We start from the raw sequence: 72,089 nt of genomic DNA on the forward strand, positions 1-72,089 counted from the left end.
CGAGGCAAGGGTGAACCCGCGATCCGCGACATGGAACGCGGGAGCACCCGTGACAAGCTCCTCCTCCCTCTTCTGCTCTGCTGCTCTGCCAGTGATGATCTAACAGACTATCTTGCTCTGTTACCATAGTAAGAATGTGTAACTGACTTCACTGCACATCACCTCACTAAGATGGGTCCTACGACAACACTGGCCATACTGGATGCACTGCAACCAACAAACTGCAGCTTAACATAGTGGTGATCACATGACCGACCTAGGCAGGTGCAGGACAGGTAATGTGGACATGTGACCAGCGGCCATCTTCTGTCCTGTGTCTTCTCCATGGAGAGAAAATCAATGGACTGATTAAAGGGCCAGTAGCATTTTAATTCTTCATTACAGTCTATGTCAGCAGCATTTGTCTGCTGAGGGGAACAAAATTTTAAATAACTACTTACATATTAGCTTATATTTTAAGGACCTTTTTGTATAAGAATTATGTTATGTCCTGCAGATAGCAATAAAGATGGTCCGGCTGTCTACACTCTATCTGCGCTGTGCAGAAGAAGGTGCTGACCGCACAAGTGTGAGTTTGGCTTGCTGCGGTCAGCGAGCACAGGAAGAAGAGGAGGGAGGGGACAGGAATGAATGGGTGGCTTCACAGAAGGAGAGTGAATCTGCTGCTTGCTGAAACCACGCCCAGGGGACAAGCAAACAAGCAAATGACAATTTGATGATTAATGCCTGAGGGGCAATTAGAAAAAAGGTGTCTGATGACAGGTTCCCTTTAACTGTGATAGAAGGATATTCACAGTCATGGTTCTGATAACAATGACTATAATCATGATAAAACATTTGCTCAGCATGCTTGAAGAGCTGCTGAAACTAATCTATGCTTTATCATTGTAGATTGCCTATAAAAGTGGCACTTCAATGACTGATATTATTTCATACTCAGCCTTGGCTTTTTAGATCTGTAAAGATTCCTATTAATCAAAGTCCACCAAGAGTGAAAACTGCAAGGAAAAATCTCAGAACGACAAATCTGCTACCCACCGGAACATCAATTTTTCTGGAGTTTTGCTTAGGTCATTTATCATTTTTTCAGTTTTCAGGCAACTGGATCTCTGTAGTTTATATTGCAGGAGACAACCATGATATTTTGTATTTTATCTATATGATGCTTCTACAATTGTATAAAATGTAGGTATGTAAAGCTAGGGCACAAAATGTATGACTGGCCATACATTTACTCTTAAAAATAGATAATAAAAAATGATGTACTCTGTATGTTCAAGCTAATTTTATTAATTAATAAACAATCATTTTAGTTCAAAAGACATGATGGGTATGTTGTTACTGGATTCATCACTATTTTCAAGATCTCTGATTGTTAGTAAATGGACATGTCTAAATGCTGTAAACCTCTCCTTTCATTCCCTACAGATAAAGGCACTGTTCTTCTTAAATTGGAGAGTTCTTTAATATATGTTAGATGGACCTGTTGTGCATTGTGTCCTGCATGCAGCATGTTATAGAGCATGAGAGTAGAAAGAACAAAAAACACAACAGGAGAGGACGGTGCCTCCTGTAATTTTGTAGGGATCACTGGTTGGTGAGAGACAAGAATACTGCTCACCTGAAAGCACCTTGTAACAGTGCGGTTTGTAGCCCATCCTGGGGAGGGGCTCTGGGTCGTATGGCAAACAGGATAGCCAGGATATATGTTAGATGGACCTGTTGTGCATTGTGTCCTGCATGCAGCATGTTATAGAGCATGAGAGTAGAAAGAACAAAAAACACAACAGGAGAGGACGGTGCCTCCTGTAATATTGTAAGGATCACTGGTTGGTGAGAGACAAGAATACTGCTCACCTGAAAGCACCTTGTAACAGTGCGGTTTGTAGCCCATCCTGGGGAGGGGCTCTGGGTCGTATGGCAAACAGGATAGCCAGTTAGTTGAAATACTGTAGATATGTGGTTTGGTCAAAGCAGTTCCCACAGCTCCACAAAAACTCGGACCACAGAAAGAGGCGGGTGTAGACGATAGAGTGAAAAAACCAAAAAAGTGGAAGAGGAGCTAACGTCGGGCGCTAAAAGTCCAATAGGTGTCTACAATAAGTGGCTGAAGGTGCTCGGAAGTATTTTGTACAATGGAAATATTTTTATTAAATAATAAATAATAATATTATTTATTATTTATTTAAATAATAAACGGGAATGACAACACATTAAAAAATGGAGTAATAATAATATAGACCTAGACCTAGGCAAATTATTATTACTAGATTTTTTAATGTGTTGTCATTCCCGTTTATTACGGTATTTTAAAATATAAATATTTTCATTATACAAAATACTTCCGAGCACCTTCAGCCACTTATTGTAGACACCTATTGGACTTTTAGCGCCCCACGTTAGCTCCTCTTTCACTTTTTTGTTTATTCACTATATAGAACATGAGAAAGCTGTACAGATTGTAGAAAGTGTCTGAATACAGAATGTTATAAGGCATAGGGGGCAGGAATGAGCAGGTGTCGTGGTGTCTTATCTGCAGGCAGAATGAGCAGGGGAGCAGAGCTGATTGCACATAGTGTTCTATCTGTAGCAGTATATTATAGAGTAGGGGGAGCTAATCAGATTGTACATATTGTTCTATTTGCAGGTATGTTATCAGACTAGATAAAGCTGAGCACATTATAAATAGTGAGCAGGCAGCAGGTTATACTGTAGAGCATGGGGGGCAGGCTTGAGCAGATTTCAGATATTATCCTAGCTAGATTAATAGAAAGTTATATTGGGAAGTCATCAGTATATCCTCTAGTTTATTCATTTAAATGTTTTTTATTGAAAAAGGAAGCAAAATAACACCAATGACTGGATGTCTAGAGCTACTTATTATATATTGATTTTTATCAAATACTATATCCAGTGGCGAAAAAAGGGTACCATGGGCCCTGAGCTGTGTAAGAAGTTCACATGGTGTGCTTGAATTACATATTGACATGCATTTCGAAGGCAGCCGGGAGGGGTTTGGCCTGGTTGCATATTTATTTATACGGAAATGTTTGTGATATGGAACATGCAAAACTTGTGGTGCGCCTTCCCAATCACAAGCAATTTGGTGCAACAAATATGTGTTCAGGGAGGAGTTACTCCTCATGCGCTGGATCATTATCGATGCTATCTGTGGGGAAACAGGGACTCCTTGCATCATATATCACTATGATGCTCGGAGTCCCTTCCTCTGCACTGTAGTCAATCCATGAAATCCATCCAGAAAAAGTACAAACTGTAATATTTTTAAAAAATGTGATATTTAACCCCTTAACGACTTGGCCTTTTTTAGTTTTTTCACTTCCATTTTCACTCACCACCTTCAAAAATCTATAACTTTTTTATTTTTCCACATAAAGAGCTCTGTGGCGGCTTATTTTCTGCTGATTGCACAGTGTAATGAATGGGTTAAAACGAGACAGCTTCGGGCCTTTGTGAGACCTGAAGCTGTCATGGCAATGGATCCCCACTCCCCGTGATGTCATCGGGGTAAGATGGTGGCGATCGACATGAAAGCACCCGCTAGCACCGATCGTGGGTGTTACCGGTAACCCTTTGCTGTAATATGCAGCAAAGACTTACCGGCTATGGAGAAGGCTCGGCCGCGAGCCCTCTCCATGCACCGGGACCCAGTATTGCAGCTGCTGCAAAATTTCAGTGTTGTGAACTCCCCACCTTCTCTGACGGCTGCTTACAGGCCCAGAGGTAAGTCCCCCCTGCTCCACAGTTTCAGCTTCTAATCAGAGCGCAGGCAGTCTGTATGGGGGGGGGGAGCGGCCATACAATGACTACAGCACTATGGTGGTGAATTAAATCACAAAGTATATTAGAGAGTTTACAGACCGTTTTATTCATTCTATTTCATTATCTTTACTTATCTAGTTTATAGGGCAATGTTAACATTGCAGTATTTGTAAACCAAAGCCAGGAATGTAGCCTGCACAAAGAGAAAAAACTTAGAGGAAGATTATCTTCATTTTATTATGTCATTATCATATTTAATGTATATCTTTGATTATATATCTATGATTAGAAATCATGGAGGGAGTTCTATTAGAGATTGACAGCTGATGCATGAAGAGCAGTAACTTACTTGTAGGACTGCAGCTATGACTTAAATGGGTATTCCCACAAAGACAAGTTTCTTATATGTACACAGATAACAAAATAATACATTCTGTAATTCACTGTTATTAACAAAAATGTAACATTTCACAGATATAATTCCAACCTGTCTCTATCAGTCATGGTGAAAGCAATTTCAGTTGCCCCTAGACACGACCCAGTAACTTCTGAGAGAGAGGCTGCAAACTACAAGTTACAAGCCTGGGTCTGTTAGCCTCTGTGTAATCTTATGCATGTGTTAGCTGTTGTACAATGCCAGTAGCCAGATGAAAGTGTATATACACCTGTACCCTAAGAATGTAACCACATTGTCACCCCACAGAAATAGATGGATTATAATGTGTCTGCTTAGATAGGCCCCACCCACACCCTGGTATTTTACATTAAGCAGCCTAGAGAGTGATAGGTGCTAAAACAGCAATAACACTGAGTAAAAATGTAAAGTAAAGGGATAAAATTATCTTTATTGTGTTAATATCACTAGGGGATTGAAATGTGCGAATTTTCGTTCTTGGGAAAACCCCTTTAAAGCAGAGATTTAAATGGAAATTGTGACAAACTTTTACCACACTAAATCATCATCCCCCTAAAGTATGGTATAAAATATCTTTTCTAGTATTTACTCTTTTATGTGAAATCTCCTCCATTCACCTATACAAAAATCTCCTTCAAAGGCAAATGCAAAAAAAAAAGCTTTAACGAGCCTAAGGTAAGTCAGGTTGGAGAGGCCTCAGTTGCTTTTATTTTGGGTTTTATAGCACCTAGAATTCATTTTTTAAATGCCTTTTGGAGGTACAGACAGTTATAACTGCTTATATTTTAGGTTCTGGTGCACACAGAACTTAGAACACACTTGATGAGATTCCATGGTCTAGGTCAGTGATGGCTAACCTTTTAGAGACCGAGTGCCCAAACTACAACAATGACCCGCTTATTTATCGCAAAGTGCCAACACAGAAATGTAATTTGTGATTTATACTCCCTGCTCTGTCACAGTTTTCATTGATATCAGCACTCTGAGGACACCAATATAGCAGAAAATAGTCCCAGGTAGCACTGTCACTTTAAAATACCTCTGCACAGCAAGTCCTGGGCTGTCTGGGACTGCAGGAAGATACCTGGAGTCATCTCTGATGATGGCCTGAGTGCCCACAGAAAGGGCTCTGAGTGCCACCTCTGGCACCAGTGCCATAGGTTAGCCATCACTGGTCTAGGTTCTCTAGCGCCCAAGAGCCCATTTTACATGGTTGACTTATTCAGTGTATGGGACTCCAGGAGGCATATTCTAGAGCAGGAGGAGCTGAGAAGACTCCACAAAGTGACCTAGTGTCCTATCTACAGGCAGCAAACTCGATGTTAATTAAAAGAGGAGATTCTTATCTTTAATATGATACCAAAAACGGGCTAGATATATTACTATAAAGTCCAAGATAAGGGCGTTTGAAATGACTCTCCCCTTAGTCTCATGCAAAACACTAACTTTTGGGATTTGTGTTATAGGTAAATGGGTGGGATCTCACAAAATGGAGGCACTGCTAGAGAGGACATTTCATACACTACCAAGTCATATAGTGCTATAAAAGCTGGTGACAGGTTCCCTTTAACAGTGCGGTTTCTAAACAAAATCAAAGCGCACGTTAGTATCTCATATGTTTTTATATGGAAACACATGCGATTGGTAACCAGCACCCAGTGGGGCTTATTTACTAAGGATCGCAGATCGCTCTTTCGATGGACTGTTCACGGTGTTTGGGATTTGCTCAGCTTTGACAGGTATTTAACAGAGGTTTGCGATCGGATTGTGGCGCAGCTGCGCTGGGTTCCATGCAATAGAAATCGGGGGTGGGCCGTTGGACGATCCGACTGATTTGGACAGAGCTCGGGATTTAACTTTCAAATTGTGTCGCAAGAAGGTGAACTCCGTTGGACCTGAGCGGGAAAGCAACACATGCAGGATATCGGGCGCATGATCTTAGTGAATCACTGCACAGTGCATTATTGTCGGACAATGCACTTTCGTGAACTCTGCATGACCGGATAAGTAAATGTGCCCCAGTGTCTTGCATTTGAACAATACAAGATGCCGGGTGTTGGGAACCAAACGCATTAGTTTCCATAGAAAATCCTTTGTCATCGGGCCGTGGCATTAAATAACACCCCCCACCTGTGTGCTTGACATCAGTTTGTAAACGGAATCAAAGCGCTACCTGTGACCGCATGCTAAGAGTAGAAAATGCTAATTATTCTTAATATTTGCCCGCAAAACCACATCATTCTGCTCACCAACTCCTGCTCCCCGAAGATTGCACAGCATTTTTCATTTCTGTGACAAGTTTGCCTTAATTCTTCCCTGCAGTGTGATTCTACCCTAGGCTTCAGTCTTCATTCATCTTTGACTTTTATGGGACTAATACAGTCCCATACACTGCATAAGTCAATGATTATGCCCCAGACTCTATCTAGGGATCCCTGTTTTCTGGGAGACTTACCTTTATCCTATGCATAGGAGATAAGCATTAGTAAAAACAATATCCCCTTTAATGTATGCCATTCGATATTGTGCGCACAATTATTACTTTTATGACATGCAAATGTTGCTTACTTTCATTGCTTCTGCAGTATCTCTTAGATTTCAATTAACCCATTCTAAGTAAGGAGTATCGGTAGCTACACAAATAATCACCTACTATAAGTACAATATTATGCAATGAGCCCTGATAACTTGAGAACTGAGAACATTTTGTTCCCAGATCCCTAGCATCCTGATCTTCTGTCAGGTGTCTTTCTGTTTTAGACCACTAGAGGGCGCTATACATACATGTTCTCTATACAGGACGTCAGATAATCTAACAATGGAATGAAGAGCATAACCAAGCTGGGAGATACTACAGCACTCTCAAAGTGAAGAAGACAAGACAGCATTGTTTTAACAGGAAGGCTACTTTCATCTGCAACGTGATGAGGTCGGAATCATCTTGAGGATCAGCTGAAGTCTTCAAGATCCATGTAAGTGATGCTGGATGAGTAGTGTGCTGTGGCTCAGGTCTTCATGTCATCTTCTAGTGCACCTTTATTTATTTCTACTTAATGTAGTGGAAATGATAACCTGTAGCACATTCTCAGCCTATGTATATGTATTATTCTTTCTCTATTTTAATAGAATTCTACATTTATTTTATATGTTTTTTGTGTATGGAGTGTTTAAAGGAAGCTTTGCTTTTGCAGTCTAATGTTTTGTACCGGTATAATGCTGATATTTATTGTTATTTTACACTAAATTGTATGTCTTGTTCTTGTGTCATGCATGTCACCTTAGGAGAAATTGATTCACCAAAGATTCTGGACAGTGAATGTGTACAACTCAGGTAGACTTCAGGAACATGGGGCCATGATGACGTCTCCTAGAAGAGGACCGTAAAAAAAAAAAAAGTCAACTCAACTATTATAAACGTTTTGTTCAATCTGGGTGAGACTGATACACAGGTTAATGTAAAGATGCTGAATGATGAAAATCAGACGGAAAACGAAACCTCTGGAGGACCAAAAACAGATATCTCCTGCCTTGACCCCTCTTTTATTTACACAAGGAAAACCTTCAGAGATCCAAACATTTAGAGCCAAACCATGATCCCGAGATAAAACATCTGTCTACTACTTGTGATAGTATTTTATTATAGCTGACTTATAGTGATGAAGATGAGACTTTGTTATAAGGCTTCTTCATATGAACACTCTTGAGACCTAAGGTCCATTCATTCACTTTGGCACTTTACTTAGAAACACATTTGTAATGTGGAACTGTGTATATACTGTTACCATTTCTTAGTACCAGAGGCATTATGAGAGATTTGGGGAAAAAGGAAACCGGCACTGATGAAATCTAAGAACTAAGGACTGCTATATATTCGGAACTGAACATGAAGTTTACAATGAAATAAGGAACTCAAGCCTATAAATGACAAGCGAGAAGAATGTAAAAGTAAACAGCAAGAAGAATCCTGGATACAAGGAAACTGATGCCGAGACAAGGCAAGATCCTGTGGTTCTGCTCCGATGAGGGATTCAGCTTCAGGTACTCCAGGTACAGTATGGTCCTCACATCACAATTCATACATGATATCTGCTGTATAGGAAAGCATCTAGGCAATGGCAAAAGTGCTCTAAAAGCATCTGCAGCGTCTAAGGCAAAATAAAATAAATAAATAATGCAGTGACATTTATTCTGTGTGATACATTTAGGGCTGCCGTGTCCTGCCTACAGTGTCCTAGATATACAGACCGTAATAATGAAGCCTACAGTGTGGGCTTTTAATGGCTGAAGATAAAACTCAGCTCTCTGGGAGCTTCTAATAAGGATATTCAGGAGTAATTGCGAATCATTTCATCTTCCAAATATACAGGACTGCTTAGCTGTCAGTGGACGATGGCTGATGTGGTGAAACTGGTCGTGTGTGAAAGCAATAATTGTCATTGTAGTGACAAGATTCCTTACAAAGCTCCTCTGCTTTTAATGACCTCCGAATGACAAATTGGATAATGGAAAAGGAGATAAAACACATAATTTATTCATTAGTTATATGGCACCAACAGATTCTGTAGCCCGGTTCACAGGTTGAAATCTCTCATTTTGGTTCTGAACCGAGTGGACTTACAATCTTAATTCTCGCACATACTCCTAACATGTACACTAGGAATAACTTTATAGAAAGTCAATGTATATGTGTATGAAGTCCAAAATTCACAGCTGGTATCATGTGTTTATAACAGTATGATAACTTTCCTCGAGGTCTATGAGCATACAGGGGCATTTGTGGAGGTGAAAAGTTTAACCAACCATCACTCTACATCATGTTCAGGAAACTTTTATTACCATCCAATATGTTCATGTGAAATAAACAATTATCTGCCATAATATATGTAGAAAAGCTAAATATGTTGTTGCTTTCTTCTGATTTGTTGTCCAAGTGATCTGGTAGGATTACCTGTACTTGTTTTTACAGGTTCAGCCAAATGACAAACTCAACTCTGCTACATCCATAGAAAAACATGTTTGGCTAAATCTTTTTTTATAGTATTTTTTAAATTCATCACTCTCACTTTTGCGGCTTTAAAATTCTCTCATAGTTCCATGTTATATAAATGTAGCATATAAAGATTAAGTAGAGGATTAGAAGAGAGCCAGCGCGCCATTCTTTTGGCAGACGGTTTATAATTAGCAGGCGTCATCGGTTCACTGCTGGACTTTTTGCTGTGCCCTAGAACTATTTGTGTTATATAATGAATGTCATTACGGAGAAGCGGCTCCTGTATTGTTCTCTCGTATTGGATCGCTCTGCGGTATAATGAACACTTCAGATGGCAGCTGATTTATATGTATAAAGTGGACAGCATAAACAGATAAACGTAACAGCCTGAAAATGGCCATGTGTATTCATGGGCTCTCTAGACAAATGATTCCATCTTGCTGTATTGAATGAGTCAAGTATTATGTAACTAAGAGCTTTAGACTGCGACCTAGCATTATAAAATGGTAACCAAGCATTAACTCTGTGGATACAGCTGCACAGAGCATACCAGTTATATACCATTGTAGTACCCGCAGTAGAACAAGACAAATATCAGGATTATAGCTTGTATTTCATTGTAGCTAACATGTTTTACTAACACAACATAAACTGGTCTTCCCTCTTACCATTGCTCATTTATATAGACTAAATACACTCTGTAGTGATCAGACTTCATTGCACTTCTCTCTGTGGGTCACATTCAGAGGTGCTGGAAAGATCAGATGCTTTGGACATTAGCCATGGTAGTTGGATAATTATAGGTGCCCCAAGGCCTACAGTTGCTGTCAACTTGGCACAGAAAAGTTGCCCACACAGTTTTAATGGGGTGTGCATGGTACACAGTGACCCAATTCAATTATTGCCTGTGTCTTGTTGGATACATATTACTAGGTCTTTTACAATTTTAATTAAAATAAATATAGTGATATAGAACAGTATCAGGGCTTTTATCCCATACCCAGTATATCCCTTCTATATCCCACGACAAATTGTGACCCAGTTCTAGATCCCAAAATTATTCTAGACTACAGAAGATACTGCTTAATTCATTGAGACTCCTACATCAGATCCCAGATGATAAAGAAAATTTAGACCCAAGCAGTGGCGTAACTAGGAGAGACAGGGCCCCTAGCAGGCTTCTGCATGGGGCCCCCCTTCCCATTTAAAAAATATACAAATTAGTATACTCACACATGCGAATTACAATCACATATAAATACACTCATGTGCATATACACATACATACAGTGCCATGTGCAACATACTCACATACAGTATGCATACACCATATACACATCACAGATACTGCATATATACATCACAGTATATGTTATATACATATTATACTGCACAATGTGCAGTACAATATAGATATAATGGTGCACATCCTCCATTCTTTATTGTGTCAGGTCGGATGACAGGGCCCCCTGACATTGCGGGCCCCATAGCGGCTGCTATGGCTGCTACCACTGTAGTTACGCCCCTGGACCCAAGTTCTCAACAATGGATCCCAGACCAGGCTCCTACATATATTTCACACCCTATATAAATAAATTCTGAGCCCCTTAATAAAGTACAGTTTTTGGTCCTAGCCCAAAGGCACGTAGGTAGGAAGACGAGAGGTAGGAAGGGGAAGGAAAAGCAGTATCCATGTGAGAGTATATTTTGAATGCATACTAAAAAGAGTTGGTCGACTACTTTGCTGAATGTTTCTGAGAAATTGGAGGAGAAGGATTTTATACAATCATCCTGCCACCCTGTATAGAAAAATATAGTGAACATAATGATCCGGTATCTGAATATATCTGTGTGGCATCACTGTGAAAGTTTTGTGGCGTACAGTGTTAAATAAACAGGTTAGATTCTAAGAAATAATGTAAAACAATGTAAAACAGAGAGGAGTCAGATTAGGGACTAGGGCTCACATCAAATTGTGGATATTAGGATGTTGGGAGTTGATTTTCCAGGGTAATGCATGCCATAGAAGTAACAATCTTCCACTGATGAGACATAGGCGGAAGATTCAGATTATAGAGGTGAAAGTCTTAGATTGTTGGGTGGGGTAGAAGGTGTAGATGAGATTGTGACTTTAGAGCATGTTTCCCAAACATCAAATTGTAGAGAAGAAGTAGAAGTAGAACTACACTAAAGAGTGAGGCACACTTAGTAAGAGTAGCTAATCTATAACATTTAATATTCAGGGTCTACAATGTGGAATGCTGCAGAAGAGGAGCTGCCATTTCATTTGGTCATCAGGAGGTCATTTGAGGTTATTTTCAGTAAGGACAGTTTTTGCACAGTTTGTTCAGAAACCTGTTAAATGTACAAAGGTCATACATTTCAGTATATTAACCGTGAGGGGTACATTAAAGATGGGTCCAAACTCCTTAAAATATTCAGACTTTTGCATCCCTGACCTAATTTTAGTCTTAGATCAGACTACAATCATATTTAGGCCCCAGAACAGACTACTTACTTTCCTCACGCCCCGCTCTTGTTCTGCTCAAGTTGCTGCTGCACTGGGTCCTTCTTGACATTGAGGGTTAGAGCGTTACCTTTAAACGTGTCCCAAAGTAGAAAAGTGCAGAGTAACACTAGACATTCTTATGTTGCCCCATATTTGTCACAGTGTCTGATGCTGGATAATTCTGGTGTTGTTTAAGACTGACTGTACTTTGCACCTCCTATAAGTATTTTTTTTTTTAATTCCATAAAATATTTGTTGCTTTTGCATAATTTTGATGCACTCACTGTTTTCTGCACACACCAACTGCTACACCCCCTTTTCAAAGTCACGACTTTGACATACTAGTAAGTGTAACTTCTAAAAACTGTCTAAAACCGTTGACGAAAGCTGATTTCTAATTTGTCGTTCTACCAAAATGTGTGTGTATATATTTATATACATACATAGATCTATATATATATATATATATATATATATATATATATATATATATAGTGAGAACAGCATTCTAGAGCATGATGAATAAAACTACAAAAATGTAATCACCCTTGTTACCATCCAAAAGTTTGAGTGACATAGATAGAGTGATGGATTTACAGTTATCCCCTATTCTCAGGTTCAACAACCCAATATATGTTCTATGAAACTGCTATACGCGGCTATCTCCAGAAATCTCATAGTGTACATACTGGGGATGCTTTTAAAATAGGTCAACTCTTTTAAAGGGGTTTGCTCATGAAATAAAATTCTCAAATTTCAATCCACTAGTGATGTTTACACAAAAATGATAGTTTTTAACTCCGTACTTTTCTCTTTTACTCAGTTTTACTGCTGTTTTGGCTCCTATTATTCTATGATGGGCAACGTAATACTCCAGAGTGTGGCTGGGAACTCTCCAAGCAGACACTTCATATTTCCTGTACTGCTGTGTGCTGTCAATGTGGTTAGATTATCAGGGTACAAGGTTTATATATTTTTTTTTAGCTTCTGAACAGTGTACTAGTATTTGATACGTAGAAATCCCTGCTACACACACACACTGTCAGATCTGATGTGCCTCCCTCCCCCTCCCCTGGATAAAGACCATATCTGTCTATAGTTTGTAGCTTTACTCTGCTCACTGTGTTTCTTGTTGGCAGGAAGTCGTTGTGTGTCTGTGAGCTTGTCCTGAAATGCAAGGGTGGGGGCTGGAGGCACAGAGCAGCTCGGCTCAGTGCAGCATCAGATAGAAGAACAATATGTCCTCCCAACCCTAAAGTCAGAAGATCCAGGGTCGGGTCCAGGGTCAACTGAAATTGTGTTCACCAGGACTTATAGAGACTAGTTGGAATTATATCAGTGAATTGGAGAATGTCTTATTTTGTTTTCCTGAGTACATATAAGAATCTTGTCTTCGTGGGAATACCCTTTTAACAGCAAATACCAAATCTTTGATTCCTCTGAATTTAATGCAACCATTGACCCCTACTCTTAATATGTGGTTCCATAAAGTCATTTGCAGGATAGGAAAGTTATCTATCTGCTCTATTTCCAGCCATAATGTTATCCTAGAATTATAGTCTCTGAGGTGCTGTACAAATTGGACCTTCACAGGAGGAAGGTAATGATGGCATGATATTTATCACATAGTCAAGCCCCAGGCCCTTATCCCAGATACAGTGTGTAAAATGCTTATTTTCTTCACTGAACAACTACCTTATTTCATAATATTCTTACTATACAGTATTAACTATGCAAGCAGCAAGCATTATCATCCTGCATCCGGAGTGATGAGATAGATGTTGGCAGTGAAATGCGTCAGTGGTACATCATTATTGATAATGGTGATGTTAAGTTTCCACCATATTTCCCTCCCCCATGGCACAGACCTTTGAGCCCCTCTCCATGGATACATTTCTTATCCCCACATATAGTAAGTTGTCAAATTCATCATCAAATTAATTACTGTATCATGTGCATGTGTAACATTAACCATAAGCTACAATGCCAAACTGTTACCAGTTTGTTGCAGTAAACAGTAGGGATATCACAACCACAAAGGGACTTTTAAGGGGTCTTCTAGGACAATGATATTAATCATTCATCCACAGGATAGGTCATAAATATCAGAATGATAAGGATCCAAGATTCCAGAACCCTGCCAATTAGAGTATCCTGACAGCTTCCTGGTGATGAAATACCTGGAATAATAACATGGGACAGAGCTGATCTAGCTCCATTTCATCTATAGTGACTGGGGCCAGGAACTGCAGCAAAGCTACCATTCACTTAAATAGCCAAAGGCTGTCGATACCAGTTAATCAGCAGGGGTTGGAATTGAACCTAACTGATCAGATATAGATGACTTATTCTGTGGATAATAGAATTATCATTTCACGTTTTATGTAGAAACGCCATACTTAAAGAACTACACGAATAAGGCTACATGTACATCTCCTTTTAAGCATACAGCAGGCACATACTGTTACACATCCATCATAGAATTGCAAAAAAAAGGATGGATTTTGAGCTCTGTGTCTTCGTTTTTATGGCGTATAAGCCATTGCATAAGTTTGCATACGTTTTTTGTCCATTTTTTTGTCATCTTTTTGTCATTTTTTTTGTAAAATAAATTTTATTCAGGGAAATTCAGGCAACAAACAGAGACAGTCGGATGCATACGTATATGCTCTGCATACATTCTCACAAAGTACAGGGAAAACAAAGTGGGCTATGTTTTTTAGAACCAAAGAAAAAGGTTAAAGAAAGGAAGACATCCATCTTCTCCATAGACATGAATGAATATGCCAGAGCTTTCATTTGCATTCTTTTTTGGGGGGGTATAAAAAGTGTAGCCTTAAATTGATAACAAATTATTCTTTTTTTGTTCAGTGTTATAAGCCATTTCAGGTAAGGAAGGATCTGACCTTAAAGGGGCTGGCCACTTTACATCATGTTTTTTGTACTGTGTGTGGAGGTGTGGCGGGCATTTGGTCATTTACCAATCTACATCTATTAATAGTTCTGCTGCTTTTTTGATATGTAAAGTGAAGCCTCCTGTCTTTTACCTCATCAGCCAGACATTCCTGATCATAAAATGGCTGCAGATGGAGGGTCATATGATCTCTATCTCTCCATGAAATATTTCCAGTTAGAGATCACATGACCCTCCATATGCGGCCATTTAAAGGACAGGAATTTCTGGCTGATGAGGTAAAAGACACTTTACATATCATGAAAGTGGTGCAGAACTTTTAATAGATATATATTGGTAAATTACCTAATATTCTGCCCCCGAAACTTACAAACACACTACAAAAAAAATGAAGAATAGTGGCAAACCCCTTTAATGTGGCCAACCCCTTTAAATCCACAAAACGTGTCTGCCCCCTTGATCAGTAATGTGTCTTACATATCTACCGTTTTTAGAACCTGCAAAGACATTCAGCATTGAAATAATGGTCGTATTACAAACTGATGTTTTATATGCTTTAACCCTTTAACGCTCTGCGCCGTAGCTCTATGGCCCAGAGGTTTAAGGGATGTATGAAGAGGGCGCATACAGAGGTAGGGGTTGTTGCATATTGCAGCAAACCCCCACCGCTAATAACCGCGGTCGGTGCTTGCTAATAACCGCCGGCAGCGTTTAAAAGACGGCGGCGCGCGGGCGTGTTATTTGGAGCGAAGAGTGAAAGTCATAAAAACTGAGCCCACAAGAACGTGACACGTGCGTTTTTTTTTCCCAATTTTTCCACATTTGGAATTTTTTTCAGCTTCGCAGTGCACGGCATGTTAAAATAAATAACATCACGGGAAAGTAAAATTTGTTACGCACAAAATAAGCCCTTACACAGGTCTGTGCACGTAAAAATGAAAAAGTTATGGAATTTTGAAGTGGAGAGCAAGAAATGAGCCGAAAAACCCTGCGTCCTTAAGGGGTTAATATTTAGTGCTCCTTAAATAACTCAAAAATATATTAAACACGTTGGCCCTCACAGAGATTAACATTCTGCTGTTTTCTTTTATGAGAATGTGAAATTACAATCTAGCCTATTTATGCATTTATGGTTTCATTTAAAAAAACAACATGTGACTTGTCTGAGCTGCAGGCTGTCTCCATGTTTGTGCTCCTGTACAGCTTGTCCCCCCCCCCCACTGATGTCAGGCTGACTGGGCTGTGACCTCTGAGAAGGAGCAGGAAGTGGAGCTGTACAGGAGCACAAAGGTGGGGGCTAAGCTCTGAGGAGTGAATAACACAGACAAGCCACATGTTGTTTTTTGAAATGCATCCAAACCAAATTCCAGCCCCTGGGACTACCCCAGGATTTTGTCAGGGTGCAAGGTAAGTTATAACACACAATTATATTGTAATGCAAATGCTTAGAAAAGGCAGAACAGCTTTTTTGCACTACAGGTGAGTCATGAGCTCTTACAATCTGTCTTTAGTGAAAATTTATTTCCCTGGTGACAGGTTCCCCTTAAATAGATGACACCATTCCTGCTGATGCTATCAACTGGCAATCAAAGGGATGCATATTAGCTGACTGCCACCTTCATTCCGTGTTTACACCGTTAATCCTTAAACACGCAGCTACCTTTAACAGGCAACTACAAATCACCAGCTCTGGAATAAAGTATTGAGCACCAGCTTAATGGGTTTTTGAAGAGCTACACTGGAACTCAGTGAAAATGCTCGATAAATTGATATTTCACAGTAAAATGAAAGCTTTTAGCTGAAGTATATTTGGAGAGTTATAGGTTTATTCAACAGGGTTTTATGAACACTTTCTCAGCAATCAGTTTTCAAATACATGTAAACTCTGTATTGACACAGGGGGAATTAATCAAGAGCTGACACGTTGTGCGTCAGAGCTTGATGCGCCCCCGAACAGTCATGATGGAAAAAGTAAGAGGTTTCGGTTCAATTCTATGGCAGACTTTGTGGCAGGAATTGTGACTTTTACAAGGATTCTAAACCAGCACAAACCTTGATTAATCCCCCGATAGTTTAATAAAATGCTAGATCTTTGAATAGCCTTAAAGGAAATCTACCATTTGATTTCAAGCATTATGAGCCAAACATACCTTGAGAAAGCTGTAGCTACACTGATGCAGAAACATATCTTGTTTAATCCCTGTGTTGAGTGGTTTTGCTGAGAAAACAATTCTAAAATTATGATATTGGAGCTCTGTCGCTCCTGTGCCTGGCTCCAGCGCTTCTCCTCTCACATTAAGTATGCACTACTTCAGAGAATGATTTCAACACCCGGTCCCTGCACGATCCCCGATCCGGAATGTCCAACGAGGATGAATTCTGCCGTGATTCACTAAGATTGTGCGCCCGATATCCTGCATGTGTCGCTTCCTCGCTCAGGTCCGCCAGAGTTCACCCTCCTCTTCCTGGTGCATGTAAGTGCTTGGCTTGCAATATATAAGTTAAATCCCACGATCATCCGACAACCCGCCCCCCGATTTGTGCTGCATGAATGACGGCTCGATTGCTCCAATATCTTATCGCGTGCGACACAATCCTCTTATAAATGCTCTGCAAAACGGAAAGAGGAAATTGTCGGAATATCCAACTAAAGTGCAGCCGTAGGACCCTTAGTATGAGCCTCACAGTGTTGTGCCTGCTGGCAGTAGTAATCAATCACTGCACCATCCACCAGCACAGGGATTAAACAAGATATGCTTCTGCATCAGTGCAGCTACATTATTTTTAAGGTATCTTTGGTTCATAATGCATGAAAACAAATGGTAGATTTCCTTTAAGGCCCCTTGCAAACGAACGTGGGCCTAACTGTGTGAACCCCAGGGTATAGTCCATACTATATTACAGAGTGTCATACAATTCAACATATAGAGTAGAGAGTATAGAGAACAATTTCATTACAGTAATTTCATTAATATTAATAATTCTTTATTTATATAGCGCAGACAGATTATGCAGCGCTTATTAAAAATGTAAACTGTCTCAAATATTTTACTGAACGAGCACTTTAACAATTTGTGCTAGTCATCTGCTTTGTCAGCTGTGTCATGTGATCAGCAATGTCCAATGAACTACCTTCATCTGTTGTTTTGGGGTATGATATGAGATTTCTGCATTGAACAGCTGTAGCACCCTGAGTAAAAGTTGCTGTATTGAGCCAGAAGGTTTTCTGCAACATCTTGGACAGGGAAATGGCATGTCCAGAGGTCAAAGGTAGGAATGCCCCTTTAATTTAAAAGTGGCCAGACAACAACCCCTTTTTAAACATTCCTTTCCTTTAACCCCTTATCACTGACACTAGTTTTCAGCTCAATGACCAGGCTCGATTTTTCAAATCTGACATGTATCATGATAATTGGTTATAACTTCGGAACGCTTTAATATCCGGGTGATTTTGAGAATGTTTTCTCATGACACACTGTACTTCATGTTAGTTCTAAATTTAAGTGATAAGTTTTGCATTTCGTACTGAAAAAAAGTGAAAATTTGGCAAATGTTTCTAAAAATTCTTCATTTTCCAAGTTTGAAATGTTCTGCTTTCCAGACAGGAAATAAAACTACCCAAAAAGCTTGAAAATTAACATTTTCGGAATGTCTTCTTTATGTTGGGATGATATTTTATGCGTCCTGTCATTTTCCTACGATTATATGAGGCGCAGAACTTTAGGTGCGATTTTTCTCATTTTCATGAAAATTGCTAAAACTCACATTTTGAGGGACAACTCAGCTTTGTAAGGCCTATATGATAATAAAACCCCATAAATTACCCCACTATAGAAACTTCACTAGAAACTTCACCCCTCAATGTATGTAAAGCAACTTCTATTGAGTCTATTAACCCTTTAAGTGCTTCACATGGGTTAAAACAATATGGACCTGCGGTTTAGAAACTTTTGAATTTTTTTGGAAAATACATTAAATTTAGGCCAAAACTGACAGTTTCATAATAAATAAAATGATGAAACGCTCTGCAATGTCTAATGCCCAATTTCTCCCGAGTGTACTGATACCTCATACTTGGTGGTAAACTGCTGTATGGGCGCACGGCTGAGCATAGGATCAAAGCAGCGCTATTCACAGCAGATTTGTATTGTCACATTGTACAAGCCATAAATTTAAATTTTTTTTGGTAATGCGAACATATGAGGGCTTATTATTTGCGTGGTGAGATACAATGTATAGATAATTCATTTTGGGGGTCTATAGCTTATTCATGAGATTTTATTAACTTCCCTTATTTCAAGGGTGACACAAACATTTTTAGCACTCTTTTTCCTCCCCTCACCGTAACGTAAAAATAATATTTTATCTTTAGTCTCTGGTTCACTACGATTACGGTGATACCTCATTTATATCGTTTTTCTTATCTTTGCTCAATTTTCCTGAGCAAAACCAATATTGGAGAAAATCGCATTGTTTTTACTATTGACAACTTTTCAGGGCCATAACTTTTGTATTTTTCTGTTTTCAGTTCTGGTTGAGGGCTTATTTTTTGTGAAAAGAGTTGTTCTATTCAGTCGTATCATATTAGGGAACGTAACTTTTTTTAAATCACTTTTTAGAACATTTTTTGTGATGGTGTTTGATGAAAAATTGTATATTACGGGAAGTTTTTCGTAGTTTTTTTTTCGTCGTTCACCGAGCGGGTTCAATATTGATTTAGATTCATTGTACAGATTAATACGGACTCGGTGATACCAAATATGTAAATTTTTCGGGTGTATTTGTGTTTTATATACTGTATTTGCATTATATGTGTAACTGGGGAGATTATGGGACTTTATTTTATTTATTTACCTTATATACTCGAGTATAAGCCAAGTTTTTCTACACAAAATTTGTGCTCAAAAACCCTAATTTGGCTAAGTCAACTAAAAAATAAAGTCAAAACTCAACTTTCTGACATCACCTGTAGGTCCTCTTCTGTCTGAGACAGTCTGAAAAAACGTCGGAAAAATGAGTACAGTGTTATTTTTTTTCCTACTACAGGGGTTGGGCAGGCTGTATGCTACAGGGGCTGAGCAGGCTGTATGCTACAGGGGCTAGCAGACTATACACTGGGAGGCTGTAACCAATGCATTTCCCACCCTCGGCTTATACTCGAGTCAATAGGTTTTCCCAGTTTTTTTGTGTGTTGAAATTAGGGGTTTCGGCTTATACTCGGGTCAGCTTATACTCGAGTATATACGGTATTTAATTATTATTATAAAATGATTTAATCTTTTATTTTTTACTTTCATTCATTTTCCACCTTTTGGCTTGAACAATCACTTATTCAAGCCTCTACACTGCAATACACTTGTCCGATCCACGTGGGACACACTTGCACGCCGCGGTCAAGTATGGGGTTAAACACCCGGGATCAGAGTTTTTCCGATCCCGGGTGTTAGTGCCAGGTCTGGGCTGTGATATCACAGCCCGACACCGGCATTATACTGACCCGATGTCCCGAAATCTTCTTCTGACGTGCCGCCGTAGAAAGGCGTCGCGTCAGAAGAAGTACCCTTAATGACCGACGTAGATTGCCGATAGGGCGGTCATTAAGAGGTTAAAGGACACCTGTCATCAGGTCTTTGTCAGCATTTCTGTCACCTCTACCTGTTGGAGCAGCTCACAAGGATCCATCCCAGCCTTTATCTAGTCAATTCATACATTAATCATTGTAAAATCATCTATTCTTTATTATGTAAATGAGGCTGGTCACATGGTCAGAGGCAGTGTTGTCACTCCTGTTCCCCCTCCCCTCTCCTCCCCCTGCTCATGTCTGTGTATAATGTATAGTAAAGCATTGGGCATTGCTAGTGTGTGTGCTGCATTTGCTGACATGCTGCATCCTCCTAATACACAGAGACACAGACATCAGATACACATGTACCTGACATGTTCTGCTATAACATGGCTGCATCCTGGAGCTGCTGTATCTTTCACATACACACACACAGGCTGCAGGGGGCACCAGCACCAGGAAGCACATCATTATACAGCCTCACACCATTATACAGGCTGTCAGTCAAGCACTGGGGGTGTGGCTGTACCTCCCACTCATGAATAAGCTGGACAGCTTGAATATGATAATGACTCATTGGACATCTCACAGGTCATTTGCATACAGCTTTAGGGCCTCATTGCTTAAGTTTTCAGGCATGTAGAGGGACAATGAAGGGATAGAGGCAATGCTCTCTAATGATAGTTTATGAAAATCTATTAACATTAGGGGGGTTATTTTGCATGACGGATTCTCTTTAAGAGGATAGTCATCTGCTCCTTGATTTTCCGATATGGTAAACTTCTTACGATAGGCATCCTGTCTCAGCTTTAGATTGATAGTTATATATTTTTAAACTAACAAAGAAAGAAATATTGTGTCAAAACCAATATAAAATATTCCTTTTGAGCAGGATTTATTGTAGTTTTGTGGATCAAAGTTGTTTTCTGTATCTGCATTTTCTGTTGTTGTCCCGCTCAGCGATGATCTATCAAAGTGTCTAAACTTTAAATAGAAAATTACAAACTCTAGAAGCGCCAATAAAAATATTTCACTCATATTGACATTCTTTTCCATCTATTTATAGATTGCTTGTAATTTAGGAAAAGTTCTTCATGGGAAACTGGTAAATCCACCGACAAATGTCAGCTTAATAAACTGTTCTGTCTGTTATTTCCTACAATAGAACATATTCATTTTTATAAGTTTGCTGAATTATTGGATGTAACTTTAGTAAAGTTTTAAGAACTTTTAGAGTCCTGTAGATATCCATTGATGGAGAGGTGAAAACTCTAGGGCTAGATGCATATCACAGAGATATTTGTTTGTGTGCTATCCATTTATTAAATGAAACAGTGGCACTGAATGTAATTCTTTTTAATGGATCAGTGCCCACTGTTATTATATTAATTGACAGTGCGACTGATCCGGCACAAGGTAGAGCGTGTCCTATTCAGATCTGTTTTTCACAGATCCCTCATAGACTATAGTTTATAAAGATCTGGGGAAAATGTAATAATTGGAAGATAACATCAGTTTTTCACAGTTGAGAATTGGCACATTCATTTTCAAGAAGTCTAAAAACATCTGGTAAAAATAGTTTACAAAGAAAGTCACAGTACTGGGACAATCCTCCTGTTTCCAAGTATCTGGTAATGGTGTTCTGATGGCTACAATGGGGAGAATATCTCATACTCCATGCCTTTTTTTCTGGCATAAAAAGTTTCCAATTATTGTACAAATCCATTTATAAATGTGCTACTTATTTGGTGCACCCTGTCCTCACCACATGGGGGAACATTTTACCTTAATTTAGTAACCAGGTAATTTTGACCTAATAGGATATTTAGTATATATTAGCGCACTGGGAAAAGGTTATAGGTAGAGATCATTCTGGCCAAGGGTGATTGATATATTAGGTCCAGGTTGTGAGAGATTTCCATAGGCTGTTTATACCAAATCCCAATATTCTTTTATAATAAACTTTCTTAGTTACATTCAGTATATAAAACTATATCTGGCTCCCTGCCAGCAAAGAGGATGGAGTCATAGGGGCAGATTTACTTACCCGGTCCATTTGCGATCCAGCGGCGCGTTCTCTGCGCTAGATTCGGGTCCGGCCGGGATTTATTAAAGTAGTTCCTCCGACGTCCACCAGGTGGCGCTGCTCTGCTGAAAAGCATCAGAACGCGCTGGAGTTCACTGGCTCGGGCTGAGTGAAGGTAAGCGCAAGCTCCGCGACAGATTTTTTGTTTTAAATGCGGCGGTTTTTCCGAATCCGTCGGGTTTTCGTTTGGCCACGCCCCCCGATTTCCGTCGCGTGCATGCCAGCGCCGATGCGCCACAATCCGATCGCATGCGCCAAAATCCCGGGGCAATTCAGGGGAAATCGGCGCAAATCGGAAATATTCGGGTAACACGTCGGGAAAACGCGAATCGGGCCCTTAGTAAATGACCCCCATAGTGGTGTCCAAGTCCCTGTGTCATCACTGCTCTCCTGACTCTCTCCTTCCTCCTCCACTGCCTCCTGCAGATGTGAGCTGACATGAATTTGCTTACATTACTGGGTCAGCTAATGTATGCATGAGGGAGGGGGGAGGAGGGAGAGCTAGGAGAACTCTTTTCACAACCGTATACTGGACTCTTCCCATACATCTCCCGTATTCTGGAATTCTCCACCAAAATGTGTCAGACTGTCCCCCACTTTCTAAAGCTTCTAATGTAACCTGAAAACCCACCTGTTCAGGATGGTCTACCATACATAGTAACTGCTCTGCTCCACCACCTTGTGTCTCCCTCTTCCCTCCCATATAGATTGTGAGCCCTCACGGGCAGGGTCCTCCTCCCACTTGTCTCCTGATCAGTTTGTTTTTGTCTTCATGCAATGTGTGTGAATCCTTTACTGATTGTGAAGCTTCATGGAATTAATAGTGCTCTATAAATAAATAATAGTAAAATATTAATTCATTATGGGTCAGATGTAAGCCACAAGCTCCTTCAATTACATGTTACAACAATACTTAATGCTGCAGGCATTACTACTAGTTGCCAGGCTGGACCTGTACTTGATATCTTATAAATAGCCGTCAAGATTTGGCAACTAGTGGTAATTCTTATCTGTTTACCACTGCCAGTCAAAAAATTGACTGCATGAGAAAGTGTGTCTCAAGATACTATAGCACAGAAGATAGAGGCGTCCAAAGTGGAGCTCCCCCTGCAGCCTCTAAACTTAACTGCTCTCTGGAAAATGTGGCTTTTAGATAGGACTTTGGCAAACCAGGCAGATAGGGAAATGTAGTTTGCAGTAGCAACACCATGACACAGATCAAGAAGAAGTCTAGATGGCAGATAACCCAAAAATAACACATCAAATAATAATGGAACTGTATACAAGGTCTACACAAGAGCAGGGGCGTAACTACAGCGGTAGCAGCCATAGCTGTCGCTATGGGGCCTGCAGTGTCAGGGGGCCCCGTCATCCGACACAATAAAGAAAGGAGGATGTGCACCATTATATCTATATTATACTGCACATGTCCAACATAATATGTATATAACATACACTGTGATGTATATATGCAGTATCTGTGATGTGTATATGGTGTCTGTATGTGAGTATGTTGCATATGGCACTGTATGTATGTGTATATGCACATGATATTTATATGTGTGAGTATACTAATATGTATATTTTTTAAGTGGGAAGGGGAGCCCCATGGATTAGCCTGCTAGGGGCCCTGTCTCTCCTAGCCACGCCACTGCACAAGAGCCACTTTGTTATCCAATAATGATAGCCTAAGCTTTGCTGTATAGCAAAAAACTAAAGAAAGATTCCATATTTATAAATATTAATAGTCCCTGATGGAAATACAGTATTTTTCGGACTATAAGGCGCACCGGAGTATAAGGCGCACCATCAATAAATGCCTGCTAAAACGTCTAGATTCATCTATAAGGCGCACTGTACTATAAGGTGCACCTGATTATAAGGATGAATGACCAGCAGGTGGCAGACCTGTGCACAGTTCATGGCAGCTGTTGTCTGTAAGTAAGTTTCATATATAAGGCGCACTGGACTATAAGGCGCACCTTTGATTTCTGAGAAAATCAAAGGATTTTTTGTGCACCTTATAGTCCGAAAAATACGGTAGTTTCTCATTGTAATAAGAACTACTTTTCCTGCACTTTATCTTTAATCGTATTAATAATACTAAAACTTTTCCATCTGCTAGACTCAGTAAGTATGCCACTATCCATATGTCAGACAGCTGGTGTTGGAAGTTTTAGATAGCTGTTCATTATTTAAGATACAGCTACATTAAGGCTGTGCAAAGCTGTGCACAAAGTGTAAGACATTGATTATGTATTAGCCCATATATGACAAAATATGACTCCTATACTGATATCACTTGTAGAAGCTAAGAATTCTTCTCATTCATTAAATCTTCCTCTGTCCGATTTTACATGTTTCCATGTACAGAGCTATAAGAGGTCTTGTGATCTGCAGGACGAATTGTAGTTTGTAGTGGGACCAATGAATAATCTGTATAATCTTCTGGGAAGTTGTAAGAAAAATGTAAAAAAAAATGCAGATGGACCATTTTCTAGCATACTTAGCTTTTACATCTTTCACTGTGTGGTCTAAACAACACGTCTCCTTTATTGTATAGGCCAGTACAATCGCAGAGGTACCAAATATATATAGATTTGTTACGTCTGATTACCTTTAACCCCTCAGTGACCAATCTCATTTGCTCCTTGGTGACCAAGGCCTATTTTTCAAAACCAGCATGTGCCACTTTATCCGGTTATAACTTTAGAAGGCTTTAACTTACCCAAGTGTCTTGGAGTTTGTTTTTCCATTACATTTTGTATTATAAGTTAGTGGGAAATCGTGGTTGATATATTTAACATTTATTTATGAAAAAGGGGAATATGCTAAATATTTTGAAAAAATTAGCTATTTTCAAACTTCAAAATGTTCTATTTTTCAAACTGACTAACTTACATTTTCCATACATCAGCTTTGTGTTGGCGTCATTTTATAAGTGTCCCTTAGTTTTATTACGATGCTTGAAAGATCATAATCGAACAGCATTCTCTCAAATTTTCAAGAAAATTTTAGAATCAATTATTTTAGGGAACATTTCATTTCTATAGAGGTTTTGGAGGTTCTGTTAACCCTAAACCCACTACATATCACCCCTTTCTATTAACTTCACCCCTCAAACCAGTCAAAACAGCAGGTAGGAAGCTTGTTAACCCTTTATGTATTTTACAGAAATTTAAACAAAATAAAGGTTTGATTTGGAATTCACTAATATTTATCATTAATGCATTCATTTAGCTGCAGAATTTTATCATTTTTATCATGTGGTATAGGGGGCATATTAACCCCTTGCCGGTGGGCTTTTTCCATTTTACTTTCTGTTTGTTGCTCCCTACTAACTTTTTTATTTTTCCATACACAGAGCTGTGTGAGGGCTTGTTTTCTACATAATAAATTGTACTTCCTAGTAACAGTATTTTATATTCCATCCCTTGTACTGGGAAGTGGAAATACAATTCAAAATAAGGTAAAATAGACAAGAAACCGTATTTGCGCCATTTTCTTGTGGGCTCTGTTTTTACATTTTTCAATGTACATTCCAAATGGCATCTCTAATATATTGTTTGGTTTGATACAATCAAAGGGATACCAAATATAAAAAGGTTTTATTAGGTGTTTTTACCAAAAATGTAAACCTTATGTAACCCCCCCCCCCCCCCAAATTATTTCCTGTACCATATTCTGACTTCAATAACTTTTTCATACTTAGGAGTACAGAGTTGGCTAAGATGTAATTTTTTCCGGGACAAGCTGACGTTTTTATTGTTACCATTTTGGGGACCTTGTAATCTCTATATCACTTTTTTTTTAATGTTTTTGATGTGTTGTGAAACGGCTAAAAAATGTAGATTTGGACATTTGAGCACCGTTTTTCCGTTACAGGGTTCACAACTGGGAATAACCGTTTTTATGTTTTTATAAATTGGGGAATTTTGGAACATTTTTATGAATTAATTTTTTTTATTTTTATACATTTGTTATTTTTTGTTTTACTTTTTTAATTTTCACATTAGTATCATATGAACTAGTGATCATATAATCATTAGTTCATACTAATGCACTGCAATAACCATGTATTGCAGTGCATTAAAAGTGTCAGCCTGGGGCTGGACCAAGCAGAAATTGGCCGTTGGCAGATCCGGGAACCTTCATTAGGTCCCCAGGTGCCCGGCTAAGAAGAGGGCACCCCGCGATCGCATGATGTGGTGCCGGGAGGTGAGGGAAGGTGCCCCCTCCTTCTGAAGGTACATCAATCTTGCGGTCAGAACATTGTCCGAAGAATCGAATGGGTTAACAGCCAATCCATGACACGTGCGCACCATTGATTAGGCCGATGGAGAAACCCGTTGACCTAGCGTAAGGCCCGTTAGTGACCAACGTAGAAAGCCCTATGGGTGGTTACTAAGGGGTTAAACATTGGAATTTCTTTGAATTGACATATTCTGTCAGTCAGAACTTTTTCATACTTAAAGCAATTGGCAGTATATTAGGTAATTTAAAAGTATACATCTTACCGATCCTACCAACGTGTATTAGTATGTCACATGACGGCTGCGGGTGTATGAGAGGGCTAACACTGACCGCGTTAATTCTTCCCCTTTGTCAGCGGCGGTAAAAGTTTGTCAGCGGATGGATGCCGACATATTGGCTTGGATCATCGTGACATAATCCGGGAGCGGTGATCTATTACTATGACAGCCTCAGGTCATATAAAGACCCGAGGCTGTCTTGTTTTAGTGATTTGCACATTGTTATAGATGATGTGGAAAATCCCCATGTACTGCCACATTGTAGTAATCAGACAACCCCTTTCCCTAGAACTAATATAAAAATAAATAAACAGTAAAAACCATAAACATGTTAAGGTGTCACCGTGTCCCAAAATGTTCCATCTATCAAAATATAATGATGATTAACCCAGTAACAAAAAATAGCGTAACAAAAACAAGTCAAAATGCCACTTTTTTGCTATTTCGCAACATGTAACAAACGTAATAATTAGTGATCAAAAGGCAGTACAGTCCTCAAAATGGTAGCATTGAAAATACCATCTCATCTCGCAAAAAATGACACCACACACCGCTCCGTACACTGAAGTATGAAAACGTTATTAACGCAAGAAAATGGCAAAATGAAGATGTTTTGTTTAGGAGGTTTTAATTTTTGTAAATATATGAAAACATTATAAAACTTATATAAATTTAGTATCCACGTGGTCGTACCGACCCAAAGAGTAAAGGAAACATGTCTTTTGGGGTGCACATTGAAAGCTGTGAAATCCAAGCCCACAAGAGTTTTTAAAAATTGGTCAAATGTGTTTTTTTCACCAATTTCAATGCATTTGGAATTTTTTTCCACTTCCCAGTACATGGAATATTAAATACTGTTACTATGAAGTGCAAGTAAAGAGCCCTCACACAGCTATTTACATGGAAAAATAAAAAAAAGTTGAAGGTGGGGATTGAAAAATGGAAATTCAAAAACAGAGAAAGGCCTACTTTTTACATTTTTTTAAAAAAATGTTTACTCCCACCGCACTGATGATGTAACAGGAGGCCCCCAATGCTGGCAATATGGCGGCCCCATGCAGTGCCATTTTTTATGTCACTGTTGGCTGATAATGCAGTACCTAACAGGTTGCCTGCCATGATTGGTGCCAGTATAATACAGCAGCAATTCACCTGTACTTTCTTGGCAGCATACATACAGTATGTATACAGTACCATAAGGTTAATGTCACTAAAGGTAAACGTACTCTTATTACATTGCAGAAAAAATAATAGCCTAGCTAAGAGAGTGCTTGTTGTAACATATTGCATACTATATCAATACCAGTAGCACTGCATATTGTTGCTTTGACGAGGAAGATACTATTTTTGAAAGTTCACTAGACTTTATTTCCTTACCAAATCCTATGGGAGCAGGTTCTATAATTTAACTGTTAGGGCAATTAAGGAATGTTGCGAAATTTTGCGTAAAACCTATATTTCTTCTAAGCATAAGAAGTGATGTGTGTTCTCTGTTCTTTCAAAGTAACAAATAATTAAGTTCCATAATTATGTATTAATATCATATTCCCCCCAGTCTTCTCTTCTCCAGACTAAACACATTTCGTTTGGATGACCAGTCTTTATAACTAAGATCTCCTCTGTGACATTCTTATTTGTTCACCCTTCTTTGAACTTTCTCTGTGTCCCTGATGAATTTTTTAGTTACTGATTCACAAAACTGGATTGTAAACTTAAACAGTAAATGTAAACTTTTTTCTTCCACAAATCAATAGCTGTTTGGATGAAAAACAACTTTAACTATTATCTTTGTTACCTAAATCCAGTAGGTTCTTTGCTATACCCCTCAGATTACCTCAGTGCTGTAATGGCTGCTTCCTCTGTCTGCGCTAATAAGCCCTTTGAGACCCTAGTTTATTTGTAGTTTGTTTATCTGTCAGTTTAATGGAAGGGTGGCTGCTCCCTACTCACATAGAAGGAGGTCATGTGACAGATCTCTGTGTGTGTATGTAGCAGGGCTGTATGTGTTCAGAACAGTGTATACAGATGTCTCCTTCACAGAATAGTGAGGTACAAGATCTCCCCTGTTCCTATCAGTCCCATCATCACAGTCTGTGATACTACAGTACTTTCTCTGTCTCTCTCTCTGCACCTCATGCTGCCTTCTTCCCCAACCTTGTTATCGGCTCTTTGTGCACTGTGGAGATAAGCTACTTACCCTTTGTGCTCACACAGCACAGGCTATAGACTTCATGTAACTGGTTTACTTATGGTTTCTACCACTTATTACATGTTCCCTGCTCCCCCATGCAGGGCCGGATTAAGGGTGGTGGGGGCCCCTGGGCGCAAACCGGTGGGGGCTCTTCCAACATTGTTTTTGGAAGTATATAGAAAGTCAACCCCTGTAGTATATAGCCTGCCAGCCCTCTGTAGAATACAGCCTGCCAGCCCCCTGTAGTATATAGCCGCCAGCCCCCTGTAGTATATAGCTGCCAGCCCCCTGTAGAATACAGCCTACCAGCCCCCCTGTATTATATAGCCTGACAGCCCCCTGTAGTATATAGCTGCCAGCCCCCTGTAGTATATAGCTGCCAGCCCACTGTAGAATACAGCTTGCCAGCCCCCTGTAGAATACAGCCTGCCAGCCCCCTGTAGTGTATAGCTGCCAGCCCCCTGTAGAATACAGCCTGCCAGCCCCCTGTAGAATACAGCCGGCCAGCCCCCTGTTGTATATAGCTGCCAGCCCCCAGTAGTATATAGCTGTCAGCCCCCAATAGAATACAGCCTGCCAGCCCCCTGTAGTGTATACCCTGCCAGCCCCCTGCAGTGTATAGCCTGCCAGCCCCCTATAGAATAAAGCCTGCCAGCACCCTGTAGAATAAAGCCTGCCACCCCGAGTAGTATACAGCCGCCAACCTCTTGTAGTATATAGCCGCCAGCCCCTTGTAGTATATAGCCGCCAGCCCCCTGTAGAATATAGCCTGCCAGCCCCCTGTAGTAAACAGCCACCAGCCCCCTGTAGTATGTAGACTGCCAGCCCCCTGTAGTATACAGCCACCAGCCCCCAGTAGAATACAGCCACCAGCCCCCTGTAGTATACAGCCACCAGCCCCAGTAGAATACAGCCACCAGCCCCCTGTAGTATACAGCCACCAGCCACCAGTAGAATACAGCCACCAGCCCCCTGTAGTATACAGCCACCAGCCCTCTGAAGTATATAGCCAGCCAGCCCCCAGTAGTATACAGCCACCAGACCCCTGTAGTATACAGCCACCAGCCCCCTGTAGAATACAGCCCCCAGCCCCCAGTAGTATACAGCCACCAGTCCTCTGTAGAAAATAGCCACAAAATAAACTTTATACTTACCTCACCTTCCCTTCCAGTGATCCCACGATGCTGCAGGCTCTTCCTCGTTCTTCAGGCCACTGAAGACACAGCTGCCATCACTGGGGGAGATAGCTGATGCACTGTTTTGGCGGCAGCATGTAGTGATCGGACGCCGACAGCGTGACGTCATAACTCGCCGCTGGCATCCCATCACAACCTGCTGCTGCCGAAACAGTGCATCGGCGATCTCCCCCACCAATGGCGCCTGTGTCTCACTGACACAGCTGACATCCTAGACCCCTATGTGTGATGCGGGTGGCCACGGGCTGCTGCGCATTGCACACAGAGACAGTTGCTGAGTTGCTGAGTCGCCCCTTTAAAAGTGAAAGTGGTGGGGGCCCCCAGGCTTGAGCCCCGTGAGCCCCTCCTTTAATCCGGCCCTGCCTCCATGTAATGTAAGCTGCCAGTCTGTCACCATATACTTCCTATATGTGCTCTGTGCAGTGTTCAGTGGATTTACTTGTGGGAAACTAAATGGATTTGATGCTAAATTACTTTGCAAGAGAACATAAAGCATCATGGGATCTGTGGGCAACCTAACTGGCCTCAGCTTGAGGGCATAGACCGACAGACACTTGTCTCTGCCCACTTCACCTCTGGAGAGAAAGATTTTTGTCAAACAATTTCAGAACAGAAAATGCCATAACTTGGCAAAGAAAGGGGTGACCAGCACAATATGGACATCGTTCTGTTTGTTTTTAAAAGGGGGCATCACATATAATAATTTGGTAAAATCATTATAACTTTACAGTTACGCTTTAAGTTGTGTTCACACAGATATAAAGATTTATAGATGGGTAGAATAACAATTTCTTCTTTAGATGCCATCCCTTTCCATATAGGACACTGTTGTGTTGACTTTTGATGAAGAAGTCTGACATTGCCTGTTAACCTTCAGTTAAGGATCAATGATTAATGGTTTACAAAATGAAGAAAAAAATTAGACAAGGGGGCAATTGTTGTGTTGTGGGAAAATGTGTGTGCCAAAAATTCACCATAAATTTGGTACAGTTTAAGCTAAGTCTACTAAAAGGAGTTACAAAGTACAACTAAAGAGTCTTAACCTACACTAAATTTATCATCCAGCATCAGACACTTTGATAAACCTGGGGCATCAGACTGTCTTACTTTAAATCACTTTTGATAAATCTGTCCCAGTATGTATTTTTTTCTGTCCGGTTCTTTGGTTTTCCATATGGGAAGAGGCTCCTGGAATGTCTAGCAGGTGTTTAATATTCATGTTAAATGTACAAAGGGGATCAAGGCTAATGACTATAGGATGCATCATTGTTCGGTAACTAGAGAATGTTTTACTTATCAGGTTAATGACATTGACATAAACTTCTATTTTTGTCCTCACATCTATTCCTTTCTTTTTCTGGTTGAAAGACCATTTTATTGCAGTTGCCATCAGCTTTACATTCTGGAACTTTAAGCCTCCAATAAATGGATGAAAAAGCTGTTTAATTTTTCCTTTTAACCGATGAAACTGATGATTTTAGTGTATAAGTTGGATTGCCCCAGATTTCGGCTAGATGCTTTAATTATACAACCTCTGACTCTATTTAATGAGGGAAAAAAGCAAACTTAACATTTGGCTTTCCGGATAATTGCAGGAAAATCATTAATATGCTACCTTCTATAATGACATTTTGTCCAGTCAAATATACCACTTGAAGAGGTGTTTAGAACAAAATGTACTAGAAAGTTCCTACTTGAGAATTGAGATTTATGGAAATAATGGTGGAGGCTTATTATTAGTGGCACAACATAAGGACAATGCTATTCAGGCAATTCCTTAGGGCATTATGCTCCAGGTTCATTAACCCCTTCATGTAGATGGGCGTAACACTACTATGCTGTGGGAAGGAGCTTCCGGCAGAATGCAGTGCTACTACGTCCTGGTTATGGCTGGTGTACCTACAGATGTCAGCTGCATATTATAGCAGGCACTCTCTTTTAACACCAGGGATAACAGAGATAACTCTGATCGCAAATGTTAACCCCTTATACACCATAATCAAGTATGACTGCATTGGCTTCTGGCCTCCTCCCCGCCTCATTTGGGGGAATGAGATTTTTGTCATTTTAGCCCAGGTATCCAGTGAGGGTGGGCAATGGGAGTATACATCATATCAAGCTATTGGCCAAATGATAGGAGGACTTTTTCTAGTATAAAACAGTATACAAACTGTCAGTATTCAGGGGTAGTGGACCCACTGTACCACCGGGAGCGCTGATGTAAGCTGACACCTGGGAGGCCAGGTTAGACTAGCTGTTATACCCGCTGTGGCGGGGTACCACTAGGTCGCTCCACCGTGACTTAACTCGCGGCAGCGTCTAAGGCGAAGGACAGAATCGTGGTCGGGGACAGGAAGGATGTCAGGCAGGTGGCATAGGACTGGAGTCAGGAGCAAGGCACAAGGTCAAGGCAGGCAGCAGAGTAGTGAAGTCAGGAAGGGAATTGGGGTCACAACGGGAATTCACAATATCAGCGTATAGCAACAGGAACAAGCTAGGCAAAAATATCCGGATGGGTTTGCAGGAAGAGGCCGGCTATTTTTAAAAACCTGGAATGACCAAAACCAATTAACATTGCGATGGCCCTTTAAATCACGAGAAGCTGGTGCTTGTGAGCCTTAGGAGGTGGAGACACGTGTGCTCAATCGCTGGAGACAGCGCTGGAACGCAGAGAGGTAAATGAGCCCGCGACACACATGAGGGGGAACACGGAGGCACATGAGAGAGGGGTCGCAGGAGCACTTGTGACACAAACAAAGAGAAATTCACACAGTAGAAGATAAAATGGGTTGAAGACTGAGGTCATGCCCATTTTGCAGGCCTTATTTCTGTAAAGTCTATTGCACCAATATCCATGATTATTTATTATTATTATTGGGACAATTGTCTAAATTTTGTGAATTTTAATATTTTATTCATTAAGAATATTTTGTCATTTTAGTGATACAGTTATTCTTTATATCTGAAGGTAAGACTGAAGACAATCGTTGTGCCTATTAGTAGGCCAAGTCATACTGCTGCCTAAGGAGAGAACTACAGTGACAGTCCTGATCAGATTGATTCTAATAGCATCGGACATCACTAATGCCAATTTGATTAAAGCTATATTAAGGTTGGACATAACTTCTAAAAGTCCTCGGGTATTCTTCCTGCACAAATCCTAAATGCAAAACTACCGTATATACCGGCGTATAAGACGACTTTTGAAGACAGAAAAATCTTCTGTCTTCTCTAGGGTCGTCTTATACGCCGGTAATCGTCTTATACACCGGTAATGACGGCGTATAAGACGATCGCGGTCGGATCGCGCTGCATGGAGAGGGCTCACGGGCTGAGCCCTCTCCATAGTCGGTAAGTCTTTGCTGCATATTGCAGCAAAGGCTTACCGGTAACACCCGCGATCGGTGCTAGCACCGATCGCGGGTGTTTTCACGGCGATGGCTGCCGGCAGCCTCAAAAAGATGTGCATGGGACATACTCACCGCGCCGTCTTCTTTCTTCTGCTAGGCGCCGCCATGTTTTTCCCCGGGGCAGCAGCGGCGCGTCATACTAGGCGCCTGCCGGGGAAGATCAATGGCGGCGCGGAACACTGAAGACGAGCCGCGCGAACATCGGGGCCACCGGAGGGTGAGTATATAAGTTTATTTATTTTTTAATGCTGTGCTGTATACTACTGGGGGCAGTGCTGTATACTACTGGGGGCAGTGCTGTATACTACTGGGGGCTGTGCTGTATACTACTGGGGGCTGTGCTGTATACTACTGGGGGCAGTGCTGTATACTACTGGGGGCAGTGCTGTATACTACTGGGGGCTGTGCTGTATACTACTGGGGGCTGTGTTGTATACTACTGGGGGCTATGTTGTATACTACTGGGGGCTGTGTTGTATACTACTGGGGGCTATGTTGTATACTACTGGGGGCAGTGCTGTATACTACTGGGGGCTGTGCTGTATACTACTGGGGGCTGTGCTGTATACTACTGGGGGCTGTGCTGTATACTACTGGGGGCCGTGCTGTATACTACTGGGGGCTGTGTTGTATACTACTGGGGGCTATGTTGTATACTACTGGGGGCAGTGCTGTATACTACTGGGGGCCGTGCTGTATACTACTGGGGGCCGTGCTGTATACTACTGGGGGCCGTGCTGTATACTACTGGGGGCTGTGCTGTATACTACTGGGGGCTGTGCTGTATACTACTGGGGGCCGTGCTGTATACTACTGGGGGCTGTGTTGTATACTACTGGGGGCTATGTTGTATACTACTGGGGGCAGTGCTGTATACTACTGGGGGCCGTGCTGTATACTACTGGGGGCTGTGCTGTATACTACTGGGGGCAGTGCTGTATACTACTGGGGGCAGTGCTGTATACTACTGGGGGCTGTGCTGTATACTACTGGGGGCTGTGCTGTATACTACTGGGGGCTGTGCTGTATACTACTGGGGGCTGTGCTGTATACTACTGGGGGCAGTGCTGTATACTACTGGGGGCTGTGCTGTATACTACTGGGGGCAGTGCTGTATACTACTGGGGGCTGTGCTGTATACTACTGGGGGCTGTGCTGTATACTACTGGGGGCAGTGCTGTATACTACTGGGGGCAGTGCTGTATACTACTGGGGGCAGTGCTGTATACTACTGGGGGCTGTGCTGTATACTACTGGGGGCCGTGCTGTATACTACTGGGGGCCGTGCTGTATACTACTGGGGGCTGTGTTGTATACTACTGGGGGCTATGTTGTATACTACTGGGGGCAGTGCTGTATACTACTGGGGGCCGTGCTGTATACTACTGGGGGCCGTGCTGTATACTACTGGGGGTTGTGCTGTATACTACTGGGGGCTGTGCTGTATACTACTGGGGGCAGTGCTGTATACTACTGGGGGCTGTGCTGTATACTACTGGGGGCAGTGCTGTATACTACTGGGGGCTGTGCTGTATACTACTGGGGGCTGTGCTGTAATGGTAATGTTGTTGTTGTATGCCTTATGTTTATGAGCGACAGTTTTCCTGCTATATACCTGCATGTCATAAGAATTGAAATTTAAAAAAAGGACCATGTTAAATTCAAATCAGTTTTTTTAAAAATTTTTACCGGTGTTTTGTATGCATTGGAAAAGGGGTAGTCTTATACGGCGAATATATCTTAAACTCTATATTTTAAACAGGAAAGTAGGGGGGTCGTCTTATACACCAGGTCGTCTTATACGCCGGAATATACGGTACTTTCTTCCTGTTCTGTAAATGATGGAAAAAAGATCTAATCTTCCTGTATCCATAACCTTAAGATTTTGTAATCTCTACTTATATCTTAAAAACTGAAAGCTGGGATCCACATTCTTAAACCTTCAGCTACTGGACATGTTTCTATGTGCATAGACTGTGTCAGTATAGGTAGGAAGTAAAAGCGTTTAGAAGAAAATATGAGTGTGCCCTGACACAAAAAATGCTGAATACAAGCTATTGTCTTATAGTATAAATACCTGAATTGAATCTGATTATTTTTTTATAGAGAACCATTTTCTCTCCTTCTATCACAATCAGATTGTATATCAGTAATATCTGACATAATGATTTTAGATATAAATGAGAGGACCTGAAGTTTCCATTCAGGGTCCGGGTGCGTCCAAAGTGGCCCAGACATGTTGTTGGATTGGCAGCAAATTGACGCCCCTGGTTACTACCCTTGGCTATGACTGACCATGGGGACACTGCTGGACAATTTGTCTGGGTCGCATGGTACACACCCGAAACCTGATTGGAAACTTCAGGTGCACTGATCTCTAATTTTAATAAAAATTTTGGGTAAATGACAAAGTGACTGGCCAAACAAAAACTACATGCTGGCCCAAAATAAACTACATAAATGTTTCAGCCAATGTTACCTGTCGTAGCCTGGAGACAGATGAGGTGCAATTAGTTTGGTAGATCTGGGGCAGATTTACTTACTCGGTCCATTCGCGATCCAGCGGCGCGTTCTCTCCGGTGAATTCGGGTCTTCCGGCGATTCACTAAGGCAGTTCCTCCGACGTCCATCAGGTGTCGCTGCTGCGCTGAAGTCCGCCGAGGCCCGCCGGAGTTCACGATCCTATACTTGGTGAAGGTAAGTGCGTGTAAATGCAGCGGTTTTTCTCCGAATCCGTCGGGTTTTTTGTATGGCCACGCCCCCCGATTTCCGTCTCGTACAGGCCGGCGCTGATGCGCCACAATCCAATCGCGTGCTACAAAAACCCGGGGCAATACAGGGAAAATCGGCGCAAATCGGAAATATTCGGGTAACAAGTCCGGAAACCGCGAATCGGGCCCTTTGTAAATGGCCCCCAATATGTCTGCAGTGGTTCAACCCCTTTAATATTCCCTAATTAGTTTACCCGGTGTCTCACTTTAATGCTCCTTTCTCTTAAAGGGATTTTGCAAACTAGTGAGTTACAATCTAATTGGTGGGGTCTAACTGCTGGTACCCCCCCCCCCCCATAATCATGAATACAGATCTGAACTGTTTACGAGAACGAGAGGCCCATTCTGACTAATTAAATGAAGCAACACTGCATGCATTAATGGTAGTGCCAGAGATGTGTTGTGCTTTGCAATGTCCGACCACCTGACTGGAGCGGTAGACTTGACCTACATTCAATTCTTTAGAATGAGACCTCCATTTTTGAGAATGGTGGTGGTTGTTAATCATGATCAGATTCTTCCCTGTAGGGATACTTCATACAACTTGTACTTGGATTTTCTTGAATGAGAGCTCCAGGCGATGCAGTCATAGTTCATCTCAAGAATTATAGCTGTATGTACAACGATTTAATTCTTCATTTTCAAGGTCTCCTCTCACTGTTGATGAATTGAAAAGTATAATCAGAACAACTAATGGTGCATGCGCTTGTATGTGCAGAATATTAACAGGAATAGAAAAGCGTATATATGTTTTTAATGCATATACTGTATATGAATGCAAATCCATAGAACTATTACTAGCTATGTTTACACATGGAAACATTTTATAGTTAGAGTATAATGTGCTTTATATTGCAGGTAAGAAAAGGGTAATGTGGGGATAATACGTTTTATACTGTTATACTGAGAATTCTGTTTTATTACGGCTCTTGCTTTCTTTTCAGAGGGACACTGTTGTTTTCCTTAATCCCTTAGGGACGCAGCCCTTTTTTCGTTTTTGCATTTTCATTTTTCACTCCCCACCTTCAAAAATCTGTAACTTTTTTATTTTTCCATGTACAGAGCTCTGTTTGGGCTTGTTTTCTGCGTAACAAATTGCACTTTATAGTTACAGTATTTATTATTCTGTGCCGTGTACTGGGAAGCAGGAAAAAAAATTCAGAATGCAGTGAAAATTATGAAAAAACGCATTTGCGCCTTTTTCTTATGGGCTTGGATTTTACAGCTTTAACTGAGCATCCCAAATGACATGTATATTTTATTCTTTTGCTCGGTACGATCACGAGGGTACCAAATCTGTATAGGTTTTATAATGTTTTCATACATTCAAAAAAATTAAGACCTTCTGTACAAAAAAAATTCTTCATTTGCCATGTTCTGGCAATAATAACTTTTTCATACTTCAGTGCACGGAGCTGTGGGTGGTGTAATTTTTTGCGACTTTTGAAGACATTTTTATTGCTATAATTTTGAGGACTAAATGGGCTTTTGATCACTTTTTATAGAATTTTTTACATTTTTCAAAATGGCAAAAAAGTGGCATTTTCGACGCCAATTTCCGTTACGGGGTTAAATACCGGTAAAAATCGGTAATATATTTTGATGGAATGGACATTTTGGGGACGCGATAATAGCTAATGTGTTTATGATTTTTACTGTTTATTTATATTTATACCAGTTCTAGGGAGCCGGGGGTGATTTAAACTTTTACTTTTTTTACTATTTTTTTCATATTTTTTTAACCATTTTTAAAATTTTTACCATTATTTTGGATCCTCCAGTGTAATTTAACCATGCAGGGTCCGATTGCTAATAATCATTGCACATGGCAAGCCTACGAGTCTCTAGGCTGCCATAGCAACCGATCACCACCCTCCCATGACATTACAGGGGGCGGCGATCGGACATCCAAGATGGCGGCGGGCATTTAATGGTAAGTTAGGTGCCGCTGTGTATGGAGAAAGCTCAGCTTGTGAGCTCTCTCCATACACCCATCGGGGCACGAGGATGATATAGTTCGTGTTAATTAAAGCGTTCTTTCTAATATTCTACAGGTTTATACAATCACACTCATTTATGAACTTATAAACACATTTATATACGGTACTTACATACCCATATAAAACATACACAGATAGTATATATACTATGCAGTTGGCAAATTTTCATGGGCCCACTCCCTGCCGGCTTCGCCCACCCCCTGGCCAGCCACGACCCCCTCCATGGCCCCCCTGTATTGAAGGCGGTGGATAGGGGGAAATAATGTGTGTACCTTACACCATATACACACACACAGAATATATACTTAACATATATACATGCATACAGCATATACACAGCATATAAACATCACATATACACACATACAGAACATACACATATACATACAGTGCATACAGACATAGAGAATATATACACATACTATATACTGTACATACCATACAACATATAAATACATACAGCATAGACACATCACATATAGGCTCATATATAGAGTATATACAAACATATGCAGTATATAAATACAAATAGATCATATACACGTCACATACTCACACATACAGAATATACATGTCGCATCCATACATTTACACATTCATTAACACATATGTATATACTCACTGTCCAGGAATCTTCTTATACCAGGAGGTCAGAGACCACAGATCTGACTTCATGCAGCTCAATGTACATAATATTCCAGCATAACATCCTCCACTGTGGCAGGTTGGGTGGCCAGGCCACCTGACGCTGTGGGTCCCATAGCAGCTGCTATGGCTGCTACCCCTATAGATACTCCCCTGACAAGCATGGCTGTGTTATTAAAGAGACAACCAACATGAAGGTACTTGGTTTGGGATCATTTGACTTTTTTTGCATTTTTGTTTTTCACTTCACTCCTTTCACAAGCTATGACTTTTTGCTTTTTTTGTTAACAAAGCTATATGACGGCTTGACAAATGCTAGAAACATTTTATTTTCTGGTGGAACCATTTAATATGCTGTGCCATGTACTGGGAAGCTGTGGTGGTAATGGCAAAGAAACACAGTTGTGCCACATTCAGATGGACTGTAATGTTGTTGCTTACAATGTGTGGTTGAGAAGACAACTCTTCTTTATTGTTTGGATCAGTACAATCACAGAGATACCAAATGTATATAGTTTATTTATGTGTTAAAATTAACCTGTCACCAGTAATGTAATTTTTAGATGGTGACAGATTCCAACAACCAACTTAATCAGATTTTAAAAACACCTTTGTCAGCATTCTGAATCATTTCAGTAGTTTTTTAAAATTTATTTTACATTACCTGGTTCCCAGCCAGCAGCATGTGCTTAGTCCCAGGTAGGGGGCAGCTGCAGCCTGTGTGTGTCTGAGTCAGTTTCCTCTCCTCCACACTCATGCAGCTCCCTGAACCCTGCCCACTTCCTGTCATGTGCGTTGAGCTGGCAGAAGCGAGGGGGATCGTGTGGGGAGAAAGCATGAGGAGACAGGGGTGCACACAATTGTACCAAATAGTGAAGCAGATAAAGATGGTGGCACCCAAGCAGCAGATCTGTTCCCGGCAGTCCATGAGCCCTCTCCATATGCCCTTTCACGACCGGCCGACATATATATACATTGGGTGGTTGTGAAGGATTTAAACTACTAGGAACTTCATGTGGGGTATGAAATTTCCTTTCTAGCATTGTTTTTTATGTTAAATCTCATTAACACATTTACCTATTAAAAAAATCACCACCAAAGTGATGTGAAAATGAGGTTTTTTGCAGATGTGAAAAAACTGATGACATTTGGACATGAAAAAAATGGATGCAGATACATTACAGTCTGAACATAACATGTTTGTTTTTTTTTTTGCACGCCCATCTTAAGAAACCTTATACTCATTGCCTATAGTAATCAATCAAAGTTCAGAGCTCATATTAATTAAATGTAGCAAATAGAACCTGAGCTTACTCATTGCTTATTGCCACAGCAGGCACCACACATGGTGTTTGGTTAACAGAGATGGTGGTTAATAAGTGGATTTTGGAAAACGTCATTCAAAGTATAGTATCATAGTATATAAGGGTGGAAAAAGACGCTGGGCCATCAAAATAAATGTTTTATCCCAATAACCCGTGATATTTTTTGTCTCCAAAAAGGCATCCAGGCCTCTCTTGAACATGTACATAGAGTCCGCCATAACAACCTCCTGCGGCAGAGAGTTCCATAGTCTCACTGCTCTTACAGTAAAGAACCTTTGTCTATGTTAATGGTGGAATCGCCTCTCCTCTAGGCGTAAAGGATGCCCCCTTGTCCTGGTCACAGGCCTAGGGATAAAAAGATCTTTGTAGAGATCCTTGTACTGTCCGTTCAGGTATTTGTACATTGTAATGATGTCTCCCTTCAGTCCTCATTTTTCTAAATTTAATAATCCCAAATTTTGTAATCTGTCATTGTATTCTATTCCCCCCATTCCCCCAATTATCTTTGTTGCTCTCTTCTGCACCCGTTCCAGTTCTACAATGTCCTTTTTATACACTGGTGCCCAAAACTGTACACAATATTCCATGTGTGGTCTAAAATTCCAAGTCCTTTTCAGCTCCAGTATTACCAAGTAATTGACTGTTTAGAACATAATTATACTTTTTGTTGCCATGGCCCAAGTGCATAACTTTACATTTATCTACATCAAACCTCATCAACCATTTCTCTACCCACTCCTCAAGTTTCCACAAATCCCTCTTTAATGATAAACTATCGATCCCTCAGTATTTATTACTTTACACAGCTTAGTATCATCTGCAAATATTGAAACTTGACTGTGTAACCCCACTACAAGGTCATTTATGAAAATATTAAAAAGAAGTGGCCCCAATACTGACCCCTGTGGCACTCCACTGGTAACATCAACCCAGTCTGAGAATGTGGCATTAATGACGACCCATTGTTTTCTATCACTAAGCCAATTACTTACCCAAATACACAGATTTTCCCCTAGTCCCAGCAGTCTCATTTTATGTAACAACCTTTTATGCGGCACAGTGTCAAATGCCTTTGAAAAGTCCAGATATACAGCATCTACAGCGTCCCCCAGATCCCGTCTGGAACTTACTTCCTCGTAGAAACCAATCAGATTAGTCTGACAGGGCCGATCTCTCATAAACCCATGCTGACGCTGGGTTATAAGGTTATATACAGTGAGTTACTCCCGGATAGCATCTCTAACAAACCCCTCAAATATTTTCCCCACCACAGCAGTTAGACTCACGGGTCTGTAGTTTCCAGGATTGCTTTTTGATCCTTTTTTGTATATTGGTAGCACATTTGCTATGCACCAGTCCTGTGGAACATAACCAGTCCTCAGTGAATCTTCACATATTAAAAATAACGGTCTGTCTATCACAGTACATATGTGATGAGTAACCTCTGCCGCGTCCACACCCTCGCCCCAAGGTTGGGTAACAAGGGCGTATAGCAATGGGCTGGAGGGTAGGTCACTGGTTGTGCCACCCTATGTGTAAAAATGGGACGTCAGGGGTAAAAGGTTTCCTTTTATTCAGAGATATTTTGGACAATGCGTTTCCCACTACAACCAGTGCTTCCTCAGGTCTAGGCTTTTTGTGCTGAAGTGGTGCAATGATTATTTAAAGGGGGATGTTGGTAAGAGTTAAAATAGCTTGATGAAAGAGTTCTTTTTCATCGTCTACAATCCACAATCTTTTATGTATCCTCTATCTGGATTAATAGTAAGTGCTTGTTAGAAAATCAATCATTAGATTTTGCCTGCGCTATTTTGAATATAATCACATGTAGGACACACATCTATTCTGCCATGAAGTAAACCCCAAAATAGTCATATGATCAGGGAAACTGAATTCTGCTTCTGTGCAGAAGAACATTGCTCATGTTGGCTGATGCAATGTGAAATATTTATCTGACATTCAATGGCATACATGTTCACAGTCTATGAATAAAATATGTTATGAGGAAGAAGTGAAGACATTATTTTGCTGTCTAAGATAAGTAACTAACATTCTAAATTTTAACAAATAAATAATTACTGCATAGCCTTTTTTAAGTATATACTCGAGTATAAGCCGACCTGAGTATAAGCCGAGGCACCTAATTTTACCACAAAAAAACTGGGAAAACCTATTGACTTGAGTATAAGCCTAGAGTGGGAAAGCCATTGGTCACAGCCTCCCCAGTATAGAGCCAGCAAGCCCCCAGTAGTGTATAGCCATCCAGCCCCTAGTAGTACAGTAGTATTGCAGTATAAAGTATGAACAATCATATCCTGTTGGGTTAAGGTACCCTAGAAACCTCAGATAACGCTAGCAGACACTCCCGCGATGTACACTAGAAACGATCCGGCATATAGAAAATTTAGAAGGGAGTGAAATTTTTCTGTTTATTAGCTGTGTTTAAATAGAGGCTGTATACTCCATTCATTACTGCTGTCATTTACTGTAATAACAGGAGAATTGACACGTTTCCAAGCAATCTCTCTTGTGTGATAGGGGAAAACGAGAAAATGTAGGGTGAGCTGGATAAATCCTGAAGACTGTGATTGCCCAGATTAAGGGTCGCAGCAGTATGGAGCACCTTATTTAGGATAACCCTCCAACTTGGTAGCCGATGCAGGGCCCCCTCTCGCAACAATACATCTAAAAGCTAACACTTATTATAAACTGTTTCATATATACTGTTTCAAATATCAGCCCAAGCGCTAGAGATCTTAAAAACATCTTATCTTTAGTTTTAGATGGATATATAAATTCAGAACTTTAGTAAACAAATTCCAATTTTGGTGCATGACCAACCAAATAATGTCACCATACTTTCCATAAGACCAATATTCCAAACAATTTGTACAATTTCCAAATTATACCTCTAAACTGTGACCCACAGCATTACCACAACATAATGGCAAAAAATACCACCATACAGATAATGAACAAAAGACACTAAACATAGACTGGTATTACCAACTCATCTCAGTGGGTTTACAAAACAGACATGGTTGGCATCATCCTACATACTCACATATGTCATAAATACACCTTACACCACAACTGTGTACATATCATATATAGCCCTCACAAAGCAACTGATCACACTGTACACCCCTATATATCATATATACCCCTCACACCACATATAAGCACATGGTGCCATCCCATACATATATATGATAGATACCACTCACACAGCTGAGCACACTGTGTACCCCTATATATCCTCTATATTGCTCACACCACAACTGACCATACTGTGCACCCCTATGTATCATATATACCCCTAACACCACAACTGACCACACTGTGCCGTGTGTGTAGTATATTCCCTGAATAAATATAAAGTTTACCCACTGTATTTTGTTTACCCACAATTACTGCATAGTCCATTATTATTCCTCATTTTAAATGCCTAAAGCCCTATTAAATTACATAAAGTGCTCCTCTAATGATATACAATAGCCCCATCTTTATATATAACACTCAATAATTTGTGTACAATATCAGCATCCATAAATTAATGTACAGGCCTAACAACCCCCATTCATATATAACACAGCCACCCACTAGTAAAATAATACATAGCACAGCTGTTATTTACTTAATAAAAAATACAGCACCCCCTTACTACTACATATAATATATAGCTCCCCGCTCAGTCAGTAATCCATGTAATATACAGCCCCCCCAGTTAGTAATCCATGAAATGTTCAGCCCCATCAGTCAGTAATACATGTAATATATAGCACCTCCTTAGTAATCCATGTTATAAACAGTCGTCTTCAGTCAGTTATCCATGTAATATACAGCTCCCATCAGTCATTAATCTGTGTAATTTACACCCCCCTCAGTCAGTAATCCATATAATTTGCAGCCCCCCTCGCAGTTAGTAATCCATATAATATAAAGCCTTCCCCAAACGGTAATCCATGTAATATACAGCCCCCCCCCCCCCCCCCAGTCAGTAATCCATGAAATGTTCGGCCCCATCAGTCAGTAATACATGTATTACTCTAATACAGTGGTGGCGAACCTATGGCACCCAGACCATCACCAGAGATGGAAGAGGAGTGGGAAGGTATGGACAGATCTGGATTATCATTGTAGCTCCTGCCCTGACATTTCCTCCTGTCTATGGGATCCTGGAGGGAAGCTACAATGATCATCCAAATTTCTTCTATTTTCTGCTTTATTGGTGTCCTCAGGGTGCTGATATGAATGAAAGCTGTGACAGAGCAGGGAGTATAATCACTAATTACATTTCTGTGTTGCCACTTTGCGATAAATAAGTGGGTCTTGGTTGTAGTTTGGGCACTCGGTCTCTAAAAGGTTCACCATCACTGCTCTAATAAATGTATTACAGTACCCCCTTAGTAATAGATGTAATATACAGCACCTCCTTAGTAATCCATGTTATATACAGTCGCGTTCAGTCAGTAATCCATGTAATATACAGCTCTCATCAGTCATTAATCTATGTCATTTACACCCCCCCCCTCAGTCAGTAATCCATGTAATTTACAGCCCCTCCTCTCTGTCAATAATCTATGTCATATACAGTCACCCACCAGGCAGTCATATACAGCATCTCCTTAGTAATCCATGTAACATGCAACACCCCTTCGGTCAGTAATCCGTATGATATACAGCCCCCTTCAATCAGAAACCTATGTAATATACAGCCCCCCTCAGTTGGTAATCCATTCAATTTACACCCCCCCCCCCAGTCATTAATCCATATGATATACAGCCCCCCCCCTAAGTCAGTAATATATGTAATATAAAACCCCTCCTCAGTCTGTAATCCATTTAATATACAGCCTCCCTCAATCAGTAATCCATGTAATATTCTGATTGTCAACTGCCTCTCTCTCAACATGCACAAGCTTTAGCTGAAAGCTCCAGGAAGCCAGGCAGCTCAGCGATTCCCCTTCCCATCTCACACAAGACAGCTCTTCCTCCCACAGCCGCACCCCTTTGTTAAGCCATGTGTCATCCCATCTCACAGCAGACAGTTCAGTCTAATACTGCACAATAGTTCAGCCTTTCTCCCACAGCCACACACCTTCCCTTAACCGTGCAGCATCCCACAGAAGACAGCTCAATCTGATACTGCTGAATCCTGCTGCTACAAACTGTTTATAAACATAAAAACATTGTTGCAAATGCTCAGTCTTGAACAGTATTCATTAATTTGTCATGCAATGTTCACATTTTTTCATAAGTCCGTAATGCTGAGAGCTTATTCTTTGGAATGTCCATTAATTTTTAGATTGGGGTGGGTCTAACTCTCAGAAGTTTGCTAAACAGCTGTAATACAGTACTCTTCATGGCTTAGACTGCTTACATTTGAAATGGTAGTAGCTTTATAGAGAATTTGGCTTTGTTTATTTCCTTGACTCCAAGTGATCTGAGGATATGTACCAATATTCTGAGCATGGGAAACAACTTTTAGCTTAATTTTTGTCTACGTAATGCAATTTAAATGTTTTCTAATTTAACGAAAACCATAAATGCATCTAAAAGATATGAAAAGAAATAATCAAAGTAATTCGTTTTCTACTTCTTGTATCTACACCTGTTTAGCAACGCACATGGGATTCCAGACTATGGACTTGTCGTCAAGGTTTTCCACTTGGCATTGTTAACATTATTCTTCAATATATGAGCTCTGCAGTATGATAACTATGACAGCTAAATATTGGAAACAGATGCTTCCAATGTATAACAATTTAGCCATTCTTTCATCTCATTAAGGATTTGGCATTTTCTAGTCATATGTAGTGTTCTATATTGATTTTTTTTTTCTTGTAAAAACAAACATTGGAAACCTTTAAGAAGACATAGATTTTTCTGATAACCTTATATCTTATGTTTAACAATAATACTATAAATCTGAGCTAAAAGTGTATGGAAGCACATAAATCTAACAATAACTTTATATATCTTAAAGGTAATCTACCATTTAAATCAAGCATGATAAAGAAGGGACACTTACTAGACGCTGTGACTATGGTAATCTTCTTATATTTGTTATTCATGGCTTCCTTCTAAAATCAACTTTTAGAATTATGCTAATGAGTCTGAAAGGCTACTGGGGCGGTTACAGGAGTCCCTACATGCTTCAGATTTACAGACTTACATCACATCATTGTGTTTGCACATACCCACATAAAATCTTCAATCATTGAGCTATTCAGTCAAGAACCAGTCCAAAAAGTTCATATGTCTACAAGTAATAAAACAATGATTGGAGCTGTATGTATCCAGTTATATCTTTTTTTTACAGACAAGCCAACAAGGTATATGGATAATTCCTTCTGAAGGTTCTGAAATCACCTGGACTCCATTTGCGGAATAGGTTCACATTCAGACATTACAGACGTGCCTGGATCATCCAGGATTTCATAAACTTGTGAAAACACGTTCGGAAATATCCATGTGTACACAAGGACGAGAGGAATTGTATGGCGTGTCTATAGTCTGTCCAGGAACTCATTCCGCAATTGGAGTTCTGGTGATTTTCGGAACCTTGTGTCAAAACAGCCATATACAACTTACACTGTACTGTTGCGGTACAGGTTGTATACATCCCCCATGCATTTCAATGGACAATACATTTTGATGGATGTATTGCCCACTGTGCCATACTGTACCAGGGGGAAAAGATAGAGCAGGCTGCATTTCCCCTCGTAAGTACAGGAATGGCAAATTTCCCCCTATGGACAGGGGAGGGGTGAGAAGCTCAGGTGTGCATACCTTAGTGTGAATATTGCCTTAGACTGTATCACTCTGCCCCCTGTTCCTTCCCGCCAATCCCCTCATCTGCCTGATGTAATCTCACTGCAGCACAGAGGGGGAAGTGCGCATGCACAGTGTAACAGCCTGTGAAGCTACAGCATAGTGGGGCTCTGGGAACCACCCCAGTAGCTGTTTAGATACATTAGCATAATTTTAAAAGTTCATTATAGAAAGAAGGAAGCCATAGATAATGAATATAAGAAGATCACCAGAGTCAGTGTCTGGATCTATGAGTAAGCCCCCCTGGTTTATCATGCTACATTTTTATGCTAGATTTCCTTTAAGGAAAAAAGATAAATCTATGTCCCACATCTCCGTAAAAAGCTTCAGAATAGAGGACATAATAGAGCAACATTGAGCCAGTATTTCAGCTCTAGTTGACATTTATCCAGCTACTTCCTCCTACTCTTCATCCAATCGACTTTTAAGGATAGCATTTTACATGATTGTCCATCTAGGTGAATGTAGCAGTTATTTCGACGGCAGTGAAAAGCGTACAAAGTAGAGGTTAGAAAAGAAGTCTATTTACACGTACTATTGTTTTAGCCATTTTCTGCATATTGCATATTCAAATGTTTACATTGCAAAATATAAACTAATAAAGCACAAAAAATCTAGGATTTCTTCTAAAAACGGGATACAAATTCCACGTGACAACATTCAAAAGTAACACTTAAAAATATACTTAGTCTTTTCATTGCTATGTTCATGCATTTGCAAATCCAGCCCAAGACGTGACTGCTGAAATAACATTTCTTGTCACGTTGTCTTAATGACAATAAAAGCTGCATTACAGCACTTAAGAAGAGCTTTCCACGGTTTGAAGAAATGAACCTTAGAATAGTGTAGGAAGGACTTTTATATGCAGCATTACTTTATGAACAGAATAACAAAGTACTCTTTTATTTTCTTTCAACAGCTTCATAAAAAAAGATCTTTCGGCAAAGTGAATTACGGTAGAGATGAGCTGACCATTGCACTGAACTACATACCAAGAAGTCCCCTAAAGATTAAGTGAAGACATACTTTAACACCGAACAGAAAAAAAAAGCCAAAATGAAGGGCCAAATGCTGGATCAAATGCTACACTAAGAACTTTGGAGGTTGCATATGTCTGAAGAATGTCATCGAATGAGACCAAATGGTGTTGACCCAACTACAGCTGCCTAGTGATCCCGTCTTATGTGGAAGGATTACGTTACTCTCAAAAGGTTCCTTCATGGAGGCTTTTTCAGAGATTTTTGGAAATACAAACCAACAAACATCATGGGGACTTACCTGGCCTATTTTCTAGCAATAACAGTGACTTCTGAGATGTTTTACAAAGCAATATGACTATAAATATCACCAGCATGGATGGAGACATGTTATTTGCAGAAAAAGATTCTTCTTTTCGCATCCTAATGGGTTGTTTCCTCTCCGTTTTAATACTTTCAACTCTTTTGGGAAATACTTTGGTCTGTGCAGCTGTCATCAGATTTCGTCACCTTAGGTCCAAAGTCACAAACTTTTTTGTGATATCCTTAGCTGTGTCTGATCTTCTGGTAGCAATGTTGGTCATGCCTTGGAAGGCTGTTGCAGAGATTGCCGGCTTTTGGCCATTTGGCTCGTTTTGTAACATATGGGTTGCGTTTGATATAATGTGCTCAACAGCATCAATCTTAAACCTTTGTGTCATCAGTGTTGACAGGTACTGGGCGATCTCCAGCCCATTTAGATATGAGAGAAAAATGACCCCAAAAGTAGCCTTTATAATGATAAGTGTTGCATGGACCTTATCAATTCTGATATCTTTTATTCCTGTGCAGCTCAACTGGCATAAAGCAAAGACTACCAGCTTTTTTGACCTAAATATTACCATGCAGGGTAGCACAATGGATAACTGTGACTCCAGCTTAAATAGGACATATGCAATTTCTTCATCTCTCATTAGCTTCTATATACCAGTGGCCATTATGATTGTAACCTACACACGGATATACAGGATAGCGGCAAAGCAAATCCGCCGTATCTCAGCTCTGGAAAGAGCAGCAGTACATGCCAAGAACTGTCAAAACAGCACGGGCAATGGAAGTAGCATTGATTGCCAACAGCCGGAAAGTTCTTTGAAGACATCATTTAAAAGAGAAACTAAAGTCTTGAAGACGTTGTCAGTGATTATGGGAGTATTTGTTTGCTGTTGGTTGCCCTTTTTCATATTGAACTGTATGGTGCCATTTTGTGATCCTAGTGTATCCAATAGTGGAGCAGAGCCATTCTGCATCAGTTCGACCACATTTGACATATTTGTGTGGTTTGGTTGGGCAAATTCTTCATTGAATCCCATCATATATGCTTTTAATGCTGATTTCCGCAAGGCTTTCTCAACATTATTAGGCTGCTACAGACTTTGTCCTACGTCGAACAATGCTATAGAGACAGTAAGCATAAACAATAACGGGGCAGTTGTCTATTCATGTCAGCAAGAGCCCAAAGGTTCAATTCCAAATGAGTGTAACTTAGTTTACCTAATTCCACATGCTATTATCTGTCCCGAAGAGGAGGTACTGAAAAAAGAAGAGGAAAGTGGTTTATCTAAGAGTTTGGACAAAATGTCTCCTGCATTCTCTGGGATCTTAGACTATGATGCAGAAGTCTCACTAGAAAAGATAAATCCTATCACACAAAATGGACAGTCCAAAACCTGAGAACTAGCTTAGATGGGCCTATCCATGAAACTATGAAAGATGACTTCTAGATGAAACAGAATTTCAGATCCTTGTTAAATATACCATCTGACTTAGATTTCTAAAAATGCATTCCAATGTATTTTGTAAATGTGTTTATTTTTGTGATGTTCACAGGGAATTAAGCTTATAAATATGAGGCCATTAGTAATTCTTATTAGATGGTGCATACAGTGTACACTGTATTATGAGAATGTGTTTATGTTCATTGTGCAGATTTTTGAAGGAGCAACTGACAATGTAAAATGACTCGAGTCGTGAAAGTGTCCAAAAGCTTCGGCATATAGTGTAGTATAAGCTAAACCACTTAGTGGAAAGGGTAATCCTATTTGATCAATACTCGACATGTTCATATTTTGTGATTCAGGGGTATTCCTATGTATTATTAGGAGCAATAGAATTAATAATAAGGACTGGAGATGCAATGTTCATTAATTAATTACAAACATATTGGACCATCATTTTTTATAGTATCTTGAAAAATTAAAGCTTCTCTGGGGGACGTACTGGTCCCAGCAGAAGTCTTCTATGGTGTTTCCTAATGTGTCTGGATACATCCAATAAGTGCTTTGCAATAAAGGACAAGTAATGGCAATACCAGGGTGTAGGGGGGGGTAGTAAGTCCTTTTTTATGTTTTATTTTACTACAGCCCTTTTGAATAGAATTTTTGATTAAGTGAGGAGGCAACCATCTCTGAGATTTAGTGTGGGCATTACTTACCATGAGCCAGTTGCTGGTTAGTTTTGATATTACTCTCTTGTTGTTTTAGACTGATCTCAAATACTACTATATGAACAATTACAACTATTTTGCTGCAAAATATTATTTTTTCTGTGCCTTGATTACACCATGCAGATTGGGTGTGGTTCCTGATTAATTTCTTTTTATCAAAAATTACAAAGGAAAAGTATAGTCCTCTGGATTTAGCTGAACCAAATAGAATATTAGATCAAAATAAAAACTTCATGGACAAGGTTTTAAGAGGGTATTCTGCTGCACAATGGTGATACAGTATGCCCGTATTGTCTGATTGGTGGAAGTTTTTCTTCTAATACATCATTACTTCTGATCCATGTTGCCACACAGTCAATAAGACTCTGTTCCTACATAAACAATGAGACAGATCTAAACTATAGTCTGTAGAATAGATGAAGGCACAGTGATGCTGTGCCCTCAGTGCTCTTTATTTTCCTTCAAACTTTGGTTGGGGTCGTACAAGATGGACAGTGTGACAAAACTTTAAAAAATTACATATGAGAATATCCTTTTCATTTGTGGAGTTGCCAGTATTAATTGAAAGCAGCTTAAAGTGTTCACAGATGGCACTAACTTTTTAAATGTCTATAATAAATACAAATAGTATTATTAAAGTTTGTCCTAACTTTTTTCTGGTTAGACCAATGAAATACACTTTGACCTGCATCCAAGTGTGGGTCATGAGGTACAACTGATGTGTAGCTAGATGTGTACTTATAATTCAAGAATAAAGCCTGTTTGTAAGAAACACAAAGGATCATCTTTTAAGGGGTATTGCCACCTTGGCATTCACTTTTAGTTTAATTTATCTGCCATATATAAAATTTCTTTAATTATATGTTATTAAAAAAAATGTCCCTGTGTAAAAATAATTTCCCATATATGTATCCATGTTGTTCCTTAGAAATAAGATAGCTGTCCTCGGATATGACCACTTCTGCACTCTGGCAGTGGTGGCCACACATACGCTATTGTGGCACCTGACCAACGGGATACATCAATCATTACCACAGGACTGCTGTGGGACATGCTGTAACTCCTGGACATTTCATATGCAAAATCAATTTCTTAGTCCAATCCCTTCCTCAGGTGGTTGTATCTAAGTACAACAATCTTGTTTCTAAGGGACAACATGGCTACATTTATGGGAAATTATCTTTATTTTTGAATAATATGCAATTGAAGAAATGTATTTATACATTTATAATTAAATGTCAATGCCTGGATGAGAATAAGTATGATCCCTTTGCAACTATATTAAGGGTTACATCATTTGTCTATACAAAAGTGTAGAGGAGCACTATTTTATTGTGTCTGTCTGGAACTCTAAAATCCTACACATGTCAAGAGAATACTAATTAGTAATTCAGGTTTTACTAATAGTAATCATTTTTGACATAGTTAGAATAATAATTATTACCATAACCTCTAACTTTTATATTTAAATGCCAACGTTTTGGACACTTTCAGGACTCTGTTTCAAAGTACAGCAAGAAAAAAAATAAATTCTCAGAAAACTGCAAATAACTGTTAGGATTTATTACGTATAAGATGATGGATTGTGTAAAATATTACGTAAATGCCTTTATAATTTCATGTTTGATAAAAACGGAGCCTTATAGTAAGAGTGGGTATTTTTTTAAAGATTACTGAAAGAATATTGTAAACATATATTACTATTATTTATTATTTTACATGAATATTTTTAAGAGATAAAGAGAAATCATTTTATTTAGCTTACTACTGTCTGTGACCATTGTCTAAGGATTCACTTTTGCATTTGGTATTTAATAGTCGAGAAATGATTTGCTCACGGCTGCCATCTGTATTTCTGTGGTTTCTCTCTCAGCTAAACCTTGTGTACTGTACGCACAGTATATTCAGTAGCTTTATTGTTGGTGTTTCATTACAGGGAATATAAGGTATAAGTAAGACATGTAATTCTCCTTGTTCCTCACTCAACCTCTGCACAGGACTGAAAAGAAGGTTTCTTTAATTTTCCAACTATTATTGTCTGTGAATGCATTAAATGGGAATCCCTCTGGAATGTATCTAGGCATTGCCTAAGTACCTGAACGATCTGAGTAGTATGTTCCTGGGCACCTTCCTTGTGGAAATAGACCAGAAGAGAAACAGTGGAATTCCCTTGTAATGGCTTGACACAGCAGCAAATTCATTTCAAAGAATAACAAATATGTCATCACAAAATAAGCGGAGGATGGTTGGCAGTTTGGAAAAGAAGCACAAACCCCTCAGGGCCCTATTTGTGCAAATGAAGGCTGGCAACTGGATGATTGTCAGATTTCATTGCTTTAAATAGTAGCTGTTTATTTTAAAAAAATCAATGTTCTGTACAAATTTCTTAAAGGGGTTTCTTTGCAATCACATTAATAATTTGATATATTATGACATTACTACTGTAAATTGCCTGTAACCATACACCGTCAGAAGTGCAGTGTAGGAAATAGTATACTAGTGCAGTGATGTTTAAAGGCATATTCTCGGTCTCAAAAATTGATCCCCAATTCTTAGTAAAGTTGATTGCTTGAAGTGTGTTTGGAAGGGAGTAAAACTATTGCAGTGCCGCCATCTCTTTACTCAGATAACAGATTCCAGGCAACCCATTAAAGGTGTGCCATTTTTATATACAGATAGAAGTCCTTGACTTAAGTACGGCCCATTTACAGACACTTCCATAACCTCTCTGCCTACTGTGTCCTTTGCTGATGCTCTCTGGATGCTGGTAGTTTAGTGACCTTTAACCCCAAACTGTAAGGATAAACTGTGAAAGTTTGCATCAAAAGTGTATGCAATGAAACTTTTGAAATCTAATTGTCACAGTTAGAAAATGTCGGGAATTGCAGAAATATATAATACAAGTCCTTTTCTACAAATTCAACTTAAAGTGAACCTGTTACCAGGTATTTCATTTTTAGCTGGTGTCAGGTTCCAATAGCCTATGCTAACATTAAAAATGCCTTTATCAGCATTCTGAATCATTTCAGTACTTTATGAAACTTTATGTCACATTACCTGGCTCACTGCCAGCAGCGTGTGGTAAGCCCAGGGGGAAGGCAGCTGCAGCCTGTTGCTTTTCAGTGTCAATGACACTCCTGGTGACAGATTCTCTTTAAGAACAAACATACTGAATCTATTTCATATTTAACCCTGTCTGTACTGAAACTTTACTTTCTTTGTAATCTCATTATTTAAAGGTAGCTCTTTATTCTAAATTCAATACATTTTTATGGGGTTGGCAATCTTACCGGGCAAAGAATTCTCTAGGTGACCTGTGACCTGTGCAGAGGTCAATGTGTAGGGAGAGGGAGAAAGTGAGCTGTTACTACCACCTATTGTGATTGATAGATCCTGCAATTAAAATGTTATCTGTCATTGTTATCATACCTGTGATGATAGTCCAAAAACTAGTATAAAGTGAACTCAACAGAATAGGAAATGGTGGCTAAATTGACAACTACAAATTTCAGAATTTTGTAAAATGTAGAAAACATTATAGAATACACTAGTACATTACTAATGAGCTTTATTGCACCACCTGTCTACCACTAATGATCTATCCTATGGATAGGTCATAATTAGTATAGGGACCATGGCCAATTTCCTATTCTTATGTACTTTATATTTAATAAAATGACTCATTCATGCCTCCATAAACCTAAAAATATTATAACATTTTTTATTAAATAAGGATAAAATAATGACATGGCATAAAGTATAAAAAAAAAAAAAACATCCATCAAAATTACTAATGTGTTGCAAAACCTACAACCAGAAATTACATATTCTGTTGCTATCTATGTGTAAAGGACATCTACCATCACGATGAAGGATTTTAAACCAAGCACACTGACATATTTGTGTATGCCCCCTCTGGTAGGGTCTTTGAGCTTCTTATGCCCTTATTTTAAAGAAAAAAAGGCTTTAAATTATGCAAATTAGTTTTTTTTTAAAATACTTTTTCGTGAAAACCAGGACATAAAAATCTAAATGAAGAGCAGATCCTGCCAGATGGGGCACACACCAGAATGTCAGTGTGCTTGGTTTACAATCCTTGACCCTCATGGTAGATGTCCTTTAATGTTGCATCGGCAAAACCATAAGACTGGATCTCCAGATATTTTGGAAATGAACAGATGAGTTGAAGAGTATTATTAGTTGAGTTTCCTGTATAAGAGGCTTAATGAATAATGTGAACCAATTAAAAGACTTTGCATTCTTATGGTCCGTAGACCACATCCTACCTTCATATGAACAATTTTTAAGCTTTAATGATACAGGGAATGATGGTGGGCATAGGATCCTTAGGCTTTAAAAAATGAGTACTCTGTAGAGAGAAAGTGATGTTATTGTGGCCAATAACAGCTCAATTACCTTAAAATCAAGTGGCCATTTCCCACTATGTAAAGGCAGGGTCTATACTGTGGTGTTGTGTCACAATATCTCTTAAAGGAAATCTAACATCAAAATCCATCATGATAAACCAGGGGAACTTACTCATAGATCCAGGCACGGTGACTGTGGTTATCCTCTTATATTTGTTATCCATGGCCTCCTTCCTTCTAAAAGGAAGTGCTCATAGCACAACAACTGAGAAAGCAGGGGGAAGAGTGAGGCATTTAAACAAAGCCAGATAACAGAGGGGCTAACGTAGCCCCTCGGGTTCATTACTATAAATTTAAAAGTTGATTTAAAAAGGAAGGAGTCAATGGACAACAAATATAAGAACATTATCACAGTCACAGTGCCTGCATATTTACTAAGTAGATATGTACAGTATGTTTCTATGCAGGATGTATCAATAGGATACCAGGTTGTTTTCCATCTGTATAAAAAGCATAAGTATTGAACCTGTTAAAATATATTTCTTTGCACTTGGTAAGAAATCAGATATTAGTAATGCATCATGAAAAATAATCACTGCTATTCTCCAGCTTTTCTCATTGACCTGTGCAAATTGTAGACTAGAAAAAAGTGAAGAATGTTGCATACTCGTGGCAGTCCAATATGGAAAAGTTTAAATAATTAGATGAGACATTTTGTTGGTTTTATTTTTGTTACAAGATAATTTATGAGTGTATTGTCTATTTTATTAATTAAAATATTAATGCAAGATTGTCTAATTGTAATTCATAATGCGCACACATTTCAATCTACAAATTTCAACACATGTTAGGGAAGGTTTCTGAATCCTTCTGTCTTTGAATCCCAAAGAAACCTATCATAGCTCAACTATCATTTTTTATTTTGCTTTTAAAAGCCATCCTGTGACTGGGTTTGTATGAGCAACAAAGAAACAGTGATTCCTTTACTTGACATACCCCATTAGCAGACCTGCCAACTCCTTTGGAATTGGAGGTCCAGTAAAAAAGGTAAGGCCTCTTGCATGATGTCACCAGCATGGGAAAGGGAGGAGCGGGGTCATGCATAATTAGCAGCCCGGAGCACCGGTCATATTGTCCCTGCGCTCCGGGCTGCTAAATATAAATTTTATTACTGCTGATGTTATTATCCCTTGGTTACTAGTATAAAGACCACCAACATACTCCTCTGTTTGGAAATCCACAGTTCCCCCCAGGACTCGGCAGAGATTCCTTCCTAATCTGGCGTTTGATGACCCACGCTTTCACACTATCTTAACTAACAGCACCCTCCCTTCATATACTGACCTATGTACACAATACCCAAGTAACCACATTTCATGGTTAGAACACTCGCAGCTGCAGTCTTACAAATGCACCCAGGCAGATCAGGTAGCATTTACTTCCCATCTCACTGCATTTGAGGAATTGTGTAGTTCCCCCTCTCCACCGATACATGTAATTTCGCATATTTATGCCATCTTACAGAAGGAATTACATCCTTGAGACCCTGTTTACGTAGACAAATGGCAACAGGACATAGGTATAGAATTTACTCAGCAGGACAAACAGAAAATGTATGTCTTTACTCATTAACTCTTGTCGGCATGTGCCGCTCAAGAAAAACATTTCAAAATAATTACAAGGTGGTCCCGGAAATTTTACACACATTCTACCCTACTGTCCCTGACATCTGCTGGAAATGTGGTGAGTCTGGCGGGACGATGCTACATGTGTGGTGGGACTGTGCCGGCCTAAAGCCCTTCTGGGACAGAGTGTTCTCAACATATAGGATGGTTTTGGGCCGCTCCGTTTCCCCCTCAGTCAAAGCGGGACTCCTTTCTATTCTCCCAAGGCACAATCAGGACACAGAAAAAGTACTTATTGCACTTTCTCACAGCCGCCACTTCTTCGACATTGGAGATCTCCTCAGTCCATGGGAAAATTTTAACGCATTTGGCAGCCTTTGTTTTCTATTCAAGAACACCCCAGTGTATATACCCAGCTGTTCACTGATCCGACGTAATGTGTCCTCCTTTCCCCTGATGTCTTCCTTTCCCTGCTTCCCCCCTCCTCCACAATCCTTCTTTTCTTCAAATTCTTTCTTGCCCGTCTTGTTTTTCTTTTCTTCCCCTCCATTTGTAAATGAGCTTTTATGCTGTTTCTACTAAATCAGTTCAGTAGGTTGACCATATGGTCACCTAATTGGTTACACTTGTTTATGTAAACCCCTTGTTTTTTGTTCTTTCTTTTTTTCATCATATATCACTTTGCATATTCATATATTTTTTAATGCACTAATTGTGTCCTCCCGGGATCCTTATGCCACATGTTGACTATGTCCACAAACTTCGGAGTGTGGTGTACCCACTCTACCAGACGGACATCTCTTCTCAGCTGCTGTGTTCAGGTCCTGCATGACCTATACTGATATTGATCTGTAATTTCTACATTTGATAGTTCTGACCTTTGCATTTATGTATGTTAACTTCATTACTCCTTGAATAAACTATATTGAATATAAAGACCACCGACAGATTGAGTTCAGGCATATGCAGCCTGTTTTATGTTTAGTTTTGTATAGCGCTGATTAGCTCCCTTAATAAATGCTTGTTAATGCTGCTTATCACTTGTAAATACACTTAAAATAGTTTGGATTAAATAAGATGTTAAATATATGTATTATATTTTAATATGAATGCATCCATTGTTCCTTGTTTGCTATTATAGGAAATCTTCAAAATTAAAGGGGTATTCCTACTTCATCAAATAATTGATATTGTTTGTATAATGAAAATGTATACAATTTTCCAATATATTCTAGATCTCTGCTTGCTGTCCTTCTATAGAAAGCTTCAGTGTTTATTTCCAGTGGACAGAAATCTGACGATGGTCACACAGGTGCACATCTCATTGTATAACACAGCTCTGATTACTCTCTGTGATACTAATGAGCTGTGCACCTGTGTGACCATGGTCAGATTTCTGTCCACTGGAGGTAAATATAGAATGACAGAAAGTAGAGATCTAGAAAACTGTGAGGAATTGATACAGAAAGTAATTTTTTCTTCATGCAAACAATAGCATTAATTTGTCGAAATGAAATTACCCCTTTCAGCATGATAACCAGGGACACTTTCTCATAGATCAAGGCACTGTGATTGTGGTAATCTTCAGATGTTAGCCATGGACATCTTCCTTCCATCCCAAAAAATCTACGTAGAAAATTATGCTAATGAGACAGATAATGGTACAGTGCCACCAATGGGTCACCATAGCCAGTCGTATATATCTAAGTGTCCCCACAACGGCTGTGTGAATGCAGCTGTAGGCAGGAGATTAGCGGTTTGGTCCAGATCAGCAGTAAAAATCAGTTCAGGTTATTAGTTTAGAAAAAGAATAGGAGATAAACTACTTTGAAAACACTATTAAGGGGTATATTGACATCTTATTTTGCCTTAGGGAGATTAAGATGAGATTACTTATGTTGTTCTGGTCATCAAGTAAGGGTATGCTATTTTGACAGCATGAAAAGATGGAAGATACATATGAAAAAAGCTGCTGGGAGCATGGGCGTGGGCACCGCCATATTCGATTTGACCACCTGTGAAGTTATTGGGGGCCGGCGACATGACAGCCTCAAGACATACAAAGACCCAAGGCTGTCTGATTTTAGCCCATGTATTACAATGTGCAATTTGCACATTGTAATAGATGATGGGTAAAATCCCCATATACTGTCATACTGTAGTATTTACCCCCCTCCCCAGCATTTAACTCTGTAATGGTTAAATAAAACCCAAAGTTAAAAATACCACTTTTTGGCCATTTTGAAAAGAATAAAAAAATTCAATAAAAAGTGATCAAAAGGCCAGACAGTCATTAAAATGTCACCAGAAGTCACAAAAATGACACTACCCACAGCTCTGTACACCAAAGTGCCCCAGAAGATGGCAAAATGACAAGTTTTTTTTGTACAGGTTTTAATTTATGTAACAAGCCCTCACAAAGCTCTTTACATCGAAACATAAAAAAGTTACAGAATTTTGAAGGTGGGTAGTGAAAAATGAAAACTTAAGAATGAAAAAGGGCCTGGTCGTTAAGGGGTTAATGACTGAACATGCTTTACTAAAAAAAAAAAACTACTATGACATGAACCTGCCCAGTTTAAAAAAGCCATGGGCATTTGAATAGCAAAGGCTTTATTGTACGGCGTTTTAGTATAATACATCTTGACTTATAAACCTTTAAAAATAATAAGATTTTCAGAAAATGTGTTGTATATCTTATCTTAGTTGTAGCTGGGAGCCTTCCAACAAATTATACCAATATTCATAGTGGGTCATTTAAAGTTCCCTAGCGGCATGGCTCGCACACATTCTGCTTTTTGAATTAACAAAATACAAATGTAAGTATCCCATGTTTCTTAATAAATAGACTGGAATTCTCTGCACGACTTATAAAAACTTGAGGGAATGTTTTATCTATGTTATATTGAATGCATGATCAACTTGAGTAAGTCTCCTACAGTCATGGCCATAAGTTTTAATAATGATACAAATGTTAATTTTAACAAAGTCTACTGCATCAGGTTTTATAATGGCAATTTGCATATACAGGCGGTCCCCTACTTAAGGACACCCGACTTACAGACAACCCATAGTTACAGACAGACCCCTCTGACCTCTGGTGAAGCTCTCTGAATGCTTTACTATAGTCCCAGACTGCAATAATCAGCTGTAAGGTGTCTGTAATGAAGCTTTATTGATAATCCTTGGTCCCATTACAGCAAAAAATGTTTAAACTCCAATTGTCACTGGGGCAAAAAAATGTTTTGTCTGGATCTCCAATTATAAAATATACAGTTTCGACTTACATACATATTCAACTTAAGAACAAACCTCCGGACCCTATCTTGTACCTAACCCGGGGACTGCCTGTACTCCAGAATGTTACAAAGAGTGATCAATCTGGAGATCAATCTGTCATCATTAAGTAAGAATCACACCACTGGACACTTTAAAAGCAGCCTGGTGCTTATCATCATTGTTTCTCCTCTGTTATCTCTAAAGAAACACGTGCAGTCATCATTGCACTGCACAAAACTGGCCTAGGGGAAGGGTATCGCAGTTAGAAAGATTGATCTATCGCATCATCAAGGAATTCAAGGAGAGAGGTTCCATTGTTACCATAAAGGCTCCAGGGTGCCCAAGAAGGACCAGCAAGCTCCAGGACCGTCTCTTAAAAGTGTTTCAGCTTTGGGATTGGGCTACTAACAGTGCAGAGCTTGCTCAGGAATGGCAGCAGGGAAGTGTGAGTGCATCTGCACGCACTGTGAGACTGCGGAGACTCTTGGAACATGGCCTGGTGTCAAGGAGGAAAGCAAAGAAGCCACTTCTCTCCAGAAAAAACATCAGGGACAGACTGATATTCTGCAAAAGGTACAGGGAGTGGACTGCCGAGGACTGGGGCAAAGTCATTTTCTCTGATGAATCCACTCTCCAATTGTTTGGAACATCTGGAAAACAGCTTGTTCAGGGAAGACAAGGTGAGCGATACCACCATTCTTGTCTCATGCCAACTGTAATGCATCCCGCAACCATTCATGTGTGGGGTGGCTTCTCAGCCAAGGGAATCGGCTCTCTCACAGTCTTGCCTAAAAACACATCCATGAATAAAGATTGAGACCAGAATGTCCTCCAAGAGCAACTTCTCCCAACCGTCCAAGAGCAGTTTGGTGATCAACAATGCCTTTTCCAGCATGATGGAGCACCTTGCCATAAAGCAAAAGTGATAACTAAATGGCTCACGGAACAAAACATATAAAGTTTGGGTCCACGTCCTGGAAACTCCCCAGATCTTAATCCCATTGAGAACTTGTGGTCAATCATCAAGAGACGGGTGGACAAACAAAAACCAATAAATTGTGACAAAATGCAAGCATTGATTGAGCAAGAATGGACTGCTATCAGTCAGGATTTGGTCCAGAAGGTGATTGAGAGCTGCCAGAGAGAATTGCAGAGGTCCTGAAGAAGAAGGGTCAACACTGCAAATATTGACTTGCTGCATTACCTCATTCTAACTGTCAATAAAAGCTTTTGTTACTCATAATATGATTGCACTTGTATTTCTGTATGTGATAAAAACATCTGACAAACCAGAGGGCAACAGATCATGTGAAAATATAATATTTGTGTCATTCTCAAAACTTTTGGCCATGACTGTACATTCACTTAACCCTAAAATGTAAATACCGTATATACTCATGTATAAGCTGACCCCAGTATAAGCCGAGGCCCCTAATTTTACCACAAAAACCTGTTGTAACTGAAACTAAATGTATACAGGCGGTCCCCTACTTAAGGACACCCGACTTACAGACAACCCGTAGTTACTGATGGACCCCTCTGCCCACTGTGACATCTGGTGAAGCTCTCTGGATGCTTTACTTTAGTCCCAGGCTGCAATGATTAGCTGTAAAGTGTCTGTAATGAAGCTTTATTGATAGTCCTTGGTCCCTTTACAGAAAAAAATTTTGAAACTCCGTTTATCACTGGGGAAATTTTTTTTTTGCCTGGATCTACAATAATAAAATATACAGTTTCGACTTACATACAAATTCAACTTAAGAACAAACTTATGGCCCCTATCTTGTATGTAACCCGGGGACTGCCTGTACTTCCTATATTCATAGGTACCTTCTTGTATATATGGTCAGTACCCACATATGTTGTATTTGTGATATTTTTATTGTAGTGTTCATAATACTATTATCACAATAGTTAGTTTGGGAAATGGAGGATTCCGAACAAAAAGTAAACTATTCTCTGAATTTGTAAACAAGATTTTAGATGTTTGAAGGTTTGTTTTTGTGGGCTTTTTTTATTCCATTATTCAATTTCATGCTAAATGAACAAAAATTTGTAGTTTTCTCATGTTATAAAAATATTTCTATTCTTTAAAACATGACCCAAGGCCTCTAGAATACATTTTTATGCAGAGAGATTCATGGTTGACTGAATAAAAGCAATACTTGGTTGATTGTTGGTATGAGGTGTTTGTGCTGATGCTTTATGTGGTACATCTTTCTCCCCAAAACTTCTGCTTTTAAAAAGGTGGTCACACCTGCTGATGATCAATAAATCAAGGAGATTTGATAAAGCAGCAAATTGCTTAAATGTCCTGTTAATTCCTATGGAAGCTGTGAGAGTGTACTTTATTCTTCACCATCTGTTTCTGTATTTTGTCTGGGTTTTTGTTATATAATATGTAGAACCATGGAATCTGTACATTCTTTGTTTTATCACTGTCAGTATACATAATCTACTATGCAACCTGTACTGTGACCATAGAACATAGAACTGTGTAATAGAACATTTAAAATTTTATTTTGTTAACTATATTTTCCCATGAACTCTTTAAATGCACACAAAGGAACGATGGCTGACATTTCTCCCTTGGTATATGTGTACAAATGCAAGACAACCCTGCTTCTCCTGCCTTTGACCTTGTAATTTCTTTACAGCTTCCAATCATACGGATGTAGTGTGCAGATTAGAATGTTCTTTGCTGATTTCTAAGCCTTATGCAGTCTTTTGTGGTCTGTTCAAGACACTGGAATAATATGCAGTGATCTGGAAAGAAATTCCTCATACTGCACAACCAATGAGCCATACCATGTTGTATTTTATTATGTAAAATGAACAAAGTGTTCGGATTTCTTCTTAATGCTTTAAGCGTGGCTTCACCCATTACTTTCCATACAGACTGTAACTACTGCAACGTGATATGGCAATGAAAAGGCTCATACATCTGGTAACCTAAATACACTCTTTTTTTGAGAGATTGCTTTATGACTCAAGGACAAATGTTCCTTTCCATTCTATTCTGTAAGCAAAGAGGAGATTTGATTTAGCAAGATTGATTTTTAGCGTATACTGAAGGTTTTCTAAACTGCAACATTCCCTACCCTCAATGATGCACATCCCCCCCCCCCAAAAAAAAAGATGGACATCCTTGGTTGGTATGCTACGATGCTAATAATTTACAGTACTTGTATATTACCCTGGTCTCAGTATCTCTTATATGACAGAATATCATTTAGAATATGGTAGCAGAGGTACCGCACTCTACTGGGATGTGTGGTGCTCAAGAAAATTGGGATTCTCGGTCCACTTCATACAAGGTACATAAATTTTCGGCACACACAATTCAAGCTTCTGCCTCACCTCAACTCCATATACCTCCACTACAAAAATAAGATCACACTTGACAAAGGTCGAGATGACCGAAACGTCGTAATAATTGTTGATATATTTATGTTTGCAAAAAGATGTTATGATACAAAATTACTTCATGGTGAAGGCCGATTACTGTGAATTTTTTCACTACAAATAAAAATTAATCAAGCAAAGAAAAACTCATAGAATATCATTTAGATTGATACACAATGTCTACAGTGGTGGCAAACCTATGGCACGGGTGCCAGAGGTGGCACTCCCAGCCCTTTCAGCGGGCACTCAGGCCATCAGAGTTCACCAAACACTGAATCTTCCTACAGTCCCAGGCAACTTAAGAGATCCTGCTCTCAGAGCTAGTTAGGAACTGGAGGGAAAGTAAGAACTGCATTATCTTTGGAGGTCATCCTGATGAACCCACCTTTCTTCCTGTAAAGAGAGGCCATGGAGAGAAGCTACCATGATAGTTTGAATTTGCCCTCCTTCTGTCATCTGTACTGTTGGCCTTGGGGGACCGATACAATTAAACGATGTGGAAGAACAGGGAGCAATAAGTTACTGTATAAAATTCCATGTTGACACTTCACGGTAAATAAGTGGATTTTGGTTGAAGTTTGGGCACTCAGTCTCTAAAAGGTTCTCCATCGCTGGTCTATAATATTATCTACGTCTATTCTTCCATTTACTTCCAGTACTTCACCATGGAAGCTGATCAGACTAGTTTAACCCCTTAAGGACGGAGGGTTTTCCGGCTCATTTCTCGCTCTCCAACTTCAAAAATCCATAACTTTTTCATTTTTCCGTGTACAGACCTGTGTGAGGGCTTATTTTGTGCGTAACAAATTTTACTTTCCCGTAATGTTATTTATTTTAACATGCCGTGTACTGCGAAGCTGAAAAAAAATTCCAAATGTGGAAAAATTGAAAAAAAACTGCACGTGCGTCACGTTCTTGTGGGCTCAGTTTTTACGACTTTCACTCTTCGCTCCAAATAACACGCCTACTTTATTCTTTGGTTCGGTGCGATCGCGGTGATACCAAATTTATATAGGTTTTATTGTGTTTTAATACATTTTCAAAAATTAAACGAATGTGTACAAAAAAGAAAAAAATTTTTTTGCCATCTTCTGACGCTAATAACTTTTTCATACTTTGGCGCACGGAAATGTGTGAGGGGTCATTTTTTGCGAAATGAGGCGACGTTTTCATTGCTACCATTTTGAGGTCTGTGCGACATTTTGATCATTTTTTATTTCATTTTTTATGTTATGTAAAAAGGTGTAAAAGTCGCATTTCGGACATTTGGGCGCCATTTCCCGCCTCGGAGGTCACCGCCGGCCGTAACCGTTTTTATATTTTGATAGATCGGGCATTTTGGGACGCAGCGATACCTAATATGTCTGTGATTTTTACTGTTTGTTATGTTTTATATCCGTTCTAGGGAAAGGGGGGTGATTTGAACTTTTAATATTTTATTAATTTTTTTTATTTTTTAAACTTTTTTTTTTCTTTTTTTTTTCACTATTTTTTAGACCATCTAGGGTACAATAACCCTAGATGATCAGATCGCTCCTACCATATACTGCAATACTACAGTATTGCAATATATGGCGTTTTTGCAGGTCTTACATTACAATGAGCCACTGGCTCATTGTAACGAACCTGCATAAACCATGTAGCCTCGTGTCAAGAGAAGACCCGAGGCTACCATGGTAACCGATCGCCGCCCCCCGATGACGTTCGGGGGCGTGGCGATCGAAAAAAAGATGGCGGCGCCCGCGCGCCGCCGTCTTTTAAACGCCGCCCGCGACTTTGCGGGCGGCGTTTAGAGGGTTAATAGCCGCGATCGGTGCAAGCACCGACCGCGGTTATTAGCGGTGGGGGTTTTGTGCAAAATGCAAAAACCCCCACCTCTGTATGAAGAGGACTCAGCCCGTGAGCCCTCTTCATACTTCCCTTATACCTCTGCGCCGTAGAGCTACGGCGCAGAGCGTTAAGGGGTTAACAAAATATTATCCTTCTAAATCTAAATTAAAAGAAATTGAGAAGATTGGGTTTCTAGAAATTAGAAACTCACTTTTGTCAGACTGTTCCCCGTTTTTGGGGATTAAACGGCTTGGACAGGTATTTAACAGGTGTCTGCGCTAGGATTGTGTAGCACACGATCGTTTTTTGCCGCAGCTGCGCTAGTTTCCATGCAACATAAATTAGGGGGTGTGCCGTCGGACGATTGGACTGATTCGGACTGAGCGCTGGATTTAACTTTCAATTTGTGTTGCAAGCTAATGCACATAGATGCATCACGAAAAAGAAGGTGAACTCCGTCGGAACTTAGCAGGGGAATGACATGTGCATGATCTTAGTGAATCGCGGCTCAATGCATTATCGTCGGACAATGAACTTTCGGGGAACTCCAGTGGACCGGTAAGTCAATGAGTCCCATTATATATATTAGAAAAATTACTGAATTACTGAAGTTTAAAAAATATAGTTTAAAAAAAGTTTAAAAAAGTTTAAAATAAATAGTTGTTTTAAAATATAAAATATTCAAACAATACATTTTATTAAAAGCCAATCATTTTTGCATAGGGATGGAGTGTATGTGAGGAGTCATATACGGTGTCTCAGTTTATATGGCTCACCTTATATGACCTTAATCTACCATCAGAATCCATCATGATTAACCAGAGACACTCATAGATCCAGGCAACTTGACTTCTTATATTTGTTTTCCATGGCCTCCTTCCTTCTAAAATCAACTCAAAAAATGATTCTAATGAGCCAGAAGTCATCTGTGCTGCATCTTCACAGGCTGTTACACTGTCTATCCTTCCATCCCTCTGCCTGCTGTAATTTCACACAGTGGGAGGGGGGTGTAGGTAGATAATAACAAAGAAAGGTTAAAAAAAAGTTTATTAGGGAAATTTAGTCTGTGTCCTATAAGTCTATATTTCCCTGTGTTGTGCCTATGTGAGTCACTATTATACAAAGGCTGCTTCTGTGTTTCTCCTTTTGTTCAGTTAAAAATAATCCTATACATTCGTCAGTCATATTACTAGCTAAAACCAGAGCTTTTTGCCAGTGGATGATTGGATATCTGCCCTGCACACTATTATTGGTAGCAACATGGAATTCCACCGCCTTGTTATACTGTAGTTTTAGATGAAAACTGGGCCGTTTTTTTCCCCTAGGAGAAGCCAGTAGTAAATTTCTGTTACATCCAGCTGGTTATAATGGCAGACAAATGTTGCTTTCCCTATGAGAAAAGACAAGTGCTGTACTATCATTCATGTCACATTTGCTTTAAAGGTATAGGCAGATTTTGTGAAACACAGGAAAATACAGCCAAACTCCCACAAACATAGGAACAAATCAGAAGTTTTCAGAAACAGACTGGCAATAAAAACTACACTGCTTCTCCTGTAGTAAGCAGAATCAACATAGATGTTTCTCTTAAAACTTGAGCTAATTGCCAGTGAAACTTTGCCGTGTCTATAATGACCAGTACAATAAAACAAAATCTCTAGTACCGTATATACTCGTGTATAAGCCGAGTTTTTCAGCACAAAAAATGTGTTGAAACACCCCCCCCCCCCCGGCTTATACACGAGTCACAAGTGTAAGTGTATCTTAAAAAATAAATGAATTTATATACTCACCCTCCGGTGGCCCCGATGTGCAGCGCTGCTCCCCCGATGTCCGCGCGGGTCCTCTTCTGGCTTCCGCGCCCTTCTTCTGCCTTCTGTACATCGCGCTGGGCGCCGCCATTGCTCTCTCCCGGGCGACGCTGCTGACGTCATATTAGGCGCCGCCCGGGAGAGAGCAATGGTGGCGACCAGTGCAATGTACAGAGGATAGCGGACGGTCGCAGAAGCCAGAAGAGGAGCCGCGCAGACATCGGGGGAGCAGCGCTACACATCGGGGCCACCGGAGGGTGAGTATGTAAGTTTATTATTTTTCTTATTGCTGGGCTGTATACAACTGGGGGCAGGCTGGGCTGTGCTGTATACAACTGGGGGCAGGCTGGGCTGTGCTGTATACTACTGGGGGCAGGCAGTATACTACTGGGGGCAGGCTGGGCTGGCTGTATACTACTGGGGGCAGGCTGTATACTACTGGGGGCAGGCTGGTCTGGGCTGTATACTACTGGGGGCAGGCTGGGGTGGCTGTATACTACTGGGGGCAGGCTGTATACTACTGGGGGCAGGCTGGTCTGGGCTGTATACTACTGGGGGCAGGCTGGGCTGGGCTGTATACTACTGGGGGCAGGCTGGGCAGTGCTGTATACTACTGGGGGCATGCTGGGCAGTGCTGTATACTACTGGGGGCAGGCTGGGCAGTGCTGTATACTACTGGGGGCAGGCTGGGCAGTGCTGTATACTACTGGGGGCAGGCTGGGCAGTGCTGTACACTACTGGGGGCAAGCTGTGCTGTATACTACTGGGGGCAGGCTGGGATGGCTGTATACTACTGGGGGCAGGCTGTATACTACTGGGGGCTGGCTATATACTGGGGGGGGGGGTTGTGACCAATCCATTTCACACCCTCGGCTTATACTCGAGTCAATAGGTTTTCCCTGTTTTTGGTGGTAAAATTAGGGGTCTCGGCTTATACTCGGGTCGGCTTATACTCGAGTATATACGGTAAACCCTCACAAAATGAAATAAAAAGTGATCTGTACAAAAATGGTACTGTTGTAAAGTGATACATATAACACAAAAAACAATCTCTCAATCAGCTATATAGACAAAAATTAAAAGTGTTATGCCATTTGGAAAATGGGGATGCAAAAATGATAGATTTTCCCCCCACATTAGGTATTATTCTACAAAATTAGTAAACTGTAAACAAAAATATAGAAGAGTAGAATCACTGTAATCATACTGAGACATTTTTCCTCTGGGTCCTTTGGTTTCCACCCACACTCCAAAAACATACTGGTAGGTTGATTAGACCTATGGGGACAGGGACTGATCTGGCAAACTCTGTGCAGCGCTGCGTAATCTGGCGCTATATAAATAAAGAATAATTATTTATTATAATGAATAATACAGATAACATGTTACTTAGCGTGTACAATTATCACACAAAAAAATAGTCAAAAATCTATTACAGAATTGATGTTTTTTTCAGCAATTGGCTATAGCTGGAGATGAGCGAACATGCTCGTCCGAGCTTGATGCTCGTTCGAGCATTAGCGTACTCGAAACTGCTCGTTGCTCGGACAAATACTTCGCCCGCTCGAGAAAATGGCAGCTCCCGCCGTTTTGCTTTTTGGCGGCCAGAAACAGAGCCAATCACAAGCCAGGAGACTCTGCACTCCACCCAGCATGACGTGGTACCCTTACACGTCGATAGCAGTGGTTGGCTGGCCAGATCAGGTGACCCTGGGATAGACTAGCCGCTGCCCGCGCTGCTCGGATCATTCTGTGTCTGGATGCCGCTAGGGAGAGAGCTGCTGCTGGTCAGGGAAAGCGTTAGGGTGTTCTATTAGCTTACTGTTAGGCAGGAGTGATTCTCCAAGAACCCAACAGCCCTTCTTAGGGCTACAATAACGTTCTACTTTTTTTTTTTTTTATTTGCATCTAGTACCATTTTGTGAGGAATTAGCAGGGGGACTTGCTACCGTTGTGTTTAGCTCTAAGTGGCACACATATCCACCTCAAACACCAAAGTGGGAAAATTTAGTAGGGGTTGGATTTCAATTAGGCACAGTCTGCCATTTTTCCTTTTTTATTTTACGTTTATTTTGTTTAATAACTCAGTGTCATCTCATCTGGCATAGTAGTGTGCTTTCATACTTGGCTAGAAAATAGCCATAGGAGAATCCAAACGGCTTACTTACGCCTACAGTAGCGTTATATATTTGATTTCTGGTTGATCTGCTGGTGGCTGTACTTGCTGCAGTGCATCTACTAGCCAATTGTGAGCAATTTGTAGTGAGACTTGCGACCGCTGTGTTTTGCGCTTAGTGACGCACATATCCATTGCAAAGACCGAAGTGGGAAAATTTAGTAGGGGTTGGATTTCAATTAGGCACAGTCTGCCATTTTTCCTTTTTTATTTTACGTTTATTTTGTTTAATAACTCAGTGTCATCTCATCTGGCATAGTAGTGTGCTTTCATACTTGGCTAGAAAATAGCCATAGGAAAATCCAAACGGCTTACTTACGCCTACAGTAGCGTTATATATTTGATTTCTGGTTGATCTGCTGGTGGCTGTACTTGCTGCAGTGCATCTACTAGCCAATTGTGAGCAATTTGTAGTGAGACTTGCGACCGCTGTGTTTTGCGCTTAGTGACGCACATATCCATTGCAAAGACCGAAGTGGGAAAATTTAGTAGGGGTTGGATTTCAATTAGGCACAGTCTGCCATTTTTCCTTTTTTATTTTACGTTTATTTTGTTTAATAACTCAGTGTCATCTCATCTGGCATAGTAGTGTGCTTTCATACTTGGCTAGAAAATAGCCATAGGAGAATCCAAACGGCTTACGCCTACAGTAGCGTTATATATTTGATTTCTGGTTGATCTGCTGGTGGCTGTACTTGCTGCAGTGCATCTACTAGCCAATTGTGAGCAATTTGTAGTGAGACTTGCGACCGCTGTGTTTTGCGCTTAGTGACGCACATATGCATTGCAAAGACCGAAGTGGGAAAATTTAGTAGGGGTTGGATTTCAATTAGGCACAGTCTGCCATTTGTCCTTTTTTATTTTACGTTTATTTTGTTTAATAACTCAGCGTCATCTCATCTGGCATAGTAGTGTGCTTTCATACTTGGCTAGAAAATAGCCATAGGAGAATCCAAACGGCTTACTTACGCCTACAGTAGCGTTATATATTTGATTTCTGGTTGATCTGCTGGTGGCTGTACTTGCTGCAGTGCATCTACTAGCCAATTGTGAGCAATTTGTAGTGAGACTTGCGACCGCTGTGTTTTGCGCTTAGTGACGCACATATCCATTGCAAAGACCGAAGTGGGAAAATTTAGTAGGGGTTGGATTTCAATTAGGCACAGTCTGCCATTTGTCCTTTTTTATTTTACGTTTATTTTGTTTAATAACTCAGTGTCATCTCATCTGGCATAGTAATGTGCTTTCATACTTGGCTAGAAAATAGCCATAGCAATAGGATAGCATTGTTTGGTTTTAAAAACTCAAAAACACAAAAAAAAAAAAAAAACACAAAAAAAAGTAAAAAAAAAATTAAAGCTATAACTCTCATTTTAAAAATGTTTAACCCGAGGGCTAGGGGTAGAGGACGAGGGCAGGGACGTGGGCGTCCAACTACTGCAGGGGTCAGAGGCCGTGGTCCTGGCCGGGGTGAGACACCACCTGCTTATGAGGGAGCAGGGGAACGCCGCAGAGCTACACTCCCTAGGTTCATGTCTGAAGTTACTGGGACTCGTGGTAGAGCACTGTTGAGGCCAGAACAGTGCGAACAGGTGATGTCGTGGATTGCTGACAATGCTTCGAGCAATTTGTCCACCAGTCAGTCTTCCACGCAGTCCACCCATGTCACCGAAATCGCCACTCCTCCAGCTCCTGCACCTCAGCCTCCTCCCCCCCAGTCTGCCCCCTCCCAGGAAAATTTGGCATTTGAACCGGCATACTCTGAGGAACTGTTTTCTGGACCCTTCCCACAGTCACAAACCACTTGTCCGGTTGCTGCTGAGCAATTTTCCGATGCCCAGGTTTTCCACCAGTCACAGTCTGTGGGTGATGATGACCTTCTTGACGTAGTGGAAGTGTGTAAAGAGGTGTCCGACGATGAGGAGACACGGTTGTCAGACAGTGGGGAAGTTGTTGTCAGGGCAGGAAGTCCGAGGGGGGAGCAGACTGAGGGATCGGAGGATGATGAGGTGACAGACCCAAGCTGGGTTGAGAGGCCGGGTGAACACAGTGCTTCTGAGACGGAGGAGAGTCCTCGACCAGAACAGGTTGGAAGAGGCAGTGGTGGGGCCAGACGGAGAGGCAGGGCCAGAGCTGGTGCATCAGCGCCAAATGTGTCAACTAGTGAAGCTCCCGTGGCGAGGGCTCTTGCGGCGAGGGCTAGATCTTCAGAAGTCTGGAGGTTCTTTAAGGAAACACCGGATGACCGACGGACTGTGGTGTGCAACATTTGCCAAACCAGGCTCAGCAGGGGTTCCACCACTACTAGCTTAACTACCACCAGTATGCGCAGGCATATGAATGCTAAACACCCCACTCAGTGGCAACAAGCCCGTTCACCTCCGGCCGTGCACACCACTGCTCCTTCCCCTGTGTCAGCTGATAGTCAGCCCCCTGCCCAGGACCCTGCCACAAAAACCCCATCGTCGCCTCCACGATCCTCCACAGCATCCACCAGCGTTCAGCTCTCCATACCCCAGACGCTGGAGCGGAAACGCAAATATAGTGCAACCCACCCGCACGCCCAAGCCCTTAATGTGCACATCTCCAGATTGCTTAGCCTGGAGATGCTGCCCTATAGGCTAGTAGAGACCAAGGCCTTTCGCAACCTCATGGCGGCGGCCGCCCCTCGGTATTCGGTCCCCAGCCGCCACTACTTTTCCCGATGTGCCGTCCCAGCCCTGCACCAGCACGTGTCAGACAACATCATCCGTGCCCTGACCAACGCCGTTTCTGACAAGGTCCACCTGACCACGGACACGTGGACGAGTGCTGCCGGGCAGGGCCACTATATATCGCTGACGGCACATTGGGTTAACTTGGTGGAGGCTGGGAGCGAGTCTGACCCTGCGGCTGGTCATATACTGCCGACGCCGAGGATTGGGGGGCCTACCTCGGTCCAGGTGTTTCAGGCCTACTATGCCTCCTCCT

General features: G+C 40.4%; 1 protein-coding gene across 2 annotated transcripts; it reads left to right on the top strand.

Annotated features, from left to right (window-relative positions):
• The first annotated feature begins 7,033 nt into the window (after nt 1–7,033).
• On the top strand, nt 7,034–54,447 carry DRD1 (dopamine receptor D1). 2 transcript variants are annotated; one of them, XM_072146157.1, is made up of 4 exons: nt 7,034–7,170; nt 7,481–8,245; nt 46,320–46,381; nt 48,087–54,447. In XM_072146157.1, the coding sequence occupies exon 4, from the start codon at nt 48,499–48,501 to the stop codon at nt 49,852–49,854; it is 1,356 nt and encodes a 451-aa protein (XP_072002258.1). In that variant the 5' UTR covers nt 7,034–7,170; nt 7,481–8,245; nt 46,320–46,381; nt 48,087–48,498; the 3' UTR covers nt 49,855–54,447. The 2 variants fall into 2 exon arrangements, with proteins under 2 accessions (XP_072002258.1, XP_072002257.1); XM_072146156.1 differs by lacking the exon at nt 46,320–46,381.
• The last annotated feature ends 17,642 nt before the right edge of the window (nt 54,448–72,089 follow it).

The sequence above is a fragment of the Engystomops pustulosus genome, chromosome 4 (genome assembly GCF_040894005.1).
Source record: "Engystomops pustulosus chromosome 4, aEngPut4.maternal, whole genome shotgun sequence".
In the NCBI taxonomy this organism is placed as follows: Eukaryota; Metazoa; Chordata; class Amphibia; order Anura; family Leptodactylidae; genus Engystomops; species Engystomops pustulosus.

Bases quoted from the DNA above. Each gene is read 5' to 3' on its own strand.
- DRD1 (XM_072146157.1), top strand. From the start codon at position 48,499: ATGACTATAAATATCACCAGCATGGATGGAGACATGTTATTTGCAGAA.